The sequence below is a fragment of the Taudactylus pleione genome, unplaced genomic scaffold, assembly GCF_031769625.1.
Source record: "Taudactylus pleione unplaced genomic scaffold, aTauple2 ptg000862l, whole genome shotgun sequence".
NCBI lineage: Eukaryota > Metazoa > Chordata > Amphibia > Anura > Myobatrachidae > Taudactylus > Taudactylus pleione.
In genome coordinates, this window is record NW_028285264.1 from 1,583,552 (window position 1) to 1,655,640 (window position 72,089).

Genomic DNA, 72,089 nt, shown 5'->3' on the forward strand with positions numbered 1-72,089 from the left:
TTTGGGGGATGTGCTTTTGCGCTTTGTAGTGTCAGCAGCTCAATAAATAGTAAAAAGGGTAACTTATAAAATAGGATTGAGAACTGATCAGTTCTCCTGAGCTTGACACCACGCAGACCCTGGAATGAACATTTTTAGATTAGAAAAAATTGCAGCCCGGCGTCTCTGGTACAGATTGAGTATTAGAAGAGAACAGCAGCAGTACCTGACCGCCAAGTCCGATTGTGCCACCTGGCGTCTGACGTCACTACCCGGCGCTGCGACTGTGCAAGGCTGGGCTGGAAGGAAGAAGTCTCCGGAGGAAGCGGTTACCCAGCAGCTGTCTCCGGCGATCGGAGGAGAAGCCCCCGATGAGAGATGGAATCCATCACTGACAGTAAGGTAGGGACAGTCAGATTAGGGATTGGCATCACGGACTATTATAGCTGCGGAATACCAACAGGACGCTCACTGCCTCAAATTAGTCTAAATAGACTATAAACATCTAAATATGTGATTGTTTTTTATTTTATTTTATTATTCTTTTAGCGCTCAATCCTATTTTATCTGTAGTGGGTGCATTGACCCCCCTTTTGACTCAGCAACCCGGAAACGCTGACACGGGGGGTCCTTCTGCGTCAGCGGCATCCGCCCTCCAGACGCAGCTTGGCCCTCTGGTGCAGCAGTTAGGCAGGATTTGCGGTCTCTCCCTCGCTCCCATGCCAGCAACTCCTTCTGTTTCTTTCTCTCCCTCTGCCATCTCCCTTCCTCAGCCTAATCAGGCTGCGGGCACTGAAAATGCGCACGATGCTGCTTCAGTTTCTTCTTTTGCTGATGACAGTCTGGAGGAGTTAACAGTGGTCGCAGCTCCGACCAGAAGTGCAGCGGCTGAAGTCACAGTTGGCGCAGGGATTGGAGGCAGCAATGCCTTTGCCGGTGCTTCTGGTGAGTGTGACAGTACATCTGACTGCGGGTCTACTTCCATTTCCTCCTCCTCTTCAAGCGATAGTTCGCATAAGGCTAGGCGTAAAAGGGCAAGGAGGTCTCGTAGACGCCGCTCACGTCGCCATAGGCATTCTAGCGAACGGTCCTCCGGGAGTAGTACCAGTGTAGAACATGGAGCGGGTCCGGAGGATGTTGTACACTGCGCTAATACAGCTGTCACTCGAGGTATGCGTACCAGGGTTAAGCAGCGGATCAAAAAAGGGCGCTACAGAGATATGTTCACCCTTACAGCTATGGTGAAAAAAGCTGCTGTGACCGCAAAGACAAAAGGGGGTATTGGTCTGGAGGCCTTTAAGTCCTACACGAATTGGCTATCTGGGTTCTGCGTGTTCTCAACTTGCTATCTTAAAACCAGGCCTTCCGAGTACCTTAATGTTATACGATACTTACACCTGATACATGGCCTATTCAAGGCCTCACGCAGTATGGCGTGGCGTCAATATGATGAAGAGTTTCGTCGAAAGCAAGATCGGGTCAAGGTCATGGAATTGGGTTGTAAAGATGTTGAGGTGTGGATGGAGGTGACACAGCCTACACGTGTCCTTGCTGATCAGTTCCCTGGGCGGCCAGTTCAACCCTCGTCCCCCTCGGCACCAAGGACAGCCAGTGGAGGGCAAAAAAAGTGTAAGTGTTATGCATACAATAATGGAAACTGTACCCTCGGTAACAGGTGTCGCTTTCGACACCAGTGCCTCCGGTAAGGACTGCTCCTGTAGTCCAGGAGGAGCTCAGGCCTCCGCTGCGACACCCTCTGCCAAACGGTCAGGGGCCGGGACTTCGAAGTAAAGCGACAACTCCCATCCGTCTGGATGCCTTGTCAAAATGGTTAGACTGGTATCCTGTGCGGGACGACGCCGCCTTTCTGAGTAAGGGTTTTGCAGAGGGGTTTTCGCTTCCAATAATACGGCCTGTCGGTTCCGGGTCCCCTAGGAATTTACGCTCGGCCTGTGATTTGCCTCACGTGCTTAAGGACAAGGTTATGAAGGAGGTCGGGCTGGGTCGCATGATTGGACCTTTCCCGCAGCCTCCGATACCCGATCTGGTCCTTTCCCCTTTGGGTGTCGTCCCCAAGAAGGCGCCCGGGAGTTACCATTTAATTCAGCACCTGTCACATCCGTCAGGCCCGTCAGTTAACTACGCCATAGATGTTGAGGTCTGCCGCGTACAGTACCAGTCATTTGAATCTGCGTTAGCGTTAGTTCGCGCAGCGGGTCCGAGTTCTTTCATGGCAAAAGTGGACATTCAGTCCGACTTCAGATTGTTGCCCCTGCATCCAGAATCATTTCGCTTCATGGGGTTTCGGTTGCCAGATGGCTATTACCTGGACAAATGTCTTCCGATGGGTTGTTCGATTTCCTGCGCGTTCTTCGAGCGTTTCAGTTCCTTTCTCCATTGGTGTGTCGCGGTGGGGTCTGGGGAGACGAGCATAGCCCATTACTTGGACGACTTCTTGTGCGTGGGTCCAGCCAGTTCGCGTTGCTGCAATCGTCTCCTTTTTTCATTGCAAGCACTCTTCTCGGAATTTGGAGTACCTATTGCGCACGATAAAACTGAGGACCCAGCCACTAAGCTGGTTTTCTTGGGTATTGAAATTGATACCTTGGAGGGTCTTTGCCGGCTGCCGCCGGACAAGATTAGTCGTTTGCAGGATACTATCCTCCTAGCGTTGGCAGGAGGAAAGGTAACACTTCGTCAAGGTCAATCCCTGCTCGGGCTGTTTAACTTCGCGTGTCAAGTTATCCCGATGGGGAAGATTTTTTGTCGGAAGCTACAGAGGGCCTTGGTAGGGCTACGTCAACCGCACCATTTTCTGCGGCTGTCGTCTGAACTAAAGCTGGACCTGGCGGTTTGGGAGACATTTTTGGGTGATTTTAATGGAGTGCGCATCTGGCCTGCGGATCCTCAGCCTAATGCTTTCCTGCAGCTCTTCACGGATGCTGCTGGATCATCAGGTTTCGGATCTTTTTTGGGAGGAGATTGGTGTTTTTCAGTTTGGCTGGCGGAATGGGGCAGGCAGGATTGACCAAGAACTTGCTCCTACTGGAGCTGTTTCCCCTAGTGGTGGCATTAGAGCTATGGTGTCAGCGGTTGCGCGACCGTTCCATAGTTTTGTCATTGCTACCAGTCTTGCGGCTTCTTGCTTGGCTGGTCCTGCGCACTTTGCAGTTTAACATATTGTTCACAGCTCGTCATGTGCCGGGTACTAATAATTCCATTGCAGATGCGCTCTCCAGACAGGATTGGCGGAGGTTCCGTGAATTGGCCCCATACGCGGCATTAAAAGGTGAGCTTTGTCCATTTCATTGTTGGCAGATCATCAAACCAGAATGGAAGATCTCGCACGTCGGTCCGTGGCCCCACGGACGTTGACGGCCTACCAAACATCTTGGCAACAGTGGGAGAAATTTTTGCAAGGACGGAGTTCGACAGGTAGCTCTCGTTATACTAATATGGTTGCTTTTGTTTGTTTCTTGTTCGATTCCGGCAGGTCACCGGCTTATATTGCCCAGAGGCTTGCTGGGATATCATTCTTTATGCGCCTAGCGGGGCAGAGAGACATCACTAAGGGTTTTTTAATACAAAGGGCCCTTAGGGGTTGGTCTCACGTCAGGCCTGTCACGGATGACCAGCGTCATCCTATTGGTCCTGATTTGTTAGCGCGTCTAGGTGAAAGTTTGACAGGCATTTGTTCTTCGCAATTCGAGGTTCTGTTATTCCACCTCACTTTTGCGATGGCCTTTCATGGGGCTTTTCACATCAGTGAGCTAGTAGCGTCTTCGCGCCGCGCTCAACCCCCTCTGCTTCGTGTCACATTTTGCTGCGTGATACGCTGTTGTGCCGTATTCAGCGTTCCAAGACTGATCAGATGGGTAGAGGTTGCTGGGTGTCCCTGAAGTCCTGTCCTGATGACGGGATTTGTCCGGTTCACTTGGCCTCCCAATATACTCTTTGCAGGCCAATGCTGCCGGGGGCTTGGCTTATGCATGAGGATGGATCTCCTCTTACTAAATTCCAATTTAGATCGGTCTTCCATCACTGCATACGGCACCTTGGGCTTTCCCCTTCGGATTACGGGACCCATTCTTTTAGAATAGGTGCCGCCACTTTTGCGGCCTCATCGGGTCTTTCTTCACAGGAGATCTAGGCTCTCAGAAGAAAGGAAGTCCAATGCCTACAGAAGTTATGTTCGTCTGGAATCATAAATTGTTATACTTTCCAGTGGGGGTCCCGAAAGATTTTGCCCTGTTTTTTGCCCTGCTTTGGACATTGATCGATTAGCTTAAAATAATATTAATATGAATGAAAGAAGCATAAAAAAGATCCAGCAGGTTTTTTGTAGGTTTTCACCTCGGGTCAAGTCTTCCTCCCCCCCTGCCACCCTCCCACTCCTCCTTTGTGATTTACATGTTGCATATATACTTATCTATTATATTTCTGTATATTTGCAGGTTTCCAGGACGCTAGGCCCATTTGGTTTATTGGTCACTCTTTTATTTTTTGGGCCGGGCGGTCGCGCTTTGCTGAAGATGCCTCCGTGTTCCCACGTTGGGAGAGTGTTAGGTGGTTGGGGCAGAGGGGCATGCTGTGGGAAGCTTTGTTGCACAACTTGCACAGGTCAGTAGCTGAATTTGGTTACCCTTTAGTGTTAATTATCCATCTCGGGGGCAATGATTTGGGTCAGCAAACTTCCTTAGAGTTGCGCCATGGGATTGTTCGTGACTTGAGAGAGGTGGTTCGGTTATTGCCTAACTGCCTTTTGGTGTTGTCCCCTATCATCGCCAGGCTTTCCTGGCGCTATTGCTATAATAGTGTGGCTTTGGACAGGTCCAGGAGGAAGGTTAACAAATGGGTGGCTAGGCACGTGCTGGAATTGGGAGGGCTAGTGGTGCACCATCCTTTAATTCTGATCCAGGATGCCCACCTTTTCTGCAGGGATGGAGTTCATCTTACTGAGGAGGGTAATTTTTTGTTTCTAGAAGATATTTTTGCAGTTTTTAAGGGTTTGGTTGGTTAGCATGGTGGTGGGCTGCTTCTCTCCTGAGAGCCACTGTGGCGGGAAAGACCGGCAATATTGAAGTGTCCATCTTCCAGCAGTAATAGCGGTGCGCACCCCTTCAATGCACTGATAGGCTGATTTCACCCTATTGGGGTCAGCTGCACCTCTCGACCGAGCAGGATGAATGGTGCATTGGCATGGGTGTTGGGGCCGCATCACTTGCTCTGAAAGGGATAGTTGGCCCTTGCAAGTTTTTAAGATCACCCTACCCTTGTCTGGGATAGTTGGCCCTCACAAGTTGTGATTTACTTCCGGCCTAAGACAAGTGGACGCTGGTTAGTTGCCGTTCTTTCTCCTGCCACCATGTCTACCTTGTAACCAAATAAAGCTGACCAATTAATTTAAATGGAATAACTTGGTCTCCTGTGTTTATTTTAGTTAAGTTTAGTTTAAGTTTATGGGTCACATCTATCATCTGACGATAGAAAGTTTAATAGACACTGAATGATAATAGAATCACTTATATTGAACCTCAACCTGGTCTCAAAACAAACCTAGTAGTAGTGTGACTGGAGGGAGCCTTAGTGTATTAAAACCCAACGAATAAACATACTTAAGGCCCACTACTTCATCATAGCCTTCCAGCTATCATTCTAACTCCCTGCTCCATGCTCCTTCCTCCCCATCTGTGTCACGCCTGTTTGTCTTCCTCTCCCTTTTAGAATGTAAGCTCTTATGAGCAGGGCCCTCTACCCTCTTGTGCTTCTCCCTACTTTAGTTTCATCTACTTCTTACTCACCACTAGGGCACCTAACATTTGGGTGCTTATTCTCTGTTCCTTATCTGGGTGTTATGGTCACTAATGTAGCAATGTATATTATCCATGTCCTCTATGGTATTGTTCTGTAGTCACTTGTCTACAACTTGTTTATGTACTTTCTAAGGCGCTGCGGAACACTTGTGGCACCATATAAATAAATGATAATAATAATGATAATACTAAGGGGTCTATTCATTTAGCACATGAAGTGGCTATTGAAATATATCACTATATATCGCATCACATCGATGTATTATATAGTCACGTTTAGTAGCCAATCATATAGACATGCCTCTCCGGCGTCTTCGGGTGCTGCCCATAAAATGATCCGATGTAATTTGCATCTGGAGTAAATTGTGGTTATGGTACGATCACAGTCTGACGCATGATCCATCCTCCATTCAGATTAATTGTGCCTACACCATGAGGCTGTTCTGATCTTTATGATTTGGCCAAAGACATCTGGATGATGTAGGTTTAGTTTAGGGGTGAGCGGGTTTGGATTTCTGAAATCTGAACCCCCCCGAGCCCCCCCGATCCGAGGCTGATCCGAGTCAGGCTCGACTTTTCCCGCCTGACTCGGATCTGAAATCGAGGCAAAACGTCATCATCCCGCCTTCTGGGTCTCACGGGTTTTGGATCCTATATAAGGTACCCGCGTCGGCACCATTTTCTCACTCGGCTGTTGACAGTGAAGAGGGAGGGTGGGAGTTAGGGCCGGCTGGGCTGTGTAGTGTAGTGTAGTGTAGTGCAGTGTAGTGTTGTGCTATACTGTGCTGCGCTGTGCTGCTGTTGTCCATAGGGGCTGTGTCCACTCCTTCAAAGTCCATAGGGGCTGGCTGGACTGTGTTGTGCAGTCAGTTGTCCATAGGGGCTGTGTCCACTCCAAAGTCCTGTGCAGTGTCTAAGTCCTAAAGGGGTGCTGTAGTGTTGTCCAGGGGGTGCTCTGTCCATCAGGGGTGCCCCCCCAAGTGCAAAAAAATATATATTTTTTCTGTGTTTGTGAATTGTATGCACTATGGCTGCACGTGCATCAACGAAGGAGCAGAACCAAGCGTGCGCCTGTGTCCCATTAGTAAAGGGCCGGCTGGTTTGTCCGTTAAAGGGTGCTGTAACCCCCAAAGTACACTCCAAACAAAATAAAAAAATATTTTCTGTGTTTTTGAATTGTGTGCTCTGTGGCTGCACGTGCATCAACAAAGGAGCAGCGCCAAGCATGCGCCTGTGTCCCATATGAAAAGGGATTGCTGGCTTGTCCGTTAAAGGGTGCTGTAACCCCCAAAGTACACTCCAAACAAAATAAAAAAATATTTTCTATGTTTGTGAATTGTGTGCGCAGTAGCGGCACGTGCATCAACAAAGTAGTACCAAGCGTGCGCCTGTGTCCCACAAATAAAGGGCCAGCTGGTTTGTCCATTAAAGGGTGCTGTATCCTCCAAAGGGCACTCCAAACAAAATAAAAAAATATATTCTGTGTTTGTGAATTGTGTGCACTGTGGCTGCACGTGCATCAACAAAGGAGCATCACCAAGCGTGCGCCTGCGTCCCATACGTAAAGGGCCGGCTGGCTTGTCTATTAAAGGGTGCTGTAACCCCCAAAGGGCACTCCTAACAAAATAAAAAAAATATTTTCTGTGTTTGTGAATTGTGTGCGCAGTAGCGGCACGTGCATCAACAAAGTAGTACCAAGCGTGCACCTGTGTCCCATAAATAAAGGGCCAGCTGGTTTGTCCGTTAAAGTGTGCTGTAACCCCCAAAGGGCACTCCAAACAAAATAAAAAAATATATTCTGTGTTTGTGAATTGTGTGCGCAGTAGCCGCACATGCATCAACAAAGTAGTGCCAAGCGTGCACCTGTGTCATAAGTAAAGGGCCGGCTGGCTTGACCGTTAAAGGGTGCTGTAACCCCCAATGTACACTCCAAACAAAATAAAAAAATATTTTCTGTGTTTGTGAATTGTGGCCCTCATTCAGAGCCGCACGTTACCAACAGTACGCTCGTTGCGTTCCGATGTTGACTAACCGCGCATGCGTCGGTGTTACACTGCGCATGTGTGTACGGCAGATTGTGAGCTTTTTTTCTCTCGTTCCTAAAATAGCGTACAGGAAGTGACATGTCAAATGTGATTGACAGAACAGGGTGTTTTTGGGTGTTGACGGGGGTGGAGAAGGAAAAACGCAGGCGTGGCGAGGCGTTTTTGGGGCGTACATACATTAGCAGATGCGACCGTCAAATGTGTTCGGACCGTCACATACGTCACTGGAACATCCTCTTTCCCTTCAAAATGCTCGCACAGTTTAGGGTCTGGATTACTCGACCACATTGGCGATGGCCTTCTCCTCCGTCCCGGGACTCCATGATGTTGCAGCGATTAATTGCGGGTGGACACAAAAGCACTTAGTGTTGTATTGAAAACCGGCTTGGTATGTGTTTGGAAAGCAGTTTATTGGGATAGCACAAAAGCGTACGCAGGTGGAAATCATAGCTGCTAATGTCAGGATTACACAATCAATTGGCGTACATTTTTGGGGGTTTTTTTGGCCTCAATTTGTTGTTTCTGGCCTATTGTGACAATAATGTCATCATGTTTTAATTAGCTCCCCTTTTTTTTTTTACTGTGGAATTTGCATCGTTATGTGATTTTTTAAACGTTCCTTCAAGAGGCCTTTTTGGTAAAAAAATGAAATGGTTTTTTGTGTCAGTTTTTGCCATTAGGGCCAGGATTAAATGTAACCCATTTGTACAATAATGTCACAATACAATGTCAGATTTTTATCATAAATTTATTGTTTAAACACAAACCAATTGGCCTAATATTTTGTTTTCTTTTTTTCTGGCAAAGATACTTTTTAGCAAAAATAAATAATCAATAACTGATAACATAAACGTACAAAAATAAATTAAAAACATTTCACAAGAAAGGAGAGGGAAGTTTTGACCAGAAAGGATTATGAGCCAAGCACAGAAGGAGTGTGGGAAAAGTCGCCATTGCTGTCACCGTTTTTTTGCCCATTTGGATGGGGGAGGGTGGGCGCCAGACCGGGTCCGGGATGCCATCGGGCTGGCCTGTCCAGAGGCAGATGTTGTGGCCTCTGGACTAGGCACAGGGCTAGGCACATTTGGAGGATTGGCTGATGTTGTGCCAGAGTTGGAGGATCCTGATGTTCCGGCAGGAAGGGAGGTCGGCTCCACCATGTGCTGGCGAACGAGCTGCTCCAGGGCATCGGCGATGCGGATGTTGGCCCTGGTAATTTCCGCCAGGGCCTGACCAATGGTCACGTTGGCCGCAGCATTTTGCTCCAGGGCCTCAGCCACCCGTATCAGACTGGCATCCATCCTCTGCAGAATCTCCGTATGGAAATCCGATTTGAAATTGAGTTCTGTGAGGAGGCCCACTGCCTGCGAGGGGGCACGCCCTGGACTGGCTTCAGCAGGGTCCTCAGCCGGATGTACTGGTTCCTCCCCTGCAGAGCCAGCAGAAATTCTGCGGCCAAGGCTTCCCTCTGGAGCAGACTCATCCGCCTGTGTCTCTGTTGGAAAAATGAGAAAAGAGTCACATTAGAATCTACATACAATAACATTTCAGAGTTGGTGACATCACAATACTTACCTGGGCCAACATGAGGAGCCGCAAAGTCTGGCATGTCCGTATCCATGTTGGACACGCCAAACACCTCCACAGGCTGCACACACCCCTGTGCCAGCTCTTCTAAATCCGTCAACTCCAATGACACAGGGGTGGGACCCCCACCTGTCCCCCTTGCATGCCTAGCCCTGTCCGCGAGTTTTTGCTTTAGGCGATATTTGAAGTCGCCCCATCTGTGGGGAAAAATGGAAGCCATTATCCTTTGGTTTAAAATGGGGTTTGTTTTTAGGGGGGGCAAGGGTTTACTTACCGCCGTTTGACATCCCGGGCTAGACGGACATAATCACCCACCCTATTGACAGCAACGGCTACCTCTTCCCACATTCTCCACTTCTGGCTTAGACTCATATTCCTGTCTGCCTGTGGCAGGATGTCCACACACTTCTGGATCAAAACCTCCATCTCCTTTCTTGTGAAATGTGGCTGCCTTTTTTTTTTTGCCCGCTTTGGCCGGAATACTGGGCCCAGCAGCCTCTTCCATGTCATCCTCCTCACCTATTTGTGTAAATTTACAGAATTCACAAATTCACAACTTGCTTAATCTTATGTTTCAAATTAATCATTGATAGAAAATGCATGAAAGACTTACCGCCTGACTCTTGGGCATTTTTTCCCTGGTCTGTCGCCATGTCTGAGGTCCAAACAAGAAATACACCAGAATTTGAATGTGTTTTCGTGACGTATTTATACATGCGTCCTTATTTTGCGGCCGCATCATTGATTGTGCGGCCCTATGATCCATCCTTACTTTGTGCGGGAAACGAAACACTATTTATGGCTTGGTGTGTCTCAAGTCGAGGTGGCGTTTTTGGATTGTTGGAGGTTATCTTGGCTGGAGTTTATTGATTGCGTAGAAAGGAGTTGGTGGTTGGAGATTCGTTTGTTGTTTAGATTTGCATTTATTTTTTCCGTTATCTTTGTTGGTTTATATTTTTGGGACCTCGTTTCTTGATTGGGTAAGTTTTGGGAAGTCTAACTTTTGTTCAGTTGTTGTTTCATTGTGTTTCGTATATTTTGTAATTTTTGGATCCATAATTTCTTCTATTTTGGATTTTGTTTATTTTCGACCCCAAAGACCTTTTGATTTTGAATCTTAGATATTTGCTCTTGGTAAGTCCATTTTTTATCTTGTATTAGCGAACTAATTAGCGCATTTTTAGTAGTTACTCTTGTGACTTGTATTAGTGAACTAATTAGCGCATTTTTAGTAGTTACTCTTGTGACTTGTAGTAGCGAACTAATTAGCGCATTTTAAACAGCTTAATAATCATTCTAAATTTTTGGTGGTTTATCCTTTGCTTTTTGAGCCAACATTATGTCCCGTTTTGATGTACTGTGTTAAATGTAGCTTTGCGGTTTTGCTAAATGGGTGTTTGGCATATTTTAACTTTGGTCTAGCACAAAATTTATAAGCAAAAATGCACAGAGTGAAATGTGTCAAGTAATTTTGTTGTTTATTTTCAGTTTGGACGTATCATGACAATACCCCGGCATGTAAGCAGCAATGGATGGTATCATCAAGCTAAGTTGTTTTAATATAGTTTTGGGGTGGCTCAAAAGCCTTACTTTGAAATTTTTGAATTTCAGGTTGATCTGGGGCGGATTGTTCTGGCCATGGTCCCGGAAGCTGACCAACCTCAATCTCATCCCAGGCGTAGGCATCGTAGGCATGCAAGGCCCCAGATATTTCGAACACGTGTCACCCTTTTTGGAATGCCTGATGATGAGGTTTTAAGACGCTACCGTCTACCTCCCAAAATCATCATAGACACTCTCTCATTAATAGAAAGTGATCTTGAGCGGCAAATTGACAGTCCAACAGCAATACCACCACTGACGCAATTTATGGCGGTGTTACATTTCTGTGCCTCAGGATCGTTTCAAACAACGGTGGGAATAGTGGCGGGCATCTCCCAATCCTCCTTTTCCTGGATCCTGAGGGCAGTGATGGAGGCACTTTTCAAGCACCTCCATCATTTTATTCAAATGCCTTTGGATATGGGTGCCCTTAGTGTGGCCAAGGCCAATTTTTACCAAATAGCTGGCTTCCCACACATTATAGGGGTTGTGGATGGTACTCACATACCACTTCAGCCTCCAGCACGGCTGGAGCCAATATTTAGAAACAGGAAACACTATCACTCCCTGAATGTAATGGTGGTATGTGATGCCTCCCTCCAGATCCTGTCCCTGAATGCTAAATTACCAGGAAGTGCACATGACTCCTTCGTCATCCGGCAATCAGGGATATGGCAGAAACTAACCAACCTACAAGCTGGTGATGCATGGCTTCTGGGTAAGTGGAGACCTTTAGTACATAACAATGTTAAGCTTGATACACAGTGTTCCTGATGTTGTCTGTTATTTTTCACAGGAGACAGTCGATACCCTTGCATGTCCTGGCTGCTCACTCCTTATTTGGCTCCCACACCAGGCCCACAAAGTGAGTATAATTCCGCACTTACAGCCACCAGGCAAGTGGTGGAGCGCTGTATCGGCCTTTTAAAAGGCCGATTCAGATGCCTCCACCGCTCTGGTGGCGAGCTCATGTATTTGCTGGATATGGTGTCGAAAATTGTGGTCCTGTGTGGGATATTTCACAACATTGCCATAAGGAGTGGTGTCCCAATGCAGCCAGAGGATGCCTTACCTGAGGATGGCCCCCCCGAGGTTGGTCGGAGGTCAGTATGTGGGGGGGCCATACGCGATGATGTGGTGGCCAGATTTTTTAGGTAAGTTTGACCAAAACTACAGTGTTTATACCTAATATGTTTGTGTTTGTTTGCGAACATCTAATTTATTTGATTTTTTTCAACATCTTCTGTTTGTTCACATAATCTTTGGCACTCCAACGCTCACTACTTCCTGCTACCCTTATCAAACCTGGATCTGGTGATTTGGGGCATATATTCTGGAACCCATATATCGCAACGCCATGTTTGTGGAATCATGTTGGCATGGTCCTTCGTCAACCAGTTCTTGATTGTTTTTTTAATTTAAATATTTTATTTGTATGTGTTGTATTTGAGTTTATCACTGTGTTTTTTTTTGAGGGAGTGACCACTTTGATTTCTCATTTATGTTGTGAATAAATGTATGGAGAGTGAAATGGTCTTCCTTTTTTTGGACGTTAACAGCAAGTGTAACCAGGTTAACACACCTTACATTTGACTAAGGGGTAATCCAGTACTGACGCCAGTTGATGTAAACTGAAATATGTTTTCAGGTTCCCAACCCACACCAAAATGAAGCCTGTCCAAACCTTTGGATTTGGAAGATTGGCCTAAGCAGCTTGCACACCAACTAGGAACCTGTAAAATGTAGAAATATCTAATTGACACTACACCCAAAAAGGGAAATGACATTGTTACTGTTCTGTGTTTCTTGTGGCTGTTTTACATACAAATACAAAACACAATCTAACTTTTAAAAAAGGGAAATCCTTGCAGGAACAGTCTACTTATGTCAGGGAAATTTTTTGTGATTTGGGAAAAAAAGAATGAGCCAGAACGTATATTCGAAATCAACAATTTATTTCTAAAACGAAAAAAAACAAAAAAAACTACTGGCGAAGGATGCCAGACAGCCGGTCAAGGCCCACAAGAACGCCAATGACATGTTGGCGCATCTGGCCAACACATTCGACCACCTCTTGCCGACGCCTCTGTTCCTCTGTGGGTGAGAAAAGTGTGTGGATTAATAAAACAATAGGGAAGCCACATTAAAAAAAAAAATCACTCCTAAACCTAAAAAAAAGAAACCAATACAAAAAGGGGGTGCTGCCAAAAATACAAGGCCTATGTACAAATTCCCACAGGTGTGATATGTGTATGTTGAAATCAGCAGGAAGAGGTAAAGGCAAACTGCTAAATCACCAAAAGTAACCCCAAAAATCACAAATAAAGGCACGACACATGATTACATACAAACAGTTTGTGGTTAAAAAAAATGCGAAAGAAAAACATACCGGGAGCCAAAACGGGAGCTCCGGAAGTCCCTCCATGTTCTTCCTCGGAGGAGCCTTCATTCCCCAAAGAACGGGGAGGGGTAATGACGGACTCCGGGGAGGGGGTAATTGGAAGAGGGGTTGGTGGAGGAGAGGGGGAAGTGGGACGGAGGGGAATGAGGCCCGACAGTTCCGGGAGAGGGTCTGGGAAGGCGGGGGAGGAGTGGGGTATAGGGGAAATATTTGGGGTGGAGTGTTGGCTGGGGGTTGGGGATAGTGGCCGGGAATGCCGTCTGGCCGGACGGTGATGGCGTAGTCTTGGCTGTCCACCTAAAATATGTCAAACAAATTGAGGTTAGTTTCTGGCCAAATCCGGGGCCCAAATAAAAAAAAAAAACAACCAACAAAAAACATGCAAATAGGAGTAGAATGAAAAAAACAGAAATAGAGGGAAAACATGCACACGCAGATATGAGGACAAAGAATAAATAGGACAGACAGGAAAACATGCACACGCAGTTTGCCCCACAAACACAAACATGAAAACCACAATACATAACACTTACTTTCCAGTATCTGCATGCGAAAGCATGCCAGCAAGCGGGGCGTTCGCCGTTGCAGGTCTGACCACCTGCGCTCCAGCTGCCCGATGTTGCGGCATGAACCTAAGGACCGCAGGCGGGACCGTGCCTCCGCATACGCGGAGCGCTTCTGCCGGTTGGTGATGGGTGGAGGCTGGCTGGTGATACGGCGATCCATCACCTCCGTAAGCGCCAGCAGCTCGCGCCTGGTGAATGCGGAGGCTCTCATGATGGCAATGGAGTTTTTCATACAAAACATTTTTGATAAAGTGTGCAAAAAATTGATGATTGGCTAATGTATTTTGGAAATTAACAGGAGCTATTTTATTGGTTAGTGTATGAGTCATGTGTTCAACAGGGCCAGAAATCTCTGGAGAGTTAGGATAGGCTTGATGCGGTGACATGCGTAAGCAAATTTAAATAAAGAAATGAACCCCGGCAAATATGCGGGGAGAAAAACAAATAGAACAATTGTTTAATTGGGGCTAACATGTATTTTGACAAATAAAAGCGAATGTTTAAGCTGTACGTATTCTGCTGGTAAACACAAACACGGACATGAATAAAGTTTATTACATTGTGTTAAAAAAAATAAAAAAAACAATTAAGCTAATTGATATATTGATTGCCATGATACGATTGAGGGAGGTAGGCAGAATAAAGGAGCAGGTAATCGACAACTGACAAGGCCACTTCCGGTTTCACTTGTGCGTGCGTTCCCTTCAAGCCATTTCGGGGATGTACGCTCGCTATTTCGCACGCTCGTTAGTTAGAGGAGGGGTCGCCTGAGTTTAGGGAGGAATTTTAGATGCGAACAAAAGTACGAGCGAGCCATAGAATTTAAATAATTTTGTACGTACGCCTAACATACGTGCGCCCGCTTGCGAGTGGGTCTGAATGAGGGCCTGTGTGCGCAGTAGCGGCACATGCATCAACAAAGTAGTACCAAGCGTGCGCCTGTGTCCCACAAATAAAGGGCCAGCTGGTTTGTCCATTAAAGGGTGCTGTATCCCCCAAAGGGCACTCCAAACAAAATAAAGAAATATTTTCTGTGTTTGTGAATTGTGTGCACTGTGGCTGCACGTGCATCAACAAAGGAGCAGCGCCAAGCGTGCGCCTGTGTCATAAGTAAAGGGCCAGCTGGCTTGACCGTTAAAGGGTGCTGTAACCCCCAAAGTACACTCCAAACAAAATAAAAAAAAAAATTCTGTGTTTGTGAATTGTATGCTGTTGCTGCTGCTGGGAGTTGTTCATCATCCCAGAGAGGAAGTAGGAACACCACTACTTTTACTAAACAATTGACCCTCCAACAGTCTCCCTAGCGATGAGGATGAAGTACGACAGCAGTCATCCTGAAGCAAAACGTATAACTGAGGCCTTGACTGCTATGTTGGTGTTAGACGTGCATCCGGTATCCGCCATTAGTGCAGTGGGATTTAGACAATTGATGGAGGTAGTGTGTCCCCGGTTCCAAATCCCATCTAGATTCCACTTCACTAGGCAGGCGATACCGAGACTGTACAGAAACGTCAGAAAAAATGTCCTCAGTGTCCTGAAAAATGCGGTTGTACCCAATGTCCACTTAACCACGGACATGTGACAAGGGGAACAGGGCAGACTAAGGACTATATGACTGTGACAGCCCACTGGGTAAATGTATCACCTTACGCAGCAACAACAACAGCGTCACCAGTAGCAGCATCTCAGAAACGCCAGCTCGTTCCAAGGAAGGCTACGCTGTGTATCACCGGTTTCAGTAAGAGGCACACCACCGACAACCTCTTAGAGAAACTGAGGGAAATCATCGATCAGTGGCTTACCCCACTTAGACTCTCCTGAGGATTTGTGATATCTGACAACGCCACCAATATTGTGTGGGCATTACATCTGGGCAAATTCCAGCACGTCCCATGTTTTGCTCACACAATAAACTTGGTGGTACAGAATTTTCTGTAAAGCGACAGGGGCGTTCAGGAGACGCTTTGGGTGGCCCGAAAAATGTCTGGCCACTTTTGCCATTCAGTGACTGTGTGCGCCTGTGTCATAAGTAAAGGGCCGGCTGGCTTGTCCGTTAAAGGGTGCTGTAACCCCCAAACTGCACTCCAAACAAAATAGAAAATTCTACTTTTTTTTTCTGTCTTTGTGAAATGTGTGACCTGTAGCCGCACCTGCATCCTCAAAGCAGCAGCGACAAGCGTGCGTCTGTCTGTTAAAGGGTGGTGTAACCATCAAAGTGTGCTCCACAAACAATTAAAGAATTCTTCTTTTTTTTCTGTCTTTGTGAATTGTGTGGGCTGTAGCCACACCTGCATCCTCAAAGCAGCAGTGACAAGCGTGCGTCTGTCTGTTAAAGGGTGGTGTAACCATCAAAGTGCGCTCCAAAAACAATAAAAAAATTCTTTTTTTCTGTCTTTGTGAATTGTGTGCACTGTAGCTGCACGTGCATCAACAAAGGAGCAGCGCCAACCGTGTGCCTGTGTCCCATAAGTCTATTAAAGGGTGGTGTAACCCCCAAAGTGATCCAAAAAATAAAAAACAATTTTTTTTCTGTGTTTTTGACTTGTGTGTAATGTAGCCGCACGTGCAGCAACACATTAGCAGCGCCAAGCATGCGCCTGTGTCATAAGTCAAGGGCCGGTTTGGACATCTGGTCCGGACTAAAGGACATGCCAACAATTTCTGACAAGTCTACGGTCACTGCATATGATACTGTCCTCAAAGCAGCAGTGACAAGCATGCGTCTGTCTGTTAAAGGGTGGTGTAACCCCCAAAGTGCGCTCCAACCAACATAAAATAATCTTCTTTTTTTCTCTGTTTGTGTGTGAAATGTATGCGCAGTAGCCGCACCTGCATCCTCAAAGCAGCAGCGACAAGCATGCATCTGTTTGTTAAAGGGTGGTGTAACCCTCAAAGTGTGCTCCACAAACAATAAAAAAATTCTTCTTTTTTTTTCTGTCTTTGTGAATTGTGTGCACTGTAGCTGCACGTGCATCAACAAAGGAGCAGCGCCAAGCGTGCGTCTGTTTGTTAAAGGGTGGTGTAACCCTCAAAGTGCGCTCCACAAACAATAAAAATATTCTTCTTTTTTTTTCTGTCTTTGTGAATGTGTGGGCTGTAGCCGCACCTTCATCCTCAAAGCTGCAGCGACAAGCATGCGTCTATCTGTTAAAGGATTACATCGGTGACAGCATCCAAGTAGGCATGTCAGACAGTCCGTACCTGTACTGGCAGGAAAAAGAGGCAATTTGGAGGCACCTGTACAAACTGGCTCTATTTTACCTGAGTTGCCCCCCTCCAGTGTGTACTCCGAAAGAGTGTTTAGTGCAGCCGGGAACCTTGTCAGCGAAAGGCGTAGGAGGTTGCTTCCACAAAATGTGGAGAAGATGATGTTCATAAAAATGAATTATCAACTCTTCCAGGGAGACCAGCCTCCAGAACGTACAGAGTGACCTATGGTGGTGGATTTCAGCGGGGACAAATTAATACTCTGTGAGGATTAGGATGTACACAACACTGAAGAGGGTGAGGAATCGGTGGATGAGGAGGATGAGGACGACATCTTGCCTCCGTAGAGCCAGTTTGTGAAGGGACAGATTAATTGCCAGCTTGTTTTGTGGGGGCCCAAACGAACCAATCATTTCAGCCACAGTCGTGTGGCAGACCCTGGCGCTGAAATGTTTGGTTTGTTAAAGTGTGCATGTCCTGTTTATACAACATAAGGGTGGGTGGGAGGGCCCAAGGACAATTCCATCTTGCACCTCTTTTTTTTCTTTGCATTATGTACTGTTTGGGGCCTAGTTTTTCAAACTGCCATCCTGTCTGCCACTGCAGTGTCACTCCTAGATGGGCCACGTGTTTGTGCCGCCCACTCGTGTCGCTTAGCATAGTCATCCAGCTACCTCGGTGTAACCTTTTGGACATAAAAACACTATTGTGAGGTGTGAGGTGTGAGGTGTGAGGTATTCAGAATAGACTGGAAATGAGTGGAAATTAAGGTTATTGAGGTTAATAATAGCATAGGAGCAGAAAAAAACACAAATTCTGTGATTTTAGATGTTTTTATGCTTTTTTTAAAAAAAAAATACAGATCCAAAACACAAAACCCAGAACCCAAAACACGGAAGGGTGGTTTTGGCATAACCAATCCAGATCCAAAACACGAAGAAAGATCCAGATCCAAAACCAAAACGCAAAACACGAAAAGTGGCCGGTGCACACCCCTAGTTTAGTTTATGGTAATACTATAGGTAAAGATGTTAATTGTTGATACAACAGAAAGTAGACAAATGTATACTATAAAAATGTGTCACTATTTATGTTTACGCCCTAAGTTTACATGTTAGAGAAAACTGTTCTGTGAATCGTTTCAGCTGTCACCGGCCTGACTGACTGTCTACCAGGTAAATAAAACCAACTTTTTGTGTAACACTTGTTTGATTATTGTGGTTGGGAAGGAATCAGCCTCATCTCTCAGTTGAAGTACAAACACAAAGTTAGGAAGACCCCTAGAAATCATCCTATTTGAAGAGCTAAAGAGGTTCCCACCTGAGTCCAGAAGGGTACAGTACGTGTTCTAGGATGTTACTACATTTCTGATTGCAGGGAGTCACACATCATCCATCACCACTGCAGTGATTCTCGGTAACACCATCCGTGGAGGGGACGCAAAATACACAGAGCAGCTGGTGTCACCCCCTCGGATGGTGTCACCTAGTGTATGCTGTAGCCACAAAGTGCTATGTGTCAAAAAAAAGAGAGAGACACACACACACACACAAACACACACACACACACTTACCTTCTTGGGTTCAATAAATAAAAACAAAAACATAAATGGGCAAAAAAGAATAAGGAAAAAAAAGAATATCCTAAAAACATGCCCAACCCACAATGTGATCATAGAGACGACACACAATTACCTTCTTGAGTTCAATAAATAAATAAATACTGTAGACAACTGCTTTATACAGTAAAGTGACAAAAAGCAATGGGTGTAAAGGAAAAACAAGAGCATCCTGAAAACATGCCAGCCCACAAAGTGCACTGTGATTATAGAGACACTTGCTCACTTACCTTATTTGCCCCAAAACCACAAAAAATAAATAGGCAACTGCCTTATAAGTCAACAAAAATGCAACGGCTGTAAAGAAAAAACAAGATTAATCTGAAAACATGGCCTGCAAATACCATGATAGATGTGAGGAAAGAGACACACACAGACTCTGCTGGAGAGGCAGAATAAGACCATAATCAGCGACATGAAAGGGATCTTCCAAGTTACCTAAGCCTGGACCACCAACAGCAACACCACCTGCTGGAGATCCCTCCATCTCAGGTGTAAAGGTCCCCAGCCCTAGCCATGATCGGGATATCTGTGGCCAGAGGCCTAGAAGTACTAGTTGGCTGCCAGCCCCTGATGATGCTCAGCCTGGACTCCAACTTCCCCACTGAAAGTGACTGTATCAGTGATCTCTGAAGTAGCTGAAGTCACCACATTCCAAGTGGCCATTGCTCCATTAGGCACAAGGATGTCAAGTTCTGAGAGACTGTGGCTTTTATTGTTTGGTTTTTGGTTCCCACGTGGCTCACGAGTTGTGAGGATAATTGGTCCTGGATCCTCATTTCCCTGGAGGTGCTGGTTCCTGGTTTTGTTGCATTTGGAGTGGGCGCTTGATGAGCATTGTGAGCCCCATTTTGATTTATGTGAGGAGTTTTGTTTTTTCAAATAAATATTTTAGTATCAAACTTTTCTGTGTGTTACTACTGAATTGCAGTTGAGGTTGTTCTGGGTTATTCATAATTATGCTGCAGAGAAACCAAGGCTCCATTTGCTTTTGTATAGAAAATGTAATGACTGGCGCTAAAGACTGTTGTATATTAAATTAATGGAATATAGTATAATGAGTAAGTAGCGGAAGTCTAAAAAAACAATAAGCACATTTAATAACAATAAAACATATGAATACCAATGAAAATTTGCTTTTGTGAAGTATATTATTAATGTGTATATATAGTAAATATGACTTATCCGTGCTTACTGTACGTGTTATTCAGAGCTGTTAGCACGCAGCCAGCTTATGCAAAAATATTCTAATGACCCCATACACAATGTAACCACAGCAAAATAAGTAGACACCCAACACTACATAATGCCGCCGGCTTCCCTTTACTTACGTCCTCGCAACACAGCTAAAACATCGGGAACATCGGGAACCATTGGACCCACAAACACAGTTGTGGTTGACCTGAGCCCACCGCACACATTGCTAATCTTTATGTGTGTAACTAGACGTTAGGATGCGTATGCCTTCGCTGGGGCCTAATTATGCATGCCCCTGTAATGACGATGAAATGCACGGACACGCTTGCGCTTCTCTGACCACCCCATCAACACCCTCAAACGGTCAGGTCCTGTAAATCACAGTGTGAAGGCTCTGTGTGCTAGCTGCCATCGATTTCCAATCGCAATGGCCGGTTCGCGCATTCTTTCTTCTGCAGACTGCATGTGAACGCCTTGCAATCAGGTCTGAATCTAACCCACAGTATGGTAACATTACAAAATTGGTTTTGGTACGTGATACCGCAGCCACAATGCCGACAGTCAGAATTCAGACAGCGGCATCCCAACAGTAAAAATCCAGTTGAATTTTGGTAAGTATTCTAACCCCAATATTAACCCTAACCCACCAATCCTGCAACGTAACCCTAACCCACCACTCCTGCAGCCTAACCCTAACCCACCACTCCTGCAGCCTAACTCTAACCCACCACTCCTGCAGCCTAACTCTAACCCGCCATTACTGCAGCCTAACTCTAACCCACCACTCCTGCAACCTAACCCTAACTCACCACTCCTGCAGCCTAACCCTAACCAACCAATCCTGCAGCCTAACCATAACCCACCACTCCTGCAACCTAACCCTAACCCACCACTCCTGCAGCCTAACCCTAACCCACCACTCCTGCAGCCTAACTCTAATCCACCACTCCTGCAGCCTAACTCTAACCCACCATTACTGCAGCCTAACTCTAACCCACCACTCCTGCAACCTAACCCTAACCCACCACTCCTGCAGCCTAACCCTAACCCACCAATCCTGCAGCCTAACCCTAAAACATCACTCCTGCAGCCTAACCCTAACCCACCACTCCTGCAGCCTAACTTTAACCCACCACTCCTGCAGCCTAACCCTAACCCACCACTCCTGCAACCTAACCCTAACCCACCACTTCTGCAGCCTAACCCTAACCCACCAATCCTGCAGCCTAACCCTAACCCACCACTCCTGCAGCCTAACTCTAACTCACCACTCCTGCAGCCTAACCCACAACTCCTGCAGCCTAACCCACCACTCCTGCAACCTAACCTTGACCCACCACTTCTGCAGCCTAACCCTAACCCATCACTCCTGCAGCCTAACCCTAACCCACCACTCCTGCAGCCTAACCCTAACCCACCACTCCTGCAGCCTAACCCTAACCCATCACTCCTGCAGCCTAACCCTAATCTAACACTCCTGCAGCCTAACTCTAACCCACCACTCCTGCAGGCTAACTCTAACCCACCACTCCTGCAACCTAACCCTAACCCACCACTCCTGCAGCCTAACCCTAACCCACCAATCCTGCAGCCTAACCCTAACCCATCACTCCTGCAGCCTAACCCTAACCCACCACTCCTGCAGCCTAACTCTAACCCACCACTCCTGCAGCCTAATCCACGACTCCTGCTGCCTAACCCTAACCCACCACTCCTGCAACCTAACCCTAACCCACCACTTCTGCAGCCTAACCCACCAATCCTGCAGCCTAACCCTAAACAACCACTCCTGCAGCCTAACTCTAACCCACCACTCCTGCAGCCTAACCCACCACTCCTGCAACCTAACCTTAACCCACCATTTCTGCAGCCTAACCCTAACCCATCACTCCTGCAGCCTAACCCTAACCCACCACTCCTGCAGCCTAACCCTAACCCACCACTCCTGCAGCCTAACCCTAACCCATCACTCCTGCAGCCTAACCCTAACCTACCACTCCTGCAGCCTAACTCTAACCCACCACTCCTGCAGCCTAACTCTAACCCACCACTCCTGCAACCTAACCCTAACCCACCACTCCTGCAGCCTAACCCTAACCCACCAATCCTGCAGCCTAACCCTAACCCATCACTCCTGCAGCCTAACCCTAACCCACCACTCCTGCAGCCTAACTCTAACCCACCACACCTGCAGCCTAACCCACCACTCCTGCAGCCTAACCCTAACCCACCACTACTGCAACCTAACCCTAACCCACCACTTCTGCAGACTAACCCTAACCCACCAATCCTGCAGCCTAACCCTAACCCACCACTCCTGCAGCCTAACTCTAACCCACCTCTCCTGCAGCCTAACCCACCACTCCTGCAGCCTAACCCTAACCCACCACTCCTGCAACCTAACCTTAACCCACCACATCTGAAGCCTATCCCTAACCCACCTGCAACCTAACCCTAATCCACAACTTCTGCAGCCTAACCCTAGCCCACCACTCCTGCAGCCTAACCCTAACCCACCACTCCTGCAGCCTAACTCTAACCCAGCACTCCTGCAGCCTAACCCACCACTCCTGCAGCCTAACCCTAACCCACCACTCCTGCAACCTAACCCTAACCCACCACTTCTGCAGCCTAAGCATAACCCACCAATCCTGCAGCCTAACCCTAACCCACCACTCCTGCAGCCTAACTCTAACCCACCACTCCTGCAGCCTAACCCACCACTCCTGCAGCCTAACCCTAACCCACCAATCCTGCAGCCTAACCCTAACCCACCACTCCTGCAACCTAACCCTAACCCACCACTTCTGCAGCCTAACCCTAACCCACCACTCCTGCAGCCTAACCCTAACCCACCACTCCTGCAGCCTAGCCCTAACCCACCACTCCTGCAGCCTAACCCTAACCCACCACTTCTGCAGCCTTAACAAAACAAACCACTCCTACAGCCTAACCCTAACCCACCACTTCCGCAGTCTAACCCTAACCCATCACTCCTGCAGCCTAACCCTAACCCATCACTCCTGCAGCCTAACCATCACCCACCACTCCTGCAGCCAAACCCTAACCCATCACGCCTGCAGCCTAACCCTAACACACCAATCCTGCAGCCTAACCCTCACCCATCACTCCTGCAGCCTAACCCTAACCCATCACTCCTGCAGCCTAACCCTAACCCACCATTCCTGCAGCCTAAGCCTAACCCACCAATCCTGCAACCTAACCCTAACCCATCACTCTTGCAGCCTAACCCTAACCCACATCTCCTGCAGCCTAACCTTCACCCACCACTTATGCAGCCTAACCCTAACCCATCACTCCTGCAGCCTAACCCTCACCAACTACTACTGCAGCCTGACCCTAACCCATCACTCCTGCAGCCTAACCCTAACCCACCACTCTTGCAGCCTAACCCTCACCCACCACTTCAGCAGCCTAACCATAATCCATCACTCCTGCAGCCTAATCCTAACCCACCACTCCTGCAGCCTAACCCTAACACACCAATCCTGCAGCCTAACCCTAACCCACCTCTTCTGCAGTCTAACCCTAACCCATCACTCCTGCAGCCAAACCCTAACCCATCACTCCTGCAGCCTAACCCTAACCCATCACTCCTGCAGCCTAACCCTCACCCACCACTCCTGCAGCCTAACCCATCACTCCTGCAGCCTAACCCTAACACACCAATCCTGCAGCCTAACCCTCACCCACCACTCCTGCAGCCTAACCCTAACCCATCACTCCTGCAGCCTATCCCTAACCCTCCATTCCTGCAGCCTAACCCTAACCCACCAATCCTCCAACCTAACCCTAACCCATCACTCTTGCAACCTAACCCTAACCCACATCTCCTGCAGCCTAACCCTCACCCACCACTCATGCAGCCTAACCCTCACCCATCACTCCTGCAGCCTAACCTTCACCCACCACTCCTGCAGCCTAAACATAATCCACCACTCCTGCAGCCTAACCCTAACCCACCACTCCTGCAGCCTAACCCTAACCCACCACTCCTGCAGCCTAACCCTAACCCACCACTCCTGCAGCCTAACCATAATCCATCACTCCTGCAGCCTAACCCTAACCCACCAATCCTACAGCCTAACCCTAACCCACCTCTTCTGCAGTCTAACCCTAACCCATCACTCCTGTAGCCTAACCCTAACCCATCACTCCTGCAGCCTAACCCTAACCCACCACTCCTGCAGCCTAACCCACCACTCCTGCAGCCTAACCCTCACCCACCACTACTGCAACGTAACCCTAACCCACCACTTCTGCAGCCTAACCTTAACCCACCAATCCTGCAGCCTAACCCTAACCCACCACTCCTGCAGCCTAACTCTAACCCACCACTCCTGCAGCCTAACCCACCATTCCTGCAGCTAAACCCTAACCCACCACTACTGCAACCTAACCCTAACCAACCACTTCTGCAGCCTAACCCTAACCCACGAATCCTGCAGCCTAACCCTAACCCACCACTCCTGCAGCCTAACTCTAGCCCACCACTCCAGCAGCCTAACCCACCACTCCTGCAGCCTAACCCTAACCCACCACTCCTGCAACCTAACCTTAACCCACCACTTCTGAAGCCTAACCATAACCCACCACTCCTGCAGCCTAACCCTAACCCACCACTCCTGCAGCCTAACCCTAACCCATCACTCCTGCAGCCTAACCCTAACCCACCACTCCTGCAGCCTAACCCAAACCCACCAATCCTGCAGCCTAACCCTAACCCACCACTCCTGCAGCCTAACCCTAACCCACCTCTCCTGCAGCCTAACCCTAACCCACCACTCCTGCAGCCTAACTCTAACCCACCACTCCAGCAGCCTAACCCACGACTCCTGCAGCCTAACCCTAACCCACCACTCCTGCAACCTAACCCTAACCCACCACTTCTGCAGCCTAACCCTAACCCACCAATCCTGCAGCCTAACCCTAACCCACCACTCCTGCAGCCTAACTCTAACCCACAACTCCTGCAGCCTAACCCACCACTCCTGCAGCCTAAACCACCACTCCTGCAACCTAACCTTAACCCACCATTTCTGCAACCTAACCCTAACCCATCACTCCTGCAGCCTAACCCTAACCCACCGCTCCTGCAGCCTAACCCTAACCCACCACTTCTGCAGCCTAACCCTAACCCATCACTCCTGCAGCCTAACCCTAACCTACCACTCCTGCAGCCTAACTCTAACCCACCACTCCTGAAGCCTAACTCTAACCCACCACTCCAGCAACCTAACCCTAACCCACCAGTCCTGCAGCCTAACCCTAACCCACCAATCCTGCAGCCTAACCCTAACCCATCACTCCTGCAGCCTAACCCTAACCCACCACTCCTGCAGCCTAACTCTAACCCACCACTCCTGCAGCCTAACCCACCACTCCTGCAGCCTAACCCTAACCCACCACTACTGCAACCTAACCCTAACCCACCACTTCTGCAGCCTAACCCTAACCAACCAATCCTGCAGCCTAACTCTAACCCTCCACTCCTGCAGCCTAACCCACCACTCCTGCAGCCTAACCCTAACCCACCACTCCTGCAACCTAACCTTAACCCACCACTTCTGAAGCCTAACCCTAACCCACCACTCCTGCAGCCTAACCCTAACCCACCACTCCTGCAGCCTAACCCTAACCCATCACTCCTGCAGCCTAACCCTAACCCACCACTCCAGCAGCCTAACCCAAACCCTCCAATCCTGCAGCCTAACCCTAACCCACCACTCCTGCAACCTAACCCTAACCCACCACTTCTGCAGCCTAACCCTAACCCACCACTCCTGCAGCCTAACCCTATCCCACCACTCCTGCAGCCTAACCCTAACCCACCACTTCTGCAGCCTTAACAAAACCAACCACTCCTACAGCCTAACCCTAACCCACCACTTCTGCAGTCTAACCCTAACCCATCACTCCTGCAGACTAACCCTAACCCACCAATCCTGCAGCCTAACCCTAACCCATCACTCCTGCAGCCTAACCCTAACCCACCACTCCTGCAGCCTAACTCTAACCCACCACACCTGCAGCCTAACCCACCACTCCTGCAGCCTAACCCTAACCCACCACTACTGCAACCTAACCCTAACCCACCACTTCTGCAGCCTAACCCTAACCCACCAATCCTGCAGCCTAACCCTAACCCACCACTCCTGCAGCCTAACCCTAACCCACCACTCCTGCAGCCTAACCCACCACTCCTGCAGCCTAACCCTAACCCACCACTCCTGCAACCTAACCTTAACCCACCACATCTGAAGCCTATCACAAACCCACCACTCCTGCAACCTAACCCTAACCCACAACTTCTGCAGCCTAACCCTAGCCCACCACTCCTGCAGCCTAACCCTAACCCACCACTCCTGCAGCCTAACTCTAACCCACCACTCCTGCAGCCTAACCCACCACTCCTGCAGCCTAACCCTAACCCACCACTCCTGCAACCTAACCCTAACCCACCACTTCTGCAGCCTAAGCATAACCCACCAATCCTGCAGCCTAACCCTAACCCACCACTCCTGCAGCCTAACTCTAACCCACCACTCCTGCAGCCTAACCCACCACTCCTGCAGCCTAACCCTAACCCACCACTCCTGCAACGTAACCTTAACCCACCACTTCTGCAGCCTAACCCTAACCCACCACTCCGGCAGCCAAACTCTAAGCCACCACTCCTGCAGCCTAACCCACCATTCCTGCAGCTAAACCCTAACCCACCACTACTGCAACCTAACCCTAACCAACCACTTCTGCAGCCTAACCCTAACCCACGAATCCTGCAGCCTAACCCTAACCCACCACTCCTGCAGCCTAACTCTAGCCCACCACTCCTGCAGCCTAACCCACCACTCCTGCAGCCTAACCCTAACCCACCACTCCTGCAACCTAACCTTAACCCACCACTTCTGAAGCCTAACCCTAACCCACCACTCCTGCAGCCTAACCCTAACCCACCAATCCTGCAGCCTAACCCTAACCCATCACTCCTGCAGCCTAACCCTAACCCACCACTCCTGCAGCCTAACTCTAACCCACCACACCTGCAGCCTAACCCACCACTCCTGCAGCCTAACCCTAACCCACCACTACTGCAACCTAACCCTAACCCACCACTTCTGCAGCCTAACCCTAACCCACCAATCCTGCAGCCTAACCCTAACCCACCACTCCTGCAGCCTAACTCTAACCCACCACTCCTGCAGCCTAACCCACCACTCCTGCAGCCTAACCCTAACCCACCACTCCTGCAACCTAACCTTAACCCACCACATCTGAAGCCTATCCCTAACCCACCACTCCTGCAACTTAACCCTAACCCACAACTTCTGCAGCCTAACCATAGCCCACCACTCCTGCAGCCTAACCCTAACCTACCACTCCTGCAGCCTAACTCTAACCCACCACTCCTGCAGCCTAACCCACCACTCCTGCAGCCTAACCCTAACCCACCACTCCTGCAACCTAACCCTAGCCCACCACTTCTGCAGCCTAAGCATAACCCACCAATCCTGCAGCCTAACCCTAACCCACCACTCCTGCAGCCTAACTCTAACCCACCACTCCTGCAGCCTAACCCACCACTCCTGCAGCCTAACCCTAACCCACCACTCCTGCAACGTAACCTTAACCCACCACTTCTGCAGCCTAACCCTAACCCACCACTCCGGCAGCCTAACCCTAACCCACCACTCCTGCAGCCAAACACTAACCCACCACTCCTGCAGCCTAACCCACCACTCCTGCAGCCTAACCCTAACCCACCACTCCTGCAACCTAACCCTAACCCACCACTTCTGCAGCCTAACCCTAACCCACCACTCCTGCAGCCTAACCCTAACCCACCACTCCTGCAGCCTAACCCTAACCCACCACTACTGCAACCTAACCCTAACCCACCACTTCTGCAGCCTAACCCTAACCCACCAATCCTGCAGCCTAACCGTAACCCACCACTCCTGCAGCCTAACTCTAACCCACCACTCCTGCAGCCTAACCCACCACTCCTGCAGCCTAACCCTAACCCACCAATCCTGCAGCCTAACCCTAACCCACCACTCCTGCAACCTAACCCTAACCCACCACTTCTGCAGCCTAACCCTAACCCACCACTCCTGCAGCCTAACCCTAACCCACCACTCCTGCAGCCTAGCCCTAACCCACCACTCCTGCAGCCTAACCCTAACCCACCACTTCTGCAGCCTTAACAAAACAAACCACTCCTACAGCCTAACCCTAACCCACCACATCTGCAGTCTAACCCTAACCCATCACTCCTGCAGCCTAACCCTAACCCATCACTCCTGCAGCCTAACCATCACCCACCACTCCTGCAGCCAAACCCTAACCCATCACGCCTGCAGCCTAACCCTAACACACCAATCCTGCAGCCTAACCCTCACCCACCACTCCTGCAGCCTAACCCTAACCCATCACTCCTGCAGCCTAACCCTAACCCACCATTCCTGCAGCCTAAGCCTAACCCACCAATCCTGCAACCTAACCCTAACCCAAAACTCTTGCAGCCTAACCCTAACCCACATCTCCTGCAGCCTAACCTTCACTCACCACTCATGCAGCCTAACCCTAACCCATCACTCCTGCAGCCTAACCCTCACCAACTACTACTGCAGCCTGACCCTAACCCATCACTCCTGCAGCCTAACCCTAACCCACCACTCCTGCAGCCTAACCCTCACCCACCACTTCAGCAGCCTAACCATAATCCATCACTCCTGCAGCCTAATCCTAACCCACCACTCCTGCAGCCTAACCCTAACACACCAATCCTGCAGCCTAACCCTAACCCACCTCTTCTGCAGTCTAACCCTAACCCATCACTCCTGCAGCCAAACCCTAACGCATCACTCCTGCAGCCTAACCCTAACCCATCACTCCTGCAGCCTAACCCTCACCCACCACTCCTGCAGCCTAACCCATCACTCCTGCAGCCTAACCCTAACACACCAATCCTGCAGCCTAACCCTCACCCACTACTCCTGCAGCCTAACCCTAACCCATCACTCCTGCAGCTTATCCCTAACCCTCCATTCCTGCAGCCTAACCCTAACCCACCAATCCTCCAACCTAACCCTAACCCATCACTCTTGCAACCTAACCCTAACCCACATCTCCTGCAGCCTAACCCTCACCCACCACTCCTGCAGCCTAACCCTCACCCATCACTCCTGCAGCCTAACCCTCACCCACCACTCCTGCAGCCTGACCTTCACCCACCACTCCTGCAGCCTAACCTTCACCCACCACTCCTGCAGCCTAAACATAATCCACCACTCCTGCAGCCTAACCCTAACCCACCACTCCTGCAGCCTAACCCTAACCCACCACTCCTGCAGCCTAACCCTAACCCACCACTCCTGCAGCCTAACCATAATCCATCACTCCTGCAGCCTAACCCTAACCCACCAATCCTGCAGCCTAACCCTAACCCACCACTTCTGCAGTCTAACCCTAACCCATCACTCCTGCAGCCTAACCCTAACCCACCACTCCTGCAGCCTAACCCACCACTCATGCAGCCTAACCCTCACCCACCACTACTGCAACGTAACCCTAACCCACCACTTCTGCAGCCTAACCTTAACCCACCAATCCTGCAGCCTAACCCTAACCCACCACTCCTGCAGCCTAACTCTAACCCACCACTCCTGCAGCCTAACCCACCATTCCTGCAGCTAAACCCTAACCCACCACTACTGCAACCTAACCCTAACCAACCACTTCTGCAGCCTAACCCTAACCCACGAATCCTGCAGCCTAACCCTAACCCACCACTCCTGCAGCCTAACTCTAGCCCACCACTCCTGCAGCCTAACCCACCACTCCTGCAGCCTAACCATAACCCACCACTCCTGCAACCTAACCTTAACCCACCACTTCTGAAGCCTAACCCTAACCCACCACTCCTGCAGCCTAACCCTAACCCACCACTCCTGCAGCCTAACCCTAACCCATCACTCCTGCAGCCTAACCCTAACCCACCACTCCTGCAGCCTAACCCAAACCCACCAATCCTGCAGCCTAACCCTAACCCACCACTCCTGCAGCCTAACCCTAACCCACCTCTCCTGCAGCCTAACCCTAACCCACCACTCCTGCAGCCTAACTCTAACCCACCACTCCAGCAGCCTAACCCACGACTCCTGCAGCCTAACCCTAACCCACCACTCCTGCAACCTAACCCTAACCCACCAATCCTGCAGCCTAACCCTAACCCACCACTCCTGCAGCCTAACTCTAACCCACAACTCCTGCAGCCTAACCCACCACTCCTGCAGCCTAAACCACCACTCCTGCAACCTAACCTTAACCCACCATTTCTGCAACCTAACCCTAACCCATCACTCCTGCAGCCTAACCCTAACCCACCGCTCCTGCAGCCTAACCCTAACCCACCACTTCTGCAGCCTAACCCTAACCCATCACTCCTGCAGCCTAACCCTAACCTACCACTCCTGCAGCCTAACTCTAACCCACCACTCCTGAAGCCTAACTCTAACCCACCACTCCTGCAACCTAACCCTAACCCACCACTCCTGCAGCCTAACCCTAACCCACCAATCCTGCAGCCTAACCCTAACCCACCACTTCTGCAGCCTTAACAAAACAAACCACTCCTACAGCCTAACCCTAACCCACCACATCTGCAGTCTAACCCTAACCCATCACTCCTGCAGCCTAACCCTAACCCATCACTCCTGCAGCCTAACCATCACCCACCACTCCTGCAGCCAAACCCTAACCCATCACGCCTGCAGCCTAACCCTAACACACCAATCCTGCAACCTAACCCTCACCCACCACTCCTGCAGCCTAACCCTAACCCATCACTCCTGCAGCCTAACCCTAACCCACCATTCCTGCAGACTAAGCCTAACCCACCAATCCTGCAACCTAACCCTAACCCATCACTCTTGCAGCCTAACCCTAACCCACATCTCCTGCAGCCTAACCTTCACTCACCACTCATGCAGCCTAACCCTAACCCATCACTCCTGCAGCCTAACCCTCACCAACTACTACTGCAGCCTGACCCTAACCCATCACTCCTGCAGCCTAACCCTAACCCACCACTCCTGCAGCCTAACCCTCACCCACCACTTCAGCAGCCTAACCATAATCCATCACTCCTGCAGCCTAATCCTAACCCACCACTCCTGCAGCCTAACCCTAACACACCAATCCTGCAGCCTAACCCTAACCCACCTCTTCTGCAGTCTAACCCTAACCCATCACTCCTGCAGCCAAACCCTAACCCATCACTCCTGCAGCCTAACCCTAACCCATCACTCCTGCAGCCTAACCCTCACCCACCACTCCTGCAGCCTAACCCATCACTCCTGCAGCCTAACCCTAACACACCAATCCTGCAGCCTAACCCTCACCCACTACTCCTGCAGCCTAACCCTAACCCATCACTCCTACAGCCTATCCCTAACCCTCCATTCCTGCAGCCTAACCCTAACCCACCAATCCTCCAACCTAACCCTAACCCATCACTCTTGCAACCTAACCCTAACCCACATCTCCTGCAGCCTAACCCTCACCCACCACTCATGCAGCCTAACCCTCACCCATCACTCCTGCAGCCTAACCCTCACCCACCACTCCTGCAGCCTGACCTTCACCCACCACTCCTGCAGCCTAACCTTCACCCACCACTCCTGCAGCCTAAACATAATCCACCACTCCTGCAGCCTAACCCTAACCCACCACTCCTGCAGCCTAACCCTAACCCACCACTCCTGCAGCCTAACCCTAACCCACCACTCCTGCAGCCTAACCATAATCCATCACTCCTGCAGCCTAACCCTAACCCACCAATCCTGCAGCCTAACCCTAACCCACCACTTCTGCAGTCTAACCCTAACCCATCACTCCTGCAGCCTAACCCTAACCCACCACTCCTGCAGCCTAACCCACCACTCCTGCAGCCTAACCCTCACCCACCACTACTGCAACGTAACCCTAACCCACCACTTCTGCAGCCTAACCTTAACCCACCAATCCTGCAGCCTAACCCTAACCCACCACTCCTGCAGCCTAACTCTAACCCACCACTCCTGCAGCCTAACCCACCATTCCTGCAGCTAAACCCTAACCCACCACTACTGCAACCTAACCCTAACCAACCACTTCTGCAGCCTAAACCTAACCAACGAATCCTGCAGCCTAACCCTAACCCACCACTCCTGCAGCCTAACTCTAGCCCACCACTCCTGCAGCCTAACCCACCACTCCTGCAGCCTAACCCTAACCCACCACTCCTGCAACCTAACCTTAACCCACCACTTCTGAAGCCTAACCCTAACCCACCACTCCTGCAGCCTAACCCTAACCCACCACTCCTGCAGCCTAACTCTAACCCATCACTCCTGCAGCCTAACCCTAACCCACCACTCCTGCAGCCTAACCCAAACCCACCAATCCTGCAGCCTAACCCTAACCCACCACTCCTGCAGCCTAACCCTAACCCACCTCTCCTGCAGCCTAACCCTAACCCACCACTCCTGCAGCCTAACTCTAACCCACCACTCCAGCAGCCTAACCCACGACTCCTGCAGCCTAACCCTAACCCACCACTCCTGCAACCTAACCCTAACCCACCACTTCTGCAGCCTAACCCTAACCCACCAATCCTGCAGCCTAACCCTAATCCACCACTCCTGCAGCCTAACTCTAACCCACAACTCCTGCAGCCTAACCCACCACTCCTGCAGCCTAAACCACCACTCCTGCAACCTAACCTTAACCCACCATTTCTGCAACCTAACCCTAACCCATCACTCCTGCAGCCTAACCCTAACCCACCGCTCCTGCAGCCTAACCCTAACCCACCACTTCTGCAGCCTAACCCTAACCCATCACTCCTGCAGCCTAACCCTAACCTACCACTCCTGCAGCCTAACACTAACCCACCACTCCTGAAGCCTAACTCTAACCCACCACTCCTGCAACCTAACCCTAACCCACCACTCCTGCAGCCTAACCCTAACCCACCACTCCTGCAGCCTGACCTTCACCCACCACTCCTGCAGCCTAACCTTCACCCACCACTCCTGCAGCCTAAACATAATCCACCACTCCTGCAGCCTAACCCTAACCCACCACTCCTGCAGCCTAACCCTAACCCACCACTCCTGCAGCCTAACCCTAACCCACCACTCCTGCAGCCTAACCATAATCCATCACTCCTGCAGCCTAACCCTAACCCACCAATCCTGCAGCCTAACCCTAACCCACCACTTCTGCAGTCTAACCCTAACCCATCACTCCTGCAGCCTAACCCTAACCCACCACTCCTGCAGCCTAACCCACCACTCCTGCAGCCTAACCCTCACCCACCACTACTGCAACGTAACCCTAACCCACCACTTCTGCAGCCTAACCTTAACCCACCAATCCTGCAGCCTAACCCTAACCCACCACTCCTGCAGCCTAACTCTAACCCACCACTCCTGCAGCCTAACCCACCATTCCTGCAGCTAAACCCTAACCCACCACTACTGCAACCTAACCCTAACCAACCACTTCTGCAGCCTAACCCTAACCAACGAATCCTGCAGCCTAACCCTAACCCACCACTCCTGCAGCCTAACTCTAGCCCACCACTCCTGCAGCCTAACCCACCACTCCTGCAGCCTAACCCTAACCCACCACTCCTGCAACCTAACCTTAACCCACCACTTCTGAAGCCTAACCCTAACCCACCACTCCTGCAGCCTAACCCTAACCCACCACTCCTGCAGCCTAACCCTAACCCATCACTCCTGCAGCCTAACCCTAACCCACCACTCCTGCAGCCTAACCCAAACCCACCAATCCTGCAGCCTAACCCTAACCCACCACTCCTGCAGCCTAACCCTAACCCACCTCTCCTGCAGCCTAACCCTAACCCACCACTCCTGCAGCCTAACTCTAACCCACCACTCCAGCAGCCTAACCCACGACTCCTGCAGCCTAACCCTAACCCACCACTCCTGCAACCTAACCCTAACCCACCACTTCTGCAGCCTAACCCTAACCCACCAATCCTGCAGCCTAACCCTAATCCACCACTCCTGCAGCCTAACTCTAACCCACAACTCCTGCAGCCTAACCCACCACTCCTGCAGCCTAAACCACCACTCCTGCAACCTAACCTTAACCCACCATTTCTGCAACCTAACCCTAACCCATCACTCCTGCAGCCTAACCCTAACCCACCGCTCCTGCAGCCTAACCCTAACCCACCACTTCTGCAGCCTAACCCTAACCCATCACTCCTGCAGCCTAACCCTAACCTACCACTCCTGCAGCCTAACACTAACCCACCACTCCTGAAGCCTAACTCTAACCCACCACTCCTGCAACCTAACCCTAACCCACCACTCCTGCAGCCTAACCCTAACCCACCAATCCTGCAGCCTAACCCTAACCCATCACTCCTGCAGCCTAACCCTAACCCACCACTCCTGCAGCCTAACTCTAACCCACCACTCCTGCAGCCTAACCAACCACTCCTGCAGCCTAACCCTAACCCACCACTACTGCAACCTAACCCTAACCCACCACTTCTGCAGCCTAACCCTAACCAACCAATCCTGCAGCCAAACCCTAACCCACCACTCCTGCAGCCTAACTCTAACCCTCCACTCCTGCAGCCTAACCCACCACTCCTGCAGCCTAACCCTAACCCACCACTCCTGCAACCTAACCTTAACCCACCACTTCTGAAGCCTAACCCTAACCCACCACTCCTACAGCCTAACCCTAACCCACCACTCCTGCAGCCTAACCCTAACCCATCACTCCTGCAGCCTAACCCTAACCCACCACTCCAGCAGCCTAACCCAAACCCTCCTATCCTGCAGCCTAACCCTAACCCACCACTCCTGCAGCCTAACCCTATCCCACCACTCCTGCAACCTAACCCTAACCCACCACTTCTGCAGCCTAACCCTAACCCACCACTCCTGCAGCCTAACCCTAACCCACCACTCCTGCAGCCTAACCCTAACCCACCACTTCTGCAGCCTTAACAAAACCAACCACTCCTACAGCCTAACCCTAACCCACCACTTCTGCAGTCTAACCCTAACCCATCACTCCTGCAGCCTAACCCTAACCCATCACTCCTGCAGCCTAACCCTCACCCACCACTGCTGCAGCCTAACCCTAACCCATCACTCCTGCAGCCTAACCCTAACACACCAATCCTGCAGCCTAACCCTCACCCACCACTCCTGCAGCCTAACCCTAACCCATCACTCATGCAGCCTAACCCTAACCCACCATTCCTGAAGCCTATCCCTAACCCACCAATCCAGCAACCTAACCCTGACCCACATCTCCTGCAGCCTAACCTTCACCCACCACTCATGCAGCCTAACCCTAATCCATCACTCCTGCAGCCTAACCCTCACCAACCACTCCTGCAGCCTGACCCTAACCCATCACTCCTGCAGCCTAACCCTCACCCACCACTCCTGCAGCCTAACCCTCACCCACCACTCCAGCAGCCTAACCATAATCCATTACTCCTGCAGCCTAATCCTAACCCACCACTCCTGCAGCCTAACCCTAACACACCAATCCTGCAGCCTAACCCTAACCCACCTCTTCTGCAGCCTAACCAAAACCAACCACTCATACAGCCTAACCCTAACCCACCACTTCTGCAGTCTAACCCTAACCCATCACTCCTGCAGCCTAACCCTAACCCATCACTCCTGCAGCCTAACCCTAACCCATCACTCCTGCAGCCTAACCCTCACCCACCACTCCTGCAGCCTAACCCATCACTCCTGCAGCCTAACCCTAACACACCAATCCTTCAGCCTAACCCTCACCCACCACTCCTGCAGCCTAACCCTAACCCATCACTCCTGCAGCCTATCCCTAACCCACCATTCCTGCAGCCTAACCCTAACCCACCAATCCTGCAACCTAACCCTAACCCATGACTCTTGCAGCCTAACCCAAACCCACATCTCCTGCAGCCTAACCCTCACCCACCCCTCTTGCAGCCTAACCCTCACCCATCACTCCTGCAGCCTAACCCTCACCCACCACTCCTGCAGCCTGACCCTCACCCACCACTCCTGCAGCCTAACCCTCACCCTCCACTCCTGCAGCCTAACCATAATCCACCACTCCTGCAGTCTAACCCTAACCCACCACTCCTGCAGCCTAATTCTAACCCACCACTCCTGCAGCCTAACCCTAACATACCACTCCTGCAGCCTAACCATAATCCATCACTCCTGCAGCCTAACCCTAACCCACCAATCCTGCAGCCTAACCCTAACCCACCACTTCTGCAGTCTAACCCTAACCCATCACTCCTGCAGCCTAACCCTAACCCATCACTCCTGCAGCCTAACCCTAACCCACCACTCCTGCAGCCTAACCCTAATCCACCACTCCTGCAGCCTAAACCTAACCCACCATTCCTGCAGCCTAACTCTAACCCACCACTCCTGCAGCCTAACCCACCACTCCTGTAGCCTAACCCTAACCCACCACTACTGCAACCTAACCCACCACTTCGGCAGCCTAACCCTAACCCACCAATCCTGCAGCCTAACCCTAACCCACCACTCCTGCAGCCTAACTCTAACCCACCACACCTGCAGCCTAACCCAACACTCCTGCAGCCTAACCCTAACCCACTACTCCTGCAGCCTAACCCTAACCCATCACTCCTGCAGCCTAACCCTAACCCACCACTCCTGCAGCCTAACTCTAACCCACCACTCCTGCAGCCTAACCCACGACTCCTGCAGCCTAACCCTAACCCACCACTCTAGCAACCTAACCCTAACCCACCACTTCTGCAGCCTAACCCTAACCCACCAATCCTGCAGCCTAACCCTAACCCACCACTCCTGCAGCCTAACTCTAACCCACCACGCCTGCAGCCTAACCCACCACTCCTGCAGCCTAACCCACCACTCCTGCAACCTAACCTTAACCCACCATTTCTGCAGCCTAATACTAACCCATCACTCCTGCAGCCTAACCCTAACCCACCACTCCTGCAGCCTAACCCTAACCCACCACTCCTGCAGCCTAACCCTAACCCATTACTCCTGCAGCCTATGCCTAACCTACCACTCCTGCAGCCTAACTCTAACCCACCACTCCTGCAGCCTAACTCTAACCCACCACTCCTGCAGCCTAACCCTAACCCACCAATCCTGCTGCCTAACCCTAACCCATCACTCCTGCAGCCTAGCTCTAACCCACCACTCCTGCAGCCTAACTCTAACCCACCACTCCTGCAGCCTAACCCACCACTCCTGCAGCCTAACCCTAACCCACCACTACTGCAACCTAACCCTAACCCACCACTTCTGCAGCCTAACCCTATCACACCAATCCTGCAGCCTAACCCTAACCCACCACTCCTGCAGCCTAACTCTAACCCACCACTCCTGCAGCCTAACCCACCACTCCTGCAGCCTAACCCTAACCCACCACTCTTGCAACCTAACCTTAACCCACCACTTCTGAAGCCTAACCCTAACCCACCACTCCAGCAGCCTAAACTTAACCCACCACTCCTGCAGCCTAACCCTATCCCATCACTCCTGCAGCCTAACCCTAACCCACCACTCCTGCAGCCTAACCCAAACCCACCAATCCTGCAGCCTAACCCTAACCCACCACTCCTGCAGCCTAACCCTAACCCAACACTCCTGCAGCCTAACCCTAACCCACCACTCCTGCACCCTAACTCTAACCCACCACTCCAGCAGCCTAACCCACGACTCCTGCAGCCTAACCCTAACCCACCACTCCTGCAACCTAACCCTAACCCACCACTTCTGTAGCCTAACCCTAACCCACCAATCCTGCAGCCTAACCCTAACCCACCACTCCTGCAGCCTAACTCTAACCCACCACTCCTGCAGCCTAACCCACCACTCCTGCAGCCTAACCCTAACCCACCACTACTGCAACCTAACACTAACCCACCACTTCTGCAGCCTAACCCTATCACACCAATCCTGCAGCCTAACCCTAACCCACCACTCCTGCAGCCTAACTCTAACCCACCACTCCTGCAGCCTAACCCACCACTCCTGCAGCCTAACCCTAACCCACCACTCTTGCAACCTAACCTTAACCCACCACTTCTGAAGCCTAACCCTAACCCACCACTCCAGCAGCCTAAACTTAACCCACCACTCCTGCAGCCTAACCCTATCCCATCACTCCTGCAGCCTAACCCTAACCCACCACTCCTGCAGCCTAACCCAAACCCACCAATCCTGCAGCCTAACCCTAACCCACCACTCCTGCAGCCTAACCCTAACCCAACACTCCTGCAGCCTAACCCTAACCCTCCACTTCTGCACCCTAACTCTAATCCACCACTCCAGCAGCCTAACCCACGACTCCTGCAGCCTAACCCTAACCCACCACTCCTGCAACCTAACCCTAACCCACCACTTCTGTAGCCTAACCCTAACCCACCAATCCTGCAGCCTAACCCTAACCCACCACTCCTGCAGCCTAACTCTAACCCACCACTCCTGCAGCCTAACCCACCACTCCTGCAGCCTAACACTAACCCACCACTCCTGCAACCTAACCATAACCCACCACTTCTGCAGCCTAACCCTAACCCACCACTCCTGCAGCCTAACACTAACCCACCACTCCTGCAGCCTAACCCTAACCCACCACTCCTGCAGCCTAACCCTAACCCACCACTCCTGCAGCCTAACCAACCACTTCTGCAGCCTAACCCTAACCCACCACTCCGGCAGCCTAACCCTAACCCACCACTCCTGTAACCTAACCCTAACCCACCACTTCTGCAGCCTAACCCTAACCCACCAATCCTGCAGCCTAACCCTAACCCACCACTCCTGCAGCCAAACTCTAACCCACCACTCCTGCAGCCTAACCCACCACTCCTGCAGCCTAACCCTAACCCACCACTCCTGCAACCTAACGCTAACCCACCACTTCTGCAGCCTAACCCTAACCCACCACTCCTGCAGCCTAACTCTAACCCACCACTCCTGCAGCCTAACCCTAACCCACCACTCCTGCAGCCTAACCCTAACCCACCACTTCTGCAGCCTTAACAAAACCAATCACTCCTACAGCCTAACCCTAACCCACCACTTCTGCAGTCTAACCCTAACCCATCACTCCTGCAGCTTAACCCTAACCCACCACTCCTGCAACCTAACCCTAACCCACCACTTCTGTAGCCTAACCCTAACCCACCAATCCTGCAGCCTAACCCTAACCCACCACTCCTGCAGCCTAACTCTAACCCACCACTCCTGCAGCCTAACCCACCACTGCTGCAGCCTAACCCTAACCCACCACTCCTGCAACCTAACCCTAACCCACCACTTCTGCAGCATAACCCTAACCCACCACTCCTGCAGCCTAACACTAACCCACCACTCCTGCAGCCTAACCCTAACCCACCACTCCTGCAGCCTAACCCTAACCCACCACTCCTGCAGCCTAACCCACCACTTCTGCAGCCTAACCCTAACCCACCACTCCTGCAGCCTAACCCTAACCCACCACTCCTGTAACCTAACCCTAACCCACCACTTCTGCAGCCTAACCCTAACCCACCAATCCTGCAGCCTAACCCTAACCCACCACTCCTGCAGCCAAACTCTAACCCACCACTCCTGCAGCCTAACCCACCACTCCTGCAGCCTAACCCTAACCCACCACTCTTGCAACCTAACCCTAACCCACCACTTCTGCAGCCTAACTCTAACCCACCACTACTGCAGCCTAACCCTAACCCACCACTCCTGCAGCCTAACCCTAACCCACCACTTCTGCAGCCTTAACAAAACCAATCACTCCTACAGCCTAACCCTAACCCACCACTTCTGCAGTCTAACCCTAACCCATCACTCCTGCAGCCTAACCCTAACCCATCACTCCTGCAGCCTAACCCTCACCCACCACTCCTGCAGCCTAACCCTAACCCATCACTCCTGCAGCCTAACCCTAACACACCAATCCTGCAGCCTAACCCTCTCCCACCACTCCTGCAGCCTAACCCTAACCCATCACTCCTGCAGCCTAACCCTAACCCACCATTCCTGCAGCCTAACCCTAACCCACCAATCCTGCAACCTAACCCTAAACCATCACTCTTGCAGCCTAACCGTAACCCACATCTCCTGCAGCCTAACCTTCACCCACCACTCCTGCAGCTTAACCCTAACCCATCACTCCTGCAGCCTAACCCTCACCAACCACTCCTGCAGCCTAACCCTAACCCATCACTCCTGCAGCCTAACCCTAACCCACCACTCCTGCATCCTAACCCTCACCCACCACTCCAGCAGCCTAACCATAATCCATCACTCCTGCAGCCTAACCCTAACCCACCACTACTGCAACCTAACCCTAACCCACCACTTCTGCAGCCTAACCCTAACCCACCAATCCTGCAGCCTAACCCTAACCCACCGCTCCTGCAGCCTAACTCTAACCCACCACACCTGCAGCCTAACCCACCACTCCTGCAGCCTAACCCTAACCCACCAATCCTGCAGCCTAACCCTAACCCATCACTCCTGCAGCCTAACCCTAACCCACCACTCCTGCAGCCTAACTCTAACCCACCACTCCTGCAGCCTAACCCACGACTCCTGCAGCCTAACCCTAACCCACCACTCTAGCAACCTAACCCTAACCCACCACTTCTGCAGCCTAACCCTAACCCACCAATCCTGCAGCCTAACCCTAACCCACCACTCCTGCAGCCTAACTCTAACCCACCACTCCTGCAGCCTAACCCACCACTCCTGCAGCCTAACCCACCACTCCTGCAACCTAACCTTAACCCACCATTTCTGCAGCCTAATACTAACCCATCACTCCTGCAGCCTAACCCTAACCCACCGCTCCTGCAGCCTAACCCTAACCCACCACTCCTGCAGCCTAACCCTAACCCATCACTCCTGCAGCCTAACCCTAACCTACCACTCCTGCAGCCTAACTCTAACCCACCACTCCTGCAGCCAAACTCTAACCCACTACTCCTGCAACCTAACCCTAACCCACCACTCCTGCAGCCTAACCCTAACCCACCAATCCTGCAGCCTAACCCTAACCCATCACTCCTGCAGCCTAGCCCTAACCCACCACTCCTGCAGCCTAACTCTAACCCACCTCTCCTGCAGCCTAACCCACCACTCCTGCAGCCTAACCCTAACCCACCACTACTGCAACCTATCCCTAACCCACCACTTCTGCAGCCTAACCCTATCCCACCAATCCTGCAGCCTATCCCTAACCCACCACTCCTGCAGCCTAACTCTAACACACCACTTCTGCAGCCTAACCCTATCCCATCACTCCTGCAGCCTAACCCTAACCCACCACTCCTGCAGCCTAACCCAAACCCACCAATCCTGCAGCCTAACCCTAACCCACCACTCCTGCAGCCTAATCCTAACCCAACACTCCTGCAGCCTAACCCTAACCCACCACTCCTACACCCTAACTCTAACCCACCACTCCAGCAGCCTAACCCACAACTCCTGCAGCCTAACCCTAACCCACCACTCCTGCAACCTAACCCTAACCCACCACTTCTATAGCCTAACCCTAACCCACCAATCCTGCAGCCTAACTCTAACACACCACTCCTGCAGCCTAACCCACCACTGCTGCAGCCTAACCCTAACCCACCACTCCTGCAACCTAACCCTAACCCACCACTTCTGCAGCATAACCCTAACCCACCACTCCTGCAGCCTAACACTAACCCACCACTCCTGCAGCCTAACCCTAACCCACCACTCCTGCAGCCTAACCCTAACCCACCACTCCTGCAGCCTAACCCACCACTTCTGCAGCCTAACCCTAACCCACCACTCCTGCAGCCTAACCCTAACCCACCACTCCTGTAACCTAACCCTAACCCACCACTTCTGCAGCCTAACCCTAACCCACCAATCCTGCAGCCTAACCCTAACCCACCACTCCTGCAGCCAAACTCTAACCCACCACTCCTGCAGCCTAACCCACCACTCCTGCAGCCTAACCCTAACCCACCACTCTTGCAACCTAACCCTAACCCACCACTTCTGCAGCCTAACTCTAACCCACCACTACTGCAGCCTAACCCTAACCCACCACTCCTGCAGCCTAACCCTAACCCACCACTTCTGCAGCCTTAACAAAACCAATCACTCCTACAGCCTAACCCTAACCCACCACTTCTGCAGTCTAACCCTAACCCATCACTCCTGCAGCCTAACCCTAACCCATCACTCCTGCAGCCTAACCCTCACCCACCACTCCTGCAGCCTAACCCTAACCCATCACTCCTGCAGCCTAACCCTAACACACCAATCCTGCAGCCTAACCCTCTCCCACCACTCCTGCAGCCTAACCCTAACCCATCACTCCTGCAGCCTAACCCTAACCCACCATTCCTGCAGCCTAACCCTAACCCACCAATCCTGCAACCTAACCCTAAACCATCACTCTTGCAGCCTAACCGTAACCCACATCTCCTGCAGCCTAACCTTCACCCACCACTCCTGCAGCTTAACCCTAACCCATCACTCCTGCAGCCTAACCCTCACCAACCACTCCTGCAGCCTAACCCTAACCCATCACTCCTGCAGCCTAACCCTAACCCACCACTCCTGCATCCTAACCCTCACCCACCACTCCAGCAGCCTAACCATAATCCATCACTCCTGCAGCCTAACCCTAACCCACCACTACTGCAACCTAACCCTAACCCACCACTTCTGCAGCCTAACCCTAACCCACCAATCCTGCAGCCTAACCCTAACCCACCGCTCCTGCAGCCTAACTCTAACCCACCACACCTGCAGCCTAACCCACCACTCCTGCAGCCTAACCCTAACCCACCAATCCTGCAGCCTAACCCTAACCCATCACTCCTGCAGCCTAACCCTAACCCATCACTCCTGCAGCCTAACTCTAACCCACCACTCCTGCAGCCTAACCCACGACTCCTGCAGCCTAACCCTAACCCACCACTCTAGCAACCTAACCCTAACCCACCACTTCTGCAGCCTAACCCTAACCCACCAATCCTGCAGCCTAACCCTAACCCACCACTCCTGCAGCCTAACTCTAACCCACCACTCCTGCAGCCTAACCCACCACTCCTGCAGCCTAACCCACCACTCCTGCAACCTAACCTTAACCCACCATTTCTGCAGCCTAATACTAACCCATCACTCCTGCAGCCTAACCCTAACCCACCGCTCCTGCAGCCTAACCCTAACCCACCACTCCTGCAGCCTAACCCTAACCCATCACTCCTGCAGCCTAACCCTAACCTACCACTCCTGCAGCCTAACTCTAACCCACCACTCCTGCAGCCAAACTCTAACCCACTACTCCTGCAACCTAACCCTAACCCACCACTCCTGCAGCCTAACCCTAACCCACCAATCCTGCAGCCTAACCCTAACCCATCACTCCTGCAGCCTAGCCCTAACCCACCACTCCTGCAGCCTAACTCTAACCCACCTCTCCTGCAGCCTAACCCACCACTCCTGCAGCCTAACCCTAACCCACCACTACTGCAACCTATCCCTAACCCACCACTTCTGCAGCCTAACCCTATCCCACCAATCCTGCAGCCTATCCCTAACCCACCACTCCTGCAGCCTAACTCTAACACACCACTTCTGCAGCCTAACCCTATCCCATCACTCCTGCAGCCTAACCCTAACCCACCACTCCTGCAGCCTAACCCAAACCCACCAATCCTGCAGCCTAACCCTAACCCACCACTCCTGCAGCCTAATCCTAACCCAACACTCCTGCAGCCTAACCCTAACCCACAACTCCTGCACCCTAACTCTAACCCACCACTCCAGCAGCCTAACCCACAACTCCTGCAGCCTAACCCTAACCCACCACTCCTGCAACCTAACCCTAACCCACCACTTCTATAGCCTAACCCTAACCCACCAATCCTGCAGCCTAACCCTAACCCACCACTCCTGCAGCCTAACTCTAACCCACCACTCCTGCAGCCTAACCCACCACTCCTGCAGCCTAACCCTAACCCACCACTCCTGCAACCTAACCCTAACCCACCACTTCTGCAGCCTAACCCTAACCCACCACTCCTGCAGCCTAACACTAACCCACCACTCCTGCAGCCTAACCCTAACCCACCACTCCTGCAGCCTAACCCTAACCCACCACTCCTGCAGCCTAACCCACCACTTCTGCAGCCTAACCCTAACCCACCACTCCTGTAACCTAACCCTAACCCACCACTTCTGCAGCCTAACCCTAACCCACCAATCCTGCAGCCTAACCCTAACCCACCACTCCTGCAGCCAAACTCTAACCCACCACTCCTGCAGCCTAACCCACCACTCCTGCAGCCTAACCCTAACCTACCACTCCTGCAACCTAACCCTAACCCACCACTTCTGCAGCCTAACCCTAACCCACCACTCCTGCAGCCTAACTCTAACCCACCACTCCTGCAGCCTAACCCTAACCCACCACTCCTGCAGCCTAACCCTAACCCACCACTTCTGCAGCCTTAACAAAACCAATCACTCCTACAGCCTAACCCTAACCTACCACTCCTGCAACCTAACCCTAACCCACCACTTCTGCAGCCTAACCCTAACCCACCACTCCTGCAGCCTAACTCTAACCCACCACTCCTGCAGCCTAACCCTAACCCACCACTCCTGCAGCCTAACCCTAACCCACCACTTCTGCAGCCTTAACAAAACCAATCACTCCTACAGCCTAACCCTAACCCACCACTTCTGCAGTCTAACCTTAACCCATCACTCCTGCAGCCTAACCCTAACCCACCACTCCTGCAGCCTAACCCTAACCCACCACTCCTGCAGCCTAACTCTAACCCACCACTCCTGCAGCCTAACTCACCACTTCTGCAGCCTAACCCTAACCCACCACTCCTGCAGCCTAACACTAACCCACCACTCCTGCAGCCTAACCCTAACCCACCACTCCTGCAGCCTAACCCTAACCCACCACTCCTGCAGCCACTTCTGCAGCCTAACCCTAACCCACCACTCCTGCAGCCTAACCCTAACCCACCACTCCTGTAACCTAACCCTAACCCACCACTTCTGCAGCCTAACCCTAACCCACCAATCCTGCAGCCTAACCCTAACCCACCACTCCTGCAGCCAAACTCTAACCCACCACTCCTGCAGCCTAACCCACCACTCCTGCAGCCTAACCCTAACCCACCACTCCTGCAACCTAACCCTAACCCACCACTTCTGCAGCCTAACCCTAACCCACCACTCCTGCAGCCTAACTCTAACCCACCACTCCTGCAGCCTAACCCTAACCCACCACTCCTGCAGCCTAACCCTAACCCACCACTTCTGCAGCCTAACCCTATCCCACCAATCCTGCAGCCTAACCCTAACCCACCACTCCTGCAGCCTAACTCTAACCCACCACTCCTGCAGCCTAACCCACCACTCCTGCAGCCTAACCCTAACCCACCACTCCTGCAACCTAACCTTAACCCACCACTTCTGAAGCCTAACCCTAACCCACCACTCCAGCAGCCTAAACTTAACCCACCACTCCTGCAGCCTAACCCTATCCCATCACTCCTGCAGCCTAACCCTAACCCACCACTCCTGCAGCCTAACCCAAACCCACCAATCCTGCAGCCTAACCCTAACCCACCACTCCTGCAGCCTAACCCTAACCCAACACTCCTGCAGCCTAACCCTAACCCACCACTCCTGCACCCTAACTCTAACCCACCACTCCAGCAGCCTAACCCACGACTCCTGCAGCCTAACCCTAACCCACCATTCCTGCAACCTAACCCTAACCCACCACTTCTGTAGCCTAACCCTAACCCACAAATCCTGCAGCCTAACCCTAACCCACCACTCCTGCAGCCTAACTCTAACCCACCACTTCTGCAGCCTAACCCACCACTCCTGCAGCCTAACCCTAACCCACCACTCCTGCAACCTAACCCTAACCCACCACTTCTGCAGCCTAACCCTAACCCACCACTCCTGCAGCCTAACACTAACCCACCACTCCTGCAGCCTAACCCTAACCCACCACTTCTGCAGCCTAACCCTAACCCACCACTCCTGCAGCCTAACCCACGACTTCTGCAGCCTAACCCTAACCCACCACTCCTCCAGCCTAACCCTAACCCACCACTCCTGTAACCTAACCCTAACCCACCACTTCTGCAGCCTAACCCTAACCCACCAATCCTGCAGCCTAACCCTATCCCACCACTCCTGCAGCCAAACTCTAACCCACCACTCCTGCAGCCTAACCCACCACTCCTGCAGCCTAACCCTAACCCACCACTCCTGCAACCTAACCCTAACCCACCACTTCTGCAGCCTAACCCTAACCCACCACTCCTGCAGCCTAACTCTAACCCACCACTCCTGCAGCCTAACCCAAACCCACCACTCCTGCAGCCTAACCCTAACCCACCACTTCTGCAGCCTTAACAAAACCAATCACTCCTACAGCCTAACCCTAACCCACCACTTCTGCAGTCTAACCCTAACCCACCACTCCTGCAGCCTAACCCTAACCCACCACTCCTGCAACCTAACCCTAACCCACCACTTCTGTAGCCTAACCCTAACCCACCAATCCTGCAGCCTAACCCTAACCCACCACTCCTGCAGCCTAACTCTAACCCACCACTCCTGCAGCCTAACCCACCACTCCTGCAGCCTAACTCTAACCCACCACTCCTGCAACCTAACCCTAACCCACCACTTCTGCAGCCTAACCCTAACCCACCACTCCTGCAGCCTAACCCTAACCCACCACTCCTGCAGCCTAACCCACCACTTCTGCAGCCTAACCCTAACCCACCACTCCTGTAACCTAACCCTAACCCACCACTTCTGCAGCCTAACCCTAACCCACCAATCCTGCAGCCTAACCCTAACCCACCACTCCTGCAGCCAAACTCTAACCCACCACTCCTGCAGCCTAACCCACCACTCCTGCAGCCTAACCCTAACCTACCACTCCTGCAACCTAACCCTAACCCACCACTTCTGCAGCCTAACCCTAACCCACCACTCCTGCAGCCTAACTCTAACCCACCACTCCTGCAGCCTAACCCTAACCCACCACTCCTGCAGCCTAACCCTAACCCACCACTTCTGCAGCCTTAACAAAACCAATCACTCCTACAGCCTAACCCTAACCCACCACTTCTGCAGTCTAACCTTAACCCATCACTCCTGCAGCCTAACCCTAACCCACCACTCCTGCAGCCTAACCCTAACCCACCACTCCTGCAGCCTAACTCTAACCCACCACTCCTGCAGCCTAACCCACCACTCCTGCAGCCTAACCCTAACCCATCACTCCTGCAACCTAACCCTAACCCACCACTTCTGCAGCCTAACCCTAACCCACCACTCCTGCAGCCTAACACTAACCCACCACTCCTGCAGCCTAACCCTAACCCACCACTCCTGCAGCCTAACCCTAACCCACCACTCCTGCAGCCACTTCTGCAGCCTAACCCTAACCCACCACTCCTGCAGCCTAACCCTAACCCACCACTACTGTAACCTAACCCTAACCCACCACTTCTGCAGCCTAACCCTAACCCACCAATCCTGCAGCCTAACCCTAACCCACCACTCCTGCAGCCAAACTCTAACCCACCACTCCTGCAGCCTAACCCACCACTCCTGCAGCCTAACCCTAACCCACCACTCCTGCAACCTAACCCTAACCCACCACTTCTGCAGCCTAACCCTAACCCACCACTCCTGCAGCCTAACTCTAACCCACCACTCCTGCAGCCTAACCCTAACCCACCACTCCTGCAGCCTAACCCTAACCCACCACTTCTGCAGCCTAACCCTATCCCACCAATCCTGCAGCCTAACCCTAACCCACCACTCCTGCAGCCTAACTCTAACCCACCACTCCTGCAGCCTAACCCACCACTCCTGCAGCCTAACCCTAACCCACCACTCCTGCAACCTAACCTTAACCCACCACTTCTGAAGCCTAACCCTAACCCACCACTCCAGCAGCCTAAACTTAACCCACCACTCCTGCAGCCTAACCCTATCCCATCACTCCTGCAGCCTAACCCTAACCCACCACTCCTGCAGCCTAACCCAAACCCACCAATCCTGCAGCCTAACCCTAACCCACCACTCCTGCAGCCTAACCCTAACCCAACACTCCTGCAGCCTAACCCTAACCCACCACTCCTGCACCCTAACTCTAACCCACCACTCCAGCAGCCTAACCCACGACTCCTGCAGCCTAACCCTAACCCACCATTCCTGCAACCTAACCCTAACCCACCACTTCTGTAGCCTAACCCTAACCCACAAATCCTGCAGCCTAACCCTAACCCACCACTCCTGCAGCCTAACTCTAACCCACCACTTCTGCAGCCTAACCCACCACTCCTGCAGCCTAACCCTAACCCACCACTCCTGCAACCTAACCCTAACCCACCACTTCTGCAGCCTAACCCTAACCCACCACTCCTGCAGCCTAACACTAACCCACCACTCCTGCAGCCTAACCCTAACCCACCACTTCTGCAGCCTAACCCTAACCCACCACTCCTGCAGCCTAACCCACGACTTCTGCAGCCTAACCCTAACCCACCACTCCTCCAGCCTAACCCTAACCCACCACTCCTGTAACCTAACCCTAACCCACCACTTCTGCAGCCTAACCCTAACCCACCAATCCTGCAGCCTAACCCTATCCCACCACTCCTGCAGCCAAACTCTAACCCACCACTCCTGCAGCCTAACCCACCACTCCTGCAGCCTAACCCTAACCCACCACTCCTGCAACCTAACCCTAACCCACCACTTCTGCAGCCTAACCCTAACCCACCACTCCTGCAGCCTAACTCTAACCCACCACTCCTGCAGCCTAACCCAAACCCACCACTCCTGCAGCCTAACCCTAACCCACCACTTCTGCAGCCTTAACAAAACCAATCACTCCTACAGCCTAACCCTAACCCACCACTTCTGCAGTCTAACCCTAACCCATCACTCCTGCAGCCTAACCCTAACCCACCACTCCTGCAACCTAACCCTAACCCACCACTTCTGTAGCCTAACCCTAACCCACCAATCCTGCAGCCTAACCCTAACCCACCACTCCTGCAGCCTAACTCTAACCCACCACTCCTGCAGCCTAACCCACCACTCCTGCAGCCTAACTCTAACCCACCACTCCTGCAACCTAACCCTAACCCACCACTTCTGCAGCCTAACCCTAACCCACCACTCCTGCAGCCTAACACTAACCCACCACTCCTGCAGCCTAACCCTAACCCACCACTCCTGCAGCCTAACCCTAACCCACCACTCCTGCAGCCTAACCCACCACTTCTGCAGCCTAACCCTAACCCACCACTTCTGCAGCCTAACCCTAACCCACCACTCCTGTAACCTAACTCTAACCCACCACTCCTGCAGCCTAACCCTAACCCACCACTCCTGCAGCCTAACCCTAACCCACCACTTCTGCAGCCTTAACAAAACCAATCACTCCTACAGCCTAACCCTAACCCACCACTTCTGCAGTCTAACCTTAACCCATCACTCCTGCAGCCTAACCCTAACCCACCACTCCTGCAGCCTAACCCTAACCCACCACTCCTGCAGCCTAACTCTAACCCACCACTCCTGCAGCCTAACTCACCACTTCTGCAGCCTAACCCTAACCCACCACTCCTGCAGCCTAACACTAACCCACCACTCCTGCAGCCTAACCCTAACCCACCACTCCTGCAGCCTAACCCTAACCCACCACTCCTGCAGCCACTTCTGCAGCCTAACCCTAACCCACCACTCCTGCAGCCTAACCCTAACCCACCACTCCTGTAACCTAACCCTAACCCACCACTTCTGCAGCCTAACCCTAACCCACCAATCCTGCAGCCTAACCCTAACCCACCACTCCTGCAGCCAAACTCTAACCCACCACTCCTGCAGCCTAACCCACCACTCCTGCAGCCTAACCCTAACCCACCACTCCTGCAACCTAACCCTAACCCACCACTTCTGCAGCCTAACCCTAACCCACCACTCCTGCAGCCTAACTCTAACCCACCACTCCTGCAGCCTAACCCTAACCCACCACTCCTGCAGCCTAACCCTAACCCACCACTTCTGCAGCCTAACCCTATCCCACCAATCCTGCAGCCTAACCCTAACCCACCACTCCTGCAGCCTAACTCTAACCCACCACTCCTGCAGCCTAACCCACCACTCCTGCAGCCTAACCCTAACCCACCACTCCTGCAACCTAACCTTAACCCACCACTTCTGAAGCCTAACCCTAACCCACCACTCCAGCAGCCTAAACTTAACCCACCACTCCTGCAGCCTAACCCTATCCCATCACTCCTGCAGCCTAACCCTAACCCACCACTCCTGCAGCCTAACCCAAACCCACCAATCCTGCAGCCTAACCCTAACCCACCACTCCTGCAGCCTAACCCTAACCCAACACTCCTGCAGCCTAACCCTAACCCACCACTCCTGCACCCTAACTCTAACCCACCACTCCAGCAGCCTAACCCACGACTCCTGCAGCCTAACCCTAACCCACCATTCCTGCAACCTAACCCTAACCCACCACTTCTGTAGCCTAACCCTAACCCACAAATCCTGCAGCCTAACCCTAACCCACCACTCCTGCAGCCTAACTCTAACCCACCACTTCTGCAGCCTAACCCACCACTCCTGCAGCCTAACCCTAACCCACCACTCCTGCAACCTAACCCTAACCCACCACTTCTGCAGCCTAACCCTAACCCACCACTCCTGCAGCCTAACACTAACCCACCACTCCTGCAGCCTAACCCTAACCCACCACTTCTGCAGCCTAACCCTAACCCACCACTCCTGCAGCCTAACCCACGACTTCTGCAGCCTAACCCTAACCCACCACTCCTCCAGCCTAACCCTAACCCACCACTCCTGTAACCTAACCCTAACCCACCACTTCTGCAGCCTAACCCTAACCCACCAATCCTGCAGCCTAACCCTATCCCACCACTCCTGCAGCCAAACTCTAACCCACCACTCCTGCAGCCTAACCCACCACTCCTGCAGCCTAACCCTAACCCACCACTCCTGCAACCTAACCCTAACCCACCACTTCTGCAGCCTAACCCTAACCCACCACTCCTGCAGCCTAACTCTAACCCACCACTCCTGCAGCCTAACCCAAACCCACCACTCCTGCAGCCTAACCCTAACCCACCACTTCTGCAGCCTTAACAAAACCAATCACTCCTACAGCCTAACCCTAACCCACCACTTCTGCAGTCTAACCCTAACCCACCACTCCTGCAGCCTAACCCTAACCCACCACTCCTGCAACCTAACCCTAACCCACCACTTCTGTAGCCTAACCCTAACCCACCAATCCTGCAGCCTAACCCTAACCCACCACTCCTGCAGCCTAACTCTAACCCACCACTCCTGCAGCCTAACCCACCACTCCTGCAGCCTAACTCTAACCCACCACTCCTGCAACCTAACCCTAACCCACCACTTCTGCAGCCTAACCCTAACCCACCACTCCTGCAGCCTAACCCTAACCCACCACTCCTGCAGCCTAACCCACCACTTCTGCAGCCTAACCCTAACCCACCACTCCTGTAACCTAACCCTAACCCACCACTTCTGCAGCCTAACCCTAACCCACCAATCCTGCAGCCTAACCCTAACCCACCACTCCTGCAGCCAAACTCTAACCCACCACTCCTGCAGCCTAACCCACCACTCCTGCAGCCTAACCCTAACCTACCACTCCTGCAACCTAACCCTAACCCACCACTTCTGCAGCCTAACCCTAACCCACCACTCCTGCAGCCTAACTCTAACCCACCACTCCTGCAGCCTAACCCTAACCCACCACTCCTGCAGCCTAACCCTAACCCACCACTTCTGCAGCCTTAACAAAACCAATCACTCCTACAGCCTAACCCTAACCCACCACTTCTGCAGTCTAACCTTAACCCATCACTCCTGCAGCCTAACCCTAACCCACCACTCCTGCAGCCTAACCCTAACCCACCACTCCTGCAGCCTAACTCTAACCCACCACTCCTGCAGCCTAACCCACCACTCCTGCAGCCTAACCCTAACCCATCACTCCTGCAACCTAACCCTAACCCACCACTTCTGCAGCCTAACCCTAACCCACCACTCCTGCAGCCTAACACTAACCCACCACTCCTGCAGCCTAACCCTAACCCACCACTCCTGCAGCCTAACCCTAACCCACCACTCCTGCAGCCACTTCTGCAGCCTAACCCTAACCCACCACTCCTGCAGCCTAACCCTAACCCACCACTACTGTAACCTAACCCTAACCCACCACTTCTGCAGCCTAACCCTAACCCACCAATCCTGCAGCCTAACCCTAACCCACCACTCCTGCAGCCAAACTCTAACCCACCACTCCTGCAGCCTAACCCACCACTCCTGCAGCCTAACCCTAACCCACCACTCCTGCAACCTAACCCTAACCCACCACTTCTGCAGCCTAACCCTAACCCACCACTCCTGCAGCCTAACTCTAACCCACCACTCCTGCAGCCTAACCCTAACCCACCACTCCTGCAGCCTAACCCTAACCCACCACTTCTGCAGCCTAACCCTATCCCACCAATCCTGCAGCCTAACCCTAACCCACCACTCCTGCAGCCTAACTCTAACCCACCACTCCTGCAGCCTAACCCACCACTCCTGCAGCCTAACCCTAACCCACCACTCCTGCAACCTAACCTTAACCCACCACTTCTGAAGCCTAACCCTAACCCACCACTCCAGCAGCCTAAACTTAACCCACCACTCCTGCAGCCTAACCCTATCCCATCACTCCTGCAGCCTAACCCTAACCCACCACTCCTGCAGCCTAACCCAAACCCACCAATCCTGCAGCCTAACCCTAACCCACCACTCCTGCAGCCTAACCCTAACCCAACACTCCTGCAGCCTAACCCTAACCCACCACTCCTGCACCCTAACTCTAACCCACCACTCCAGCAGCCTAACCCACGACTCCTGCAGCCTAACCCTAACCCACCATTCCTGCAACCTAACCCTAACCCACCACTTCTGTAGCCTAACCCTAACCCACAAATCCTGCAGCCTAACCCTAACCCACCACTCCTGCAGCCTAACTCTAACCCACCACTTCTGCAGCCTAACCCACCACTCCTGCAGCCTAACCCTAACCCACCACTCCTGCAACCTAACCCTAACCCACCACTTCTGCAGCCTAACCCTAACCCACCACTCCTGCAGCCTAACACTAACCCACCACTCCTGCAGCCTAACCCTAACCCACCACTTCTGCAGCCTAACCCTAACCCACCACTCCTGCAGCCTAACCCACGACTTCTGCAGCCTAACCCTAACCCACCACTCCTCCAGCCTAACCCTAACCCACCACTCCTGTAACCTAACCCTAACCCACCACTTCTGCAGCCTAACCCTAACCCACCAATCCTGCAGCCTAACCCTATCCCACCACTCCTGCAGCCAAACTCTAACCCACCACTCCTGCAGCCTAACCCACCACTCCTGCAGCCTAACCCTAACCCACCACTCCTGCAACCTAACCCTAACCCACCACTTCTGCAGCCTAACCCTAACCCACCACTCCTGCAGCCTAACTCTAACCCACCACTCCTGCAGCCTAACCCAAACCCACCACTCCTGCAGCCTAACCCTAACCCACCACTTCTGCAGCCTTAACAAAACCAATCACTCCTACAGCCTAACCCTAACCCACCACTTCTGCAGTCTAACCCTAACCCATCACTCCTGCAGCCTAACCCTAACCCACCACTCCTGCAACCTAACCCTAACCCACCACTTCTGTAGCCTAACCCTAACCCACCAATCCTGCAGCCTAACCCTAACCCACCACTCCTGCAGCCTAACTCTAACCCACCACTCCTGCAGCCTAACCCACCACTCCTGCAGCCTAACTCTAACCCACCACTCCTGCAACCTAACCCTAACCCACCACTTCTGCAGCCTAACCCTAACCCACCACTCCTGCAGCCTAACACTAACCCACCACTCCTGCAGCCTAACCCTAACCCACCACTCCTGCAGCCTAACCCTAACCCACCACTCCTGCAGCCTAACCCACCACTTCTGCAGCCTAACCCTAACCCACCACTTCTGCAGCCTAACCCTAACCCACCACTCCTGTAACCTAACCCTAACCCACCACTTCTGCAGCCTACCCCTAACCCACCAATCCTGCAGCCTAACCCTAACCCACCACTCCTGCAGCCAAACTCTAACCCACCACTCCTGCAGCCTAACCCACCACTCCTGCAGCCTAACCCTAACCCACCACTCCTGCAACCTAACTCTAACCCACCACTCCTGCAGCCTAACCCACCACTCCTGCAGCCTAACCCTAACCCACCACTCCTGCAACCTAACCTTAACCCACCACTTCTGAAGCCTAACCCTAACCCACCACTCCAGCAGCCTAAACTTAACCCACCACTCCTGCAGCCTAACCCTATCCCATCACTCCTGCAGCCTAACCCTAACCCACCACTCCTGCAGCCTAACCCAAACCCACCAATCCTGCAGCCTAACCCTAACCCACCACTCCTGCAGCCTAACCCTAACCCAACACTCCTGCAGCTTAACCCTAACCCACCACTCCTGCACCCTAACTCTAACACACCACTCCAGCAGCCTAACCCACGACTCCTGCAGCCTAACCCTAACCCACCACTCCTGCAACCTAACCCTAACCCACCACTTCTGTAGCCTAACCCTAACCCACCAGTCCTGCAGCCTAACCCTAACCCACCACTCCTGCAGCCTAACTCTAACCCACCACTCCTGCAGCCTAACCCACCACTCCTGCAGCCTAACCCTAACCCACCACTCCTGCAACCTAACCCTAACCCACCACTTCTGCAGCCTAACCCTAACCCACCACTCCTGCAGCCTAACACTAACCCACCACTCCTGCAGCCTAACCCTAACCCACCACTCCTGCAGCCTAACCCTAACCCACCACTCCTGCAGCCTAACCCTAACCCACCACTCCTGCAGCCTAACCCACCACTTCTGCAGCCTAACCCTAACCCACCACTCCTGCAGCCTAACCCTATCCCACCACTCCTGCAGGCTAACCCTAACCCATCACTACTGCAGCCTAACCCTAACCCACCACTCCTGTAGCCTGACCCACCACTCCAGCACCCTAACCCTAACCCACCACTCCTGTAACCTAACCCTAACCCACCACTTCTGCAGCCTAACCCTAACCCACCAATCCTGCAGCCTAACCCTTACCCACCACTCCTGCAGCCAAACTCTAACCCACCACTCCTGCAGCCTAACCCACCACTCCTGCAGCCTAACCCTAACCCACCACTCCTGCAACCTAACCCTAACCCACCACTTCTGCAGCCTAACCCTAACCCACCACTCATGCAGCCTAACTCTGACCCACCACTCCTGCAGCCTAACCCTAACCCACCACTCCTGCAGCCTAACCCTAACCCACCACTTCTGCAGCCTTAACAAAACCAATCACTCCTACAGCCTAACCCTAACCCACCACTTCTGCAGTCTAACCCTAACCCATCACTCCTGCAGCCTAACCCTAACCCATCACTCCTGCAGCCTAAACCTCACCCACCACTCCTGCAGCCTAACCCTAACCCATCACTCCTGCAGCCTAACCCTAACACACCAATCCTGCAGCCTAACCCTCTCCCACCACTCCTGCAGCCTAACCCTAACCCATCACTCCTGCAGCCTAACCCTAACCCACCTTTCCTGCAGCCTAACCCTAACCCACCAATCCTGCAACCTAACCCTAACCCATCACTCTTGCAGCCTAACCGTAACCCACATCTCCTGCAGCCTAACCTTCACCCACCACTCCTGCAGCTTAACCCTAACCCATCACTCCTGCAGCCTAACCCTCACCAACCACTCCTGCAGCCTAACCCTAACCCATCACTCCTGCAGCCTAACCCTAACCCACCACTCCTGCATTCTAACCCTCACCCACCACTCCAGCAGCCTAACCATAATCCATCACTCCTGCAGCCTAATCCTAACCCACCACTCCTGCAGCCTAACCCTAACCCGCCAATCCTGCAGCCTAACCCTAACCCACCACTTCTGCAGCCTAACCAAAACCAACCACTCATACAGCCTAACCCTAACCCAACACTTCTGCAGTCTAACCCTAACCCACCACTCCTGCAGCCTAACCCTAACCCACCACTCCTGCAACCTAACCTTAACCCACCACTTCTGAAGCCTAACCCTAACCCACCACTCCAGCAGCCTAAACTTAACCCACCACTCCTGCAGCCTAACCCTATCCCATCACTCCTGCAGCCTAACCCTAACCCACCACTCCTGCAGCCTAACCCAAACCCACCAATCCTGCAGCCTAACCCTAACCCACCACTCCTGCAGCCTAACCCTAACCCAACACTCCTGCAGCCTAACCCTAACCCACCACTCCTGCACCCTAACTCTAACCCACCACTCCAGCAGCCTAACCCACGACTCCTGCAGCCTAACCCTAACCCACCATTCCTGCAACCTAACCCTAACCCACCACTTCTGTAGCCTAACCCTAACCCACAAATCCTGCAGCCTAACCCTAACCCACCACTCCTGCAGCCTAACTCTAACCCACCACTTCTGCAGCCTAACCCACCACTCCTGCAGCCTAACCCTAACCCACCACTCCTGCAACCTAACCCTAACCCACCACTTCTGCAGCCTAACCCTAACCCACCACTCCTGCAGCCTAACACTAACCCACCACTCCTGTAGCCTAACCCTAACCCACCACTTCTGCAGCCTAACCCTAACCCACCACTCCTGCAGCCTAACCCACGACTTCTGCAGCCTAACCCTAACCCACCACTCCTCCAGCCTAACCCTAACCCACCACTCCTGTAACCTAACCCTAACCCACCACTTCTGCAGCCTAACCCTAACCCACCAATCCTGCAGCCTAACCCTATCCCACCACTCCTGCAGCCAAACTCTAACCCACCACTCCTGCAGCCTAACTCACCACTCCTGCAGCCTAATCCTAACCCACCACTCCTGCAACCTAACCCTAACCCACCACTTCTGCAGCCTAACCCTATCCCACCACTCCTGCAGCCTAACTCTAACCCACCACTCCTGCAGCCTAACCCAAACCCACCACTCCTGCAGCCTAACCCTAACCCACCACTTCTGCAGCCTTAACAAAACCAATCACTCCTACAGCCTAACCCTAACCCACCACTTCTGCAGTCTAACCCTAACCCATCACTCCTGCAGCCTAACCCTAACCCACCACTCCTGCAACCTAACCCTAACCCACCACTTCTGTAGCCTAACCCTAACCCACAAATCCTGCAGCCTAACCCTAACCCACCACTCCTGCAGCCTAACTCTAACCCACCACTCCTGCAGCCTAACCCACCACTCCTGCAGCCTAACTCTAACCCACCACTCCTGCAACCTAACCCTAACCCACCACTTCTGCAGCCTAACCCTAACCCACCACTCCTGCAGCCTAACACTAACCCACCACTCCTGCAGCCTAACCCTAACCCACCACTCCTGCAGCCTAACCCTAACCCACCACTCCTGCAGCCTAACCCACCACTTCTGCAGCCTAACCCTAACCCACCACTTCTGCAGCCTAACCCTAACCCACCACTCCTGTAACCTAACCCTAACCCACCACTTCTGCAGCCTACCCCTAACCCACCAATCCTGCAGCCTAACCCTAACCCACCACTCCTGCAGCCAAACTCTAACCCACCACTCCTGCAGCCTAACCCACCACTCCTGCAGCCTAACCCTAACCCACCACTCCTGCAACCTAACTCTAACCCACCACTCCTGCAGCCTAACCCACCACTCCTGCAGCCTAACCCTAACCCACCACTCCTGCAACCTAACCTTAACCCACCACTTCTGAAGCCTAACCCTAACCCACCACTCCAGCAGCCTAAACTTAACCCACCACTCCTGCAGCCTAACCCTATCCCATCACTCCTGCAGCCTAACCCTAACCCACCACTCCTGCAGCCTAACCCAAACCCACCAATCCTGCAGCCTAACCCTAACCCACCACTCCTGCAGCCTAACCCTAACCCAACACTCCTGCAGCTTAACCCTAACCCACCACTCCTGCACCCTAACTCTAACCCACCACTCCAGCAGCCTAACCCACGACTCCTGCAGCCTAACCCTAACCCACCACTCCTGCAACCTAACCCTAACCCACCACTTCTGTAGCCTAACCCTAACCCACCAGTCCTGCAGCCTAACCCTAACCCACCACTCCTGCAGCCTAACTCTAACCCACCACTCCTGCAGCCTAACCCACCACTCCTGCAGCCTAACCCTAACCCACCACTTCTGCAACCTAACCCTAACCCACCACTTCTGCAGCCTAACCCTAACCCACCACTCCTGCAGCCTAACACTAACCCACCACTCCTGCAGCCTAACCCTAACCCACCACTCCTGCAGCCTAACCCTAACCCACCACTCCTGCAGCCTAATCCTAACCCACCACTCCTGCAGCCTAACCCACCACTTCTGCAGCCTAACCCTAACCCACCACTCCTGCAGCCTAACCCTATCCCACCACTCCTGCAGGCTAACCCTAACCCATCACTACTGCAGCCTAACCCTAACCCACCACTCCTGTAGCCTGACCCACCACTCCAGCACCCTAACCCTAACCCACCACTCCTGTAACCTAACCCTAACCCACCACTTCTGCAGCCTAACCCTAACCCACCAATCCTGCAGCCTAACCCTTACCCACCACTCCTGCAGCCAAACTCTAACCCACCACTCCTGCAGCCTAACCCACCACTCCTGCAGCCTAACCCTAACCCACCACTCCTGCAACCTAACCCTAACCCACCACTTCTGCAGCCTAACCCTAACCCACCACTCATGCAGCCTAACTCTGACCCACCACTCCTGCAGCCTAACCCTAACCCACCACTCCTGCAGCCTAACCCTAACCCACCACTTCTGCAGCCTTAACAAAACCAATCACTCCTACAGCCTAACCCTAACCCACCACTTCTGCAGTCTAACCCTAACCCATCACTCCTGCAGCCTAACCCTAACCCATCACTCCTGCAGCCTAAACCTCACCCACCACTCCTGCAGCCTAACCCTAACCCATCACTCCTGCAGCCTAACCCTAACACACCAATCCTGCAGCCTAACCCTAACCCACCTTTCCTGCAGCCTAACCCTAACCCACCAATCCTGCAACCTAACCCTAACCCATCACTCTTGCAGCCTAACCGTAACCCACATCTCCTGCAGCCTAACCTTCACCCACCACTCCTGCAGCTTAACCCTAACCCATCACTCCTGCAGCCTAACCCTCACCAACCACTCCTGCAGCCTAACCCTAACCCATCACTCCTGCAGCCTAACCCTAACCCACCACTCCTGCATCCTAACCCTCACCCACCACTCCAGCAGCCTAACCATAATCCATCACTCCTGCAGCCTAATCCTAACCCACCACTCCTGCAGCCTAACCCTAACCCGCCAATCCTGCAGCCTAACCCTAACCCACCACTTCTGCAGCCTAACCAAAACCAACCACTCATACAGCCTAACCCTAACCCAACACTTCTGCAGTCTAACCCTAACCCACCACTCCTGCAGCCTAACCCTAACCCACCACTCCTGCAACCTAACCTTAACCCACCACTTCTGAAGCCTAACCCTAACCCACCACTCCAGCAGCCTAAACTTAACCCACCACTCCTGCAGCCTAACCCTATCCCATCACTCCTGCAGCCTAACCCTAACCCACCACTCCTGCAGCCTAACCCAAACCCACCAATCCTGCAGCCTAACCCTAACCCACCACTCCTGCAGCCTAACCCTAACCCAACACTCCTGCAGCCTAACCCTAACCCACCACTCCTGCACCCTAACTCTAACCCACCACTCCAGCAGCCTAACCCACGACTCCTGCAGCCTAACCCTAACCCACCATTCCTGCAACCTAACCCTAACCCACCACTTCTGTAGCCTAACCCTAACCCACAAATCCTGCAGCCTAACCCTAACCCACCACTCCTGCAGCCTAACTCTAACCCACCACTTCTGCAGCCTAACCCACCACTCCTGCAGCCTAACCCTAACCCACCACTCCTGCAACCTAACCCTAACCCACCACTTCTGCAGCCTAACCCTAACCCACCACTCCTGCAGCCTAACACTAACCCACCACTCCTGTAGCCTAACCCTAACCCACCACTTCTGCAGCCTAACCCTAACCCACCACTCCTGCAGCCTAACCCACGACTTCTGCAGCCTAACCCTAACCCACCACTCCTCCAGCCTAACCCTAACCCACCACTCCTGTAACCTAACCCTAACCCACCACTTCTGCAGCCTAACCCTAACCCACCAATCCTGCAGCCTAACCCTATCCCACCACTCCTGCAGCCAAACTCTAACCCACCACTCCTGCAGCCTAACTCACCACTCCTGCAGCCTAATCCTAACCCACCACTCCTGCAACCTAACCCTAACCCACCACTTCTGCAGCCTAACCCTAACCCACCACTCCTGCAGCCTAACTCTAACCCACCACTCCTGCAGCCTAACCCAAACCCACCACTCCTGCAGCCTAACCCTAACCCACCACTTCTGCAGCCTTAACAAAACCAATCACTCCTACAGCCTAACCCTAACCCACCACTTCTGCAGTCTAACCCTAACCCATCACTCCTGCAGCCTAACCCTAACCCACCACTCCTGCAACCTAACCCTAACCCACCACTTCTGTAGCCTAACCCTAACCCACCAATCCTGCAGCCTAACCCTAACCCACCACTCCTGCAGCCTAACTCTAACCCACCACTCCTGCAGCCTAACCCACCACTCCTGCAGCCTAACTCTAACCCACCACTCCTGCAACCTAACCCTAACCCACCACTTCTGCAGCCTAACCCTAACCCACCACTCCTGCAGCCTAACACTAACCCACCACTCCTGCAGCCTAACCCTAACCCACCACTCCTGCAGCCTAACCCTAACCCACCACTCCTGCAGCCTAACCCACCACTTCTGCAGCCTAACCCTAACCCACCACTTCTGCAGCCTAACCCTAACCCACCACTCCTGTAACCTAACCCTAACCCACCACTTCTGCAGCCTACCCCTAACCCACCAATCCTGCAGCCTAACCCTAACCCACCACTCCTGCAGCCAAACTCTAACCCACCACTCCTGCAGCCTAACCCACCACTCCTGCAGCCTAACCCTAACCCACCACTCCTGCAACCTAACTCTAACCCACCACTCCTGCAGCCTAACCCACCACTCCTGCAGCCTAACCCTAACCCACCACTCCTGCAACCTAACCTTAACCCACCACTTCTGAAGCCTAACCCTAACCCACCACTCCAGCAGCCTAAACTTAACCCACCACTCCTGCAGCCTAACCCTATCCCATCACTCCTGCAGCCTAACCCTAACCCACCACTCCTGCAGCCTAACCCAAACCCACCAATCCTGCAGCCTAACCCTAACCCACCACTCCTGCAGCCTAACCCTAACCCAACACTCCTGCAGCTTAACCCTAACCCACCACTCCTGCACCCTAACTCTAACCCACCACTCCAGCAGCCTAACCCACGACTCCTGCAGCCTAACCCTAACCCACCACTCCTGCAACCTAACCCTAACCCACCACTTCTGTAGCCTAACCCTAACCCACCAGTCCTGCAGCCTAACCCTAACCCACCACTCCTGCAGCCTAACTCTAACCCACCACTCCTGCAGCCTAACCCACCACTCCTGCAGCCTAACCCTAACCCACCACTTCTGCAACCTAACCCTAACCCACCACTTCTGCAGCCTAACCCTAACCCACCACTCCTGCAGCCTAACACTAACCCACCACTCCTGCAGCCTAACCCTAACCCACCACTCCTGCAGCCTAACCCTAACCCACCACTCCTGCAGCCTAATCCTAACCCACCACTCCTGCAGCCTAACCCACCACTTCTGCAGCCTAACCCTAACCCACCACTCCTGCAGCCTAACCCTATCCCACCACTCCTGCAGGCTAACCCTAACCCATCACTACTGCAGCCTAACCCTAACCCACCACTTCTGTAGCCTAACCCACCACTCCAGCACCCTAACCCTAACCCACCACTCCTGTAACCTAACCCTAACCCACCACTTCTGCAGCCTAACCCTAACCCACCAATCCTGCAGCCTAACCCTTACCCACCACTCCTGCAGCCAAACTCTAACCCACCACTCCTGCAGCCTAACCCACCACTCCTGCAGCCTAACCCTAACCCACCACTCCTGCAACCTAACCCTAACCCACCACTTCTGCAGCCTAACCCTAACCCACCACTCCTGCAGCCTAACTCTGACCCACCACTCCTGCAGCCTAACCCTAACCCACCACTCCTGCAGCCTAACCCTAACCCACCACTTCTGCAGCCTTAACAAAACCAATCACTCCTACAGCCTAACCCTAACCCACCACTTCTGCAGTCTAACCCTAACCCATCACTCCTGCAGCCTAACCCTAACCCATCACTCCTGCAGCCTAAACCTCACCCACCACTCCTGCAGCCTAACCCTAACCCATCACTCCTGCAGCCTAACCCTAACACACCAATCCTGCAGCCTAACCCTCTCCCACCACTCCTGCAGCCTAACCCTAACCCATCACTCCTGCAGCCTAACCCTAACCCACCTTTCCTGCAGCCTAACCCTAACCCACCAATCCTGCAACCTAACCCTAACCCATCACTCTTGCAGCCTAACCGTAACCCACATCTCCTGCAGCCTAACCTTCACCCACCACTCCTGCAGCTTAACCCTAACCCATCACTCCTGCAGCCTAACCCTCACCAACCACTCCTGCAGCCTAACCCTAACCCATCACTCCTGCAGCCTAACCCTAACCCACCACTCCTGCATCCTAACCCTCACCCACCACTCCAGCAGCCTAACCATAATCCATCACTCCTTCAGCCTAATCCTAACCCACCACTCCTGCAGCCTAACCCTAACCCGCCAATCCTGCAGCCTAACCCTAACCCACCACTTCTGCAGCCTAACCAAAACCAACCACTCATACAGCCTAACCCTAACCCAACACTTCTGCAGTCTAACCCTAACCCACCACTCCTGCAGCCTAACCCTAACCCATCACTCCTGCAGCCTAACCCTAACCCATCACTCCTGCAGCCTAACCCTCACCCACCACTCCTGCAGCCTAACCCATCACTCCTGCAGCCTAACCCTAACACACCAATCCTGCAGCCTAACCCTCACCCACCACTCCTGCAGCCTAACCCTAACCCATCACTTCTGCAGCCTATCCCTAACCCACCATTCCTGCAGCCTAACCCTAACCCACCAATCCTGCAACCTAACCCTAACCCATCACTCTTGCAGCCTAACCCTAACCCACCACTCCTGCAGCCTAACCATAATCCATCACTCCTGCAGCCTAACCCTAACCCACCAATCCTGCAGCCTAACCCTAACCCACCAGTTCTGCAGTCTAACCCTAACCCATCACTCCTGCAGCCTAAACCTAACCCATCACTCCTGCAGCCTAACCCTAACCCACCACTCCTGCAGCCTAACCCTCACCCACCACTACTGCAGCCTAACCCTAACCCACCACTCCTGCAGCCTAACCCTAACCCACCAATCCTGCAGCCTAACACTAACCCATCACTCCTGCAGCCTAACTCTAACCCACCACTCCTGCAACCTAACCCTAACCCACCACTTCTGCAGCCTAACCCTCACCCACCACTCCTGCAGCCTAACCCTCACCCACCACTACTGCAGCCTAACCCTAACCCACCACTCCTGCAGCCTAACCCTAACCCACCAATCCTGCAGCCTAACCCTAACCCATCACTCCTGCTGCCTAACATTAACCCACCACTCCTGCAGCCTAACCCTAACCCACCACTCCTGCAGCCTAACTCTAACCCACCACTCCTGCAGCCTAACCCACCACTCCTGCAGCCTAACCCTAACCCACCACTCCTGCAACCTAACCCTAACCCATCACTCCTGCAGCCTAACCCTAACCCACAACTCCTGCAGCCTAACCCTAACCCATCACTCCTGCAGCCTATCCCTAACCCACCATTCCTACAGCCTAACCCTAACCCACCAATCCTGCAACCTAACCCTAACCCTTCACTCTTGCAGCCTAACCCTAACACACATCTCCTGCAGCCTAACCCTCACCCACCACTCCTGCAGCCTAACCCTCACCCATTACTCCTGCAGCCTAACCCTCGCCCACCACTCCTGCAGCCTGACCCTCACCCACCACTCCTGCAGCCTAACCCTCACCTACCACTCCTGCAGCCTAACATTAACCCACATCTCCTGCAGCCTAACCCTCACCCACCACTCCTGCAGCCTAACCCTCACCCATCACTCCTGCAGCCTAACCCTCGCCCACCACTCCTGCAGCCTGACCCTCACCCACCACTCCTGCAGCCTAACCCTCACCTACCACTCCTGCAGCCTAACCATAATCCACCAATCCTGCAGCCTAACCCTAACCCATCACTCCTGCTGCCTAACATTAACCCACCACTCCTGCAGCCTAACTCTAACCCATCACTCCTGCAGCCTAACCCTAACCCACCACTCCTGCAGCCTAACCCTAACCCACCACTCCTGCAACCTAACCCTAACCCATCACTCCTGCAGCCTAACTCTAACCCACCACTCCTGCAGCCTAACCCTAACCCACCACTCCTGCAGCCTAACCCTAACCCACCACTCCTGCAGCCTAACCCACCTCTTCTGCAGCCTAACCCTAACCCACCACTCCTGCAGCCTAACCCTAACCCATCACTCCTGCTGCCTAACCCTAACCCACCACTTCTGCAGCCTTACCCTAACCCACCAATCCTGCAGCCTAACCCTATCCCACCACTTCTGCAGCCTAACCAAAACCAACCATCCGACAGCCTAACCCTAACACACCACTTCTGCAGTCTAACCCTAACCCATCACTCCTGCAGCCTAACCCTAACACACCAATCCTGCAGCCTAACCCTCACCCACCACTCCTGCAGCCTAACCCTAACCCATCACTCCTGTAGCCGAACCCACCACTCCTGCTGCCTAACCCTATCCCATCACTCCTGCAGCCTAACCCTAGCCCCCCACTTCTGCAGCCTAACCCATCACTCCTGCAGCCTAACCCTAACCCATCACTCCTGCAGCCTAACCCTAGCCCACCACTCCAGCAGCCTAACCCTAACCCATCACTCCTGCAGCCTAACCCTAACCCACCACTCCTGCAGCCTAACCCAACACTCCTGCAGCCTAACCCTAGCCCACCACTCCTGCAGTCTAACCCACCACTCCTGCAGCCTAACCCTAACCCACCACTCCTGCAGCCTAACCCTAACCCACCACTCCTGCAGCCTAACCCTAACCCACCACTCCTGCAGCCTAACCCACCACTTCTGCAGCCTAACCCTAACCCACCACTCCTGCAGCCTAACCCTAGCCCACCACTCCTGCAGTCTAACCCACCACTCCTGCAGCCTAACCCTAACCCACCACTCCTGCAGCCTAACCCTAACCCACCACTCCTGCAGCCTAACCCACCACTTCTGCAGCCTAACCCTAACCCACCTCTCCTGCAGCCTAACCTAACCCATCACTCCTGCTGCCTAACCCTAACCCACCACTCCTGCAGCCTTACCCTAACCCACCACTCCTGCAGCCTAACCCACCACTTCTGCAGCCTAACCCTAACCCACCACTCCTGCAGCCTAACCCTAACCCATCACTCCTGCAACCTAACCCTAACCCATCACTCCTGCAGCCTAACACTAACCCACCACTCCTGCAGCCTAACCCTAACCCACCACTCCTGCAGCCTAACCCACCACTTCTGCTGCCTAACCCTAACCCACCACTCCTGCAGCCTAACCCTAACCCATCACTCCTGCTGCCTAACCCTAACCCACCACTCCTGCAGCATTACCCTAACCCACCAATCCTGCAGCCTAACCCTAACCCACCACTTCTGCAGCCTAACCAAAACAAACCACTCCGACAGCCTAACCCTAACACACCACTTCTGCAGTCCAACCCTAACCCATCACTCCTGCAGCCTAACCCTAACACACCAATCCTGCAGCCTAACCCTCACCCACCACTCCTGCAGCCTAACCCTAACCCATCACTCCTGCAGCCTAACCCTCACCCACCACTCCTGCAGCCTAACCCTAACCCATCACTCCTGTAGCCGAACCCACCACTCCTGCAGCCTAACCCTAACCCATCACTCCTGCAGCCTAACCCTAGCCCACCACTCCTGCAGCCTAACCCATCACTCCTGCAGCCTAACCCTAACCCATCACTCCTGCAGCCTAACCCTAGCCCACCACTCCTGCAGCCTAACCCTAACCCATCACTCCTGCAGCCTAACCCTAACCCACCACTCCTGCAGCCTAACCCAATACTCCTGCAGCCTAACCCTAGCCCACCACTCCTGCAGTCTAACCCACCACTCCTGCAGCCTAACCCTAACCTACCACTCCTGCAGCCTAACCCTAAACAACCCCTAGTAACCCTATCCGTCCCCCTTGCAGCTTAACCTTAACTGTCCCCTCCTGCAGCTTAAACCTAACCACCCCCTTAGTAACCCGTACCCCTTAACCTAACCCTAATACTCAACGTCAGAGTCTGTAGGGATTGTAACCATCGGGATGCCACTATCAGTATTTTGTCCGTCTGCAATGTGACCGTTGGGATTCTCACTACATCCCGTAAATGTATGTTGCAGACAAAGTGTGAATAAAAGCAGTGTTTGGTAATCATACTGAATATTGGGAAGGATAGTATATACTGTAAGTGCTTTCCTACAGGATAAACATCATTTTATGGTTATCTGCAAACAGCTGCAGGAATGATCTTCTCCAGCACCAGGGGTCATTTATCTTGTCTTAATGTCAGCAGTAAAGTTAATGGGTTTCTTTCCCTGTTGCCATACGTTATACACGTGCTGTTACCATTTGAGTGGAGTTGTGTGTAGTAATTAGCAGCATGTGATGCTTCCAGCAGTTGTCTGATTGTTGATGGTTCAGATGATCAATAATTATTACAATCATATTCTGAGCATACTTCCCAATTATCCCTGAATGTTTGGATTTATTTAAAAATGTATAAAATCAGCTAAAATCCTGTAATTTGGGCCTATATTTATTCCTACAGTAATATTAACATCAATAAAATTTATTTCCAGTCAATTTTGACCACGTCACAATATTGTTTTCACCCATATAGGCCAAAAGCTGCAGCAAACTGACTGGCTAAACTAAGTGACAGAGCATCCGCACAACACACATGGCAGTTTACAATAGAGTATAGCATATCTAGGAAACATATACCCCTTTTACACCAGAGCTAAAACCTGGGTTATTGCTGGGTCTACCCGTGTCGCAGTTCAGTGTAAGGGTCCCTAAAAAATAACCCAGGTCTAGTGACCCAACAATCCAATCCAGGTAGCTACCAGGGTCAGACCCATGATGGACCTGGGTAATGGTGCAGTGTACATGGCGCAACCCAGGTTATCCAACCTGAGTCATGCTTAAAATGAGTTGATTGGTGGTTGTGGAGCAGTCACCTCCCACTTTTTATGACCTCACAAGTTTAGCAGGACAGACCCGGGTTCAGTGTGAATGGGGCTGACCTGAGAATATCCCAGGTGGATGGTGCTGTGTAAACGGTGTCTAATCTGGGTTGGAACCATGTCTGAAAACCCAGGTCTGACCCTATACTTTGGTGGAGAAGCAGCAATAGTGGCACTGCAGCGGCAGACAGGTTGGCAGTTTGATATAAACTACTGAATATTTTCATTAATAAAGAACTAGATCAGAAGCCCAAAGCCAGCACAGGTAAATGGAGGGTGTAGTATTAGTGGAAGCCAGGTAAAGGATTGATTGATTGATTGATTAATTGACTAATCGATTGACTGATAACACAATATAACTATAAAGAAAAACAAATCAGAAGAATCCAAAATCACAATGAGATTAATTGATTGATTAGTGTTAATAATGTAGCAATAAAAAAAAAACTCTGAGAAATGGAAAACACCACTAAAGAACAAGCATCCAAAATTCTAATGAGACTGACTCCTTAGGACTTAAGGCAGAGCAACAGCCAAGTCATTATTAATTATATGATTATATGATTTGATGATACTAGTCTGTATCTGCAAAGAAGCTGAAGGAAATTTGGTTTATATGCCTGGATAAGAAGCTGGTGATGGATGGCATTGCAAGATACAAAAGAAGATCGCCCCATAAGATACAGTAATATTTAGTAGACTGTCTGTCAAATACAAGCAATCTTGGCAAAGTCAATAATGAAACGTGGTGCTCAATTGAATTGTCCATGGGCCCTCCCAATTTACCTTATGTTGTAGATTAACGAGAACATGCACAGCTTAACCAACAAGCCCTTCAGGGGGAATCCTGGATAGGGGAGGAGTCAGTTAGCATTTGCAAATTGAATGCAGGAGGACAAATCATTGATAAGGAGGTTGATGATGAAGGTTTGGGCGGTGGAGATTGAGATTGCATGAGCTGGGAACTGTCCATAGTGCTGGCAGCTGATGCTGCACTGCTTGTTATTATTTTACAGGATTTTTTAGATTTTGATAAATAACTTCATAAACGTGTTGAAAATATCATAACAGGAAGGAGATGGCTAGATGGTAAATTTCACTTACTTTGGCCTCACAAATGGCACAGATGGCTTAATAAATATTGTCAGGATTGGGGTAAAATTATTCCACACAGAAGAGGGGGCATTTTTGGTCTTACCCCAAGGCATGACATTGGCCTTCTTATCATGAGCAAGAACTGCTGCCACTGGTGGTTGAATTACTTTGACACGAGCAACATTCTCCTGAATTTTATCAACTTTTGTCCAACACATTCATCATCAATATCCTCATTAGCTTTAGATACACAAAAATCGCCCCTCATCCTATTGCACTTCTACAGTAGCATCCTCAATTTCTATATCAGCATCATTACTTTTACTGCTACTCATCCTCACATTTGCAGAGGGTGAAAAAATGGTGGAAGGAGGCTTCTTCAATTACAGTTATAAAAATATCAGACTCACACATAGCATTTGTGCCTTAGACTCTCCTCAGGGATCTATGAAGTTTGTAAACACACAATTTGTTCTGCAGCTTTAGCGCTATTTTTGTGCACTGATATCCGTGTTTGCACATGTAGACATAGGGCCTGATTCAGATATGAATGCAACTGCAAATCACACGCAGATTGAACGATTGTTTGCCATTGCGCATACGTAAGCATCGCAGTGCACATGTGCGAAGGCAGCAGAGCGATTGCCCTGCATCCACATAGACCAAAGAGGCCCATTGCAGATTGATTGACAGGAAGTGACCATTTGGGGTGCTGACAGGGGGTGGATAGCGAAACGCAGGTGTGCCTGGCCATTGGAATGATGTTACATGGGTATGCTTAAATTAACCACTACAATTAGATATGTAGCTCTGCGTGGCAGAAGAGCTCCCTGGCCCGCGGCAGGTCAGACCTGCTGCAAGGGTAAAATGGACACCGATGTACTTCGATGGTAGCAATGTTTATGTAGGTATGCTTAGTCGTACGCAGGTGACAAGGCAGCAGTGGGCGTCTTTATGATTAGGTGATCTCTGCTAACATTTGCATATTTTTGCAACTGCGTTGCGTACAGAAACACAGTTGCGATCGCATTAATGCACCATCTCTGAATCAGGCCCTTAAAGCAAGAAGGTGTTGCATGTGAGGTTACAGAAGATGCCTGAATGTGTTTGGCCCCGGCATCTGCAAAAGGCATTCTAGTGCATGAAACCTCAGTAGCAGGACCACCACTCACAAGGAAATGGTTTAAGCCTTTCCTTGCCACTGTGTGTGGTGTGTATCACGCTGGCAATTTTACATTTTTCAGCAGTAAATTTCTTTAATTATTAGCGATTATATCATCTTTAACATTGTGCAGACTGGTTTAGATTTCAGGTGCCCTTTCTTAAACTTTGAGATTTGTGTATTGCTCACTTTGAAAAAAACTTTGTCACTACAGTATCTATGAATGCGTTTGAGCACTGAAAACCTGCCATTTGTTGGCATTCTGTTTAATGAGGATTTTTAACTGAAATATTTCACATGTAGGATTAATAAGAAAAATAATATTTTGTCTTGTGTGTTTTTAGTTATCGAATACATGTATCAGAATGACTGCTTCAATATATAAAAGATGTTTTCAAACTGAAGCTTAATTGGACCATGTTATTTGACCACCTTTAATAGATGTTGAAGTGCTATGACTGGTAGCAGCTGCAGCACTAGTACTGGGTTACTCTTCCTGCTCTTCTATCTACTGATCCATGGAGAACCACAAGTACCAGTATGCAAGGTATTACAGGCCAGCTGGTACCTGTAGTTCCACAGCAAAAGAAATGTAAAAAAAAAAACACAGGAAAAGTCCAAACTTCCCAAATGTATTTTTTTCATCTCCGAGAGAAGCCTGAGAGCAGATGCGGCAAATCGCAGATCTGTGGGGAAGGGCAGAGATAAAATGAAATGTGATTCCTAGTATTGACTCTGCATCCTGCTCATGTCACTGGGAAGTAGGTGGGATGCGGGAGATCCACCCAATCTTCCTGCGGAGTATTACCAAAAAAAACAGGGGTCTTCTGGAACTTCCGGAAGAGTAGGGGTCACACACCCCTGGCCAAGGGCGTAGAGAGGCTGGCTGGGCCTGGGTGAAGGGCAGCATGGCCATGCCCAATTAGGATATTTTGTTAAATTGCAGCACTCTGGGGAGGGGAGCACTGTGAGCCCCTCAGCCCGGCTGAAAGTCAGAGGGGACGTGATCAGTGCGATCGCTCCCACCACAGGCATAGGAGACTGCTGCAGCAGCCCAGGCCCGCTCCCACCACAGGCATAGGAGACTGCTGCAGAAGCATAGGCCCGCTCCCACCACAGGCATAGGAGACTGCTGCAGCAGCCCGGGCCCGCTCCCACCACAGGCATAGGAGACTGCTGCAGCAGCCCAGGCCCATTCCCACCACAGGCATAGGAGACTGCTGCAGCAGCCCAGGCCCGCTCCTACCACAGGCATAGGAGACAGCCTTCTGTGTATACAAGCACTGTGACTCCATGGGCCTTAGCCCTTTGTGTATACTTTATACAAGCACTGTGACTCCTTGGAGCTTAGCCCTCTGTGTATACTGTAAACAAGCACTGTGACTCCTTGGGCTGTAGTCCTCTGTGTATGCAAGCACTGTGACTTCTTGGGCCTTAGCCTTCTGTGTATACTGTATACAAGCACTGTGACTCCTTGGGCCTTAGCCTTCTGTGCATACAAGCACTGTGACTCCATGGGCCTTAGCCCTCTGTGTATACTGTATACAAGTACTGTGACTGTTTAGGCCTTAGCCTTCTGTGTATACAAGCACTGTGACTCCTTGGGCCTTATCCCTCTGTGCATACTGTATACAAGCACTGTGACTCATTGGGCCTTAGTCCTCTGCATATACAAGCACTGTGACTCCTTGGGCCTTAGCCCTCTCTGTATACTGTATACAAGCACTGTGAATCCTTGGGCCTCAGCCCTCTGTGTATACAAGCACTTTGACTCCTTGGTCCTAGGCCCTCTGTGTATACAATACAACATAAAACATGTACAATCGGTATAATTAAAAAGTTTATTTATATGAGTAAAGCATAAAAATAATCTGTATACATATATATTATACAGTAAAAAACGTGGTCCTAATACCGGTATACAACATTCAAAACAAAAATTAGGACAATAACATTGAACATATAACATATATAAGGTGGCAAAGTGCTTATTAAAGTGTCTTATTTGCCACCTGTACAGATAATCA